This window comes from Malus domestica, chromosome 05, assembly GCF_042453785.1.
Source record: "Malus domestica chromosome 05, GDT2T_hap1".
Classification (NCBI taxonomy): Eukaryota; Viridiplantae; Streptophyta; class Magnoliopsida; order Rosales; family Rosaceae; genus Malus; species Malus domestica.
Window position 1 is genome coordinate 3850805 of NC_091665.1, and position 71701 is coordinate 3922505.

At 36.3% G+C, this 71701-nt stretch overlaps 6 protein-coding genes and 1 long non-coding RNA gene across 8 annotated transcripts in view; 6 read left to right on the plus strand and 1 right to left on the minus strand.

Moving 5' to 3' along the window:
• Positions 1 to 3503: 3503 nt before the first annotated feature.
• LOC103416299 (TMV resistance protein N-like) lies at positions 3504 to 8029 on the plus strand. The gene is made up of 5 exons (XM_070822119.1): positions 3504 to 4442; positions 4541 to 5657; positions 5758 to 6033; positions 6140 to 7225; positions 7300 to 8029. Exons 1-5 carry the CDS (start codon positions 3925 to 3927, stop codon positions 7855 to 7857), a joined length of 3555 nt encoding a protein of 1184 aa, XP_070678220.1. The 5' UTR covers positions 3504 to 3924; the 3' UTR covers positions 7858 to 8029.
• Positions 8030 to 24792: 16763 nt separating this feature from the next.
• On the plus strand, positions 24793 to 33494 carry LOC103402168 (PH, RCC1 and FYVE domains-containing protein 1-like). 2 transcript variants are annotated; one of them, XM_008340906.4, is made up of 9 exons: positions 24793 to 25407; positions 26462 to 26548; positions 28489 to 28575; positions 28693 to 28779; positions 28875 to 28994; positions 29509 to 31611; positions 31739 to 31885; positions 32272 to 32819; positions 32995 to 33494. In XM_008340906.4, the coding sequence occupies exons 1-9, from the start codon at positions 25360 to 25362 to the stop codon at positions 33158 to 33160; spliced, it is 3393 nt and encodes a 1130-aa protein (XP_008339128.3). In that variant the 5' UTR covers positions 24793 to 25359; the 3' UTR covers positions 33161 to 33494. The 2 variants fall into 2 exon arrangements, with proteins under 2 accessions (XP_008339128.3, XP_070678221.1); XM_070822120.1 differs by lacking the exon at positions 26462 to 26548 and having other exon boundaries at positions 24875 to 25407.
• A 1183-nt stretch (positions 33495 to 34677) lies between these two features.
• On the plus strand, positions 34678 to 36127 carry LOC103402167 (serine/threonine-protein kinase BSK1-like). The gene is made up of 4 exons (XM_029101863.2): positions 34678 to 34802; positions 35030 to 35071; positions 35237 to 35370; positions 35744 to 36127. Exons 2-4 carry the CDS (start codon positions 35044 to 35046, stop codon positions 35825 to 35827), a joined length of 246 nt encoding a protein of 81 aa, XP_028957696.1. The 5' UTR covers positions 34678 to 34802; positions 35030 to 35043; the 3' UTR covers positions 35828 to 36127.
• Positions 36128 to 39329: 3202 nt separating this feature from the next.
• LOC139196338 (uncharacterized) lies at positions 39330 to 40707 on the minus strand. The gene is made up of 2 exons (XR_011581158.1): positions 40247 to 40707; positions 39330 to 40131 (listed from the first exon to the last, which is right to left on the minus strand). It is a non-coding gene; the product is annotated as an uncharacterized lncRNA (long non-coding RNA).
• A 2524-nt stretch (positions 40708 to 43231) lies between these two features.
• On the plus strand, positions 43232 to 46686 carry LOC139196004 (uncharacterized). The gene is made up of 2 exons (XM_070821665.1): positions 43232 to 43259; positions 46223 to 46686. Exons 1-2 carry the CDS (start codon positions 43232 to 43234, stop codon positions 46684 to 46686), a joined length of 492 nt encoding a protein of 163 aa, XP_070677766.1.
• Positions 46687 to 50462: 3776 nt separating this feature from the next.
• LOC103402232 (U-box domain-containing protein 29-like) lies at positions 50463 to 51710 on the plus strand. The gene has a single exon (XM_008340975.1). It carries the CDS (start codon positions 50463 to 50465, stop codon positions 51708 to 51710), a length of 1248 nt encoding a protein of 415 aa, XP_008339197.1.
• A 6397-nt stretch (positions 51711 to 58107) lies between these two features.
• Positions 58108 to 71701, plus strand: part of LOC139196005 (probable receptor-like protein kinase At5g39030) — an 18006-nt gene continuing 4412 nt past the window's right edge. Inside the window, exons 1-3 of the mRNA XM_070821666.1 lie at positions 58108 to 58366; positions 58462 to 58613; positions 59218 to 59481. Of these exons, the coding sequence (XP_070677767.1) occupies positions 58108 to 58366; positions 58462 to 58613; positions 59218 to 59481 (675 nt within the window). The remainder of the gene's footprint in view (positions 58367 to 58461; positions 58614 to 59217; positions 59482 to 71701) is intronic.

Here is a 71701-nt window from a genome sequence, read left to right on the forward strand (position 1 = left end):
GGTAAATTAACAATTAAGCTCGCAACCTATACGAAATATTAAGGGCATATGGGCAAGAAAATGACAATATTATCTCCTTCAGTGTGTTATGTGCTACTTGCTTGACTTAAACTGATAGAAAAACTGATAAATTACCATCAAATCTTTTATCAAGATGAAATTGGCAACTAATAATGAGTTTAAGGACTTATTTTAAAGAAAAAATAAGTTTAGATACTTAGAGAGCTTGTTTGGTACTCTATTTGAATCTAATTTTTTAAACTCAAAAATAATTTTCAAGCTTTAGGCCTTAAAAACTTTTTTGGTTGGATTATTTTCAAAAACTGAACTCAAGACTAAGTCATAAATATAGTCAATTCTCTAAAAACAGAAAAAGTAAGTTTTTAGAGTTTTAAAACTTAAATTCACTCATTTCTTTTCTCTCCCTCCTCCCCTCTCACTCCAAATCTATTTCTCTTTTATTCTCTCTCTCTCACCCTTCTCTTTCTTTTTTTTACCTTTTTCGTCTCTCCTTCAATCATCTCTCTTCATTCTCTTGGTTTTTTTTTTCTCGCTCCTCTTCCTCTCTATCTCTTCCAATCCTCTCACTTCTTTCTCTTTCCTCCAATTATCTCTTACTTTCTTTCCTCCTTTATCCTCTTTCTCTCTCAGACGCCTTCTTTTTGAATCTCTTTGTCCAGTTTAAGTTGTAAGATTTAAAATTTTTAAATCGCAAACCAAACAAGTTTTTTAATCTTAAAGAAAATTGTTTTCAAGAAAAATTCTTAAGAAATGTTTTGAGAAATTATAAAAAAATTTAAATAGGATACTAAACAAGCCCTTAGTTTTTCACTCGCATTATAGTCCATGGACTAGAAGATTTTTTTTTATTATTCAAGAATGAGATTGGCTTGAAATTCCCCAAAGTTTTTTTTTCAAGCTAAATTGTACGCTAACTACATTTATAACAATAAGAAAGTTTGAACATGAGACAGAGTGATTTGAAAAGAAAAATTATAACCATCAGAATCAACCATCTACTTCCTAGAAAGATTTAAAGTCAAGGCTAAAGCCTAAAAGTACAAAATACGCAAGTCCAACCCATAATCGTACAAAACCAAACCAAACAAACCAGAGTTATTTTTTGAAGAAACGATATTATCTACACTAAATAAGTGTGACCTAAGGCTCACAATGGGTGAGTCCTAATAGAGTGCTTAAAATTCATTTTTAATGAAAATTGAACATAAAACCTCTCATTTTCAAGTGAATAATAATACTATTAAACCTTAGTACTAAATGATACTGAACAAACCAAAGTTGAGAGTTGAGTATTGACACGTAACATTAGTACTGAATCCTCTCTCCTTCATCCCTCAGATGAAATGGGTTGCCATGGGATGGGACTAGACTAGCTGTAGCACAACAATTCCGCATTTTTTCCACCACAACTATGACTTGCTTAATGACAAGAAGGGGTAAGCCACCGATCCTGACTTTTTGGCACATTTCCATCTTTTGTTTTGTTTTTAGTGGAAAAATAGTTTTCATTTTCTTGCAGAAATTGTTAATTTTGCCCCTACTACACTACACTACATACACATCACATTTTATTGTTGTTGTTATCTTACCTTTGTTAATTATTCGGTGTTACTTGGTTCATCCATAGATAGAATGATTTTTTTTCAACAAATCTATAGTTAGAATGATGAGGTGAGGAATAGAAATAGAAATGAATATCTGCCACCAAATAAAAGAATAAACAGGTTGTCAATCAAGTGTCTTCCGATGCTTAAATCAAACTTGAATGATGAATGAAAATTAAAGAGCTTAGGGTTTCTTTGTTGAGGAAATGTTCTTCCCTCTTCAGAATTTGGTTAATTTATTTGATGTTAATTAACATTTAAAAGCTACTTGTTTTGAATCTAATCTAAAAAAAGACCTAGTAGCTAGTGTCGATTTGTTAATTAACATTTAAAAGTTAATCCTTGATGATGTCTAGCCTCAACCAATTTCTCTTAATTATTTCATTGGTCGTTTTTGCTTTAAATTAAGGGAACTTTAACGAAAAGCACCCGGTACTGTTCACTTTAACGAAAAATCACATTTTTACACTAAAAAGTCAATCCTGGTACTATTCACTTTACCCTTTATTTTGTCCTTATCATTAAAACTCAAAATTTTCAAACCCTTTTTATTTGTTTTCCTTTAAATTAATCCCACTAGTAAAAAAACGCTGCAATCTTACGAAGCAAGTGGTTGGAAAGCGTCAAACGTCCAACAAGTAGTTGAAAACCGCACCCAGAATGCATGGAGGCCCCCAAAAAAATGAATAATTATTTTTGGTCCAATTAAGGATCAGGAGTAGGAGTAGGTAGTCACACTCACACTGACTTTTCTCAATCTTTTCTTGCCAATTAAAGTGAGGGTATTGAATTGAGAATGAGAGAGATTTTAATGGATTTATAAATTCATGAATTTTTATGGAGTTTAATTGATTTGTAGAGATTGCATATAAAATTTTGACTCAATTCCCTCGAAATCTCATAGGAAGAGGTGAAATTTGTAGATGCTTAAAAGACACTACGAAATATCTCCAATTCTCTCTAATTCCTCAACTTTCTCAAATTCTTTAAAATCAAATTTTAATTGAATACACCTGGAATGTTATAAACTTCTTTAAAATCCTAATTGAATACCCCCGGATTTATAAAGATTTTAATAAACTATCTTAAAATTTTAATTGAATATACCTTGAATTCCAGATAATCACTAAAAATCTTGATTGAATATCCATAGATTTATTAAAAGAATTAAAATCCCTTAAAATCTCAATTAAATACACCCCTAAGTCTGCTTCTTGGTCTTAATTTTGTTGTTTTCTAGTTGGATTGATTCCCATCGTCCCACTTGGCTTTCCCTACAACCTTCACTCTTTCTCTCTTTCATTATTTCCTTTCCCCAAAACCTCCCTCTTTTGGTCTGCTCTTATTTTTATTTAAGATTCTAAAAAACTTTAGATATTGGTAGGATGGTAGGTTAAGGCCTAGCACCTAAACAGCTAGACGGAGCCTAGACCACTAGACGAACTTAGTTAAATTTATTACATATCAAATAAAATTAATTAAATTTACTCTATAATATATAAATAAAGTTTAAATAAAATGTTATTTTAAAAAAGAATCTCTATAGGTAGTTATATGTAAAAATTTAAACAATTTATGTTAGATTTATATATTTTTAAGCTTATAAGTTTTGTTAGGCCTTTTATTCTAATTAACAAAATGTAAGATTGGGGCGTTAATCCTTGTTTTTGTCGGTTTGCACATGCTTAATAAAAAAGGAAAACTAATGAAAAGGGCTTGAAAACTTTGAGTTTTAACGATAAGGACAAAATAAATGGTAAAATGAATAGTACCATGATTGACTTTTTAGTGTTAAAATGTGGTTTTTCGTTAAAGTGAAGAGTAGAGGAACTTTTCGTTAAAGTTCCTAATAAAAAAAGCCTAACTAAAGTCTAAAGCGTGCTAAAGGTGCTAAAAGTCTAAACCACTGCCGCCTTCAGCCATTCCGTTTCTGCAATTGTAGATCCAGTTCCGTCCCTCTACTTCCTCTGCAGATTTCTCCAACCAATCCCACAGCGCCTCCCTCACTTCTTCTTCCTCTTCAAATTTCTCCAACCATTGTCGAAATATTCGTTCGCAATTGCAGATCGAGAGGGAGATAGCGAGACTCGGGGAGACATATCGGGTCTCGCTACAGATGTTCTTTCTCAGGCCATCAAACCACCCAGCGTCCGACCAGACCGCCTAGCGTCCGCCCAGACCGCCCAGGCGGCCGTCTTACGCCGCCTAATAACCTTGCCGATTTTAGAAACGATTTCGGGTTAATTGCGGCGGAGCACCGCCGCCAGCGCCTAGGCGGCCGCACCGTTTTTGCTTTGCAATGGCGATGAGCACCCAAAGAGCCTCTACACCACTTCTTTCTCTCGAATCAGCGCCTCGATGGAAGTACGATGTGTTTTTGAGTTTTAGGGGTGTAGACACCCGCAAGGGTTTTGTATCCCATTTATACCACGAATTGTGCAAGTTCCAAGGAATTACAACTTTCCTTGACGATCGAGAGCTTGAAGAAGGAACAAGTATTCCTCTTGAGCTCCCGAGTGCGATAAAAGAATCGCATATTGCAATCGTTGTTCTTTCACCAAACTATGCTTCTTCCAAATGGTGCTTGAATGAACTTACAACCATTCTTCAATGCATGGAAGCTAGGAACTCAGTTCTGCCGGTCTTTTACGAGACAGATCCATCCGACGTTGGAAATCAACGGGGATCTTTTGCCAAAGCCTTCGCGGAGCATGAAGAAAAGTTCATCACTACCGAAGATAAAAAGAAGGTTGTCCAATGGAAGGCTGATCTAAAAAGACTGTCCAAAATTTCTGGTTGGCATTCAAAGCAATACAAGTAAGCATGCATGAACAACTTTAATTTCCCATGTCTTAACAGAGTCAAACTTGAATGCTTCGCTTATGTTTTTTTATTGGTTATTTTATACCTTGTAGGTGTGAAAGTGAGCTTATTGAAAAAATCGTCAATAGTGTGCGGAGGAAGGTGCAGGCTGCGTTCACCGTGTCAGATTCCTCACAGAAATTGGTCGGAATTAATTTTGGGCTTGAGCAACTAAGTTTGCTATTAGCTCATGATGCCAATGATGTTCGCTTTATAGGGATAACGGGAATGGGTGGCATCGGTAAGACAACCCTTGCCAAGCTAGTTTATGATAGAATCTTCCATCATTTTGAAGTTTACTGCTTTCTCGCAAATATCAGAGATCGTACTCTATTTAGTCTTCAACAACAACTTCTTTTCCCAGTCTTGAAAGAAAAGATTGAGAAAGTTTGGGATCAACAGTTGGGAATCATATACACTGAGAAGTGCTTACGCAACAAAAAGGTTCTTCTTGTACTTGATGATGTGGATCAAATAAACCAGCTACAAGTACTAGCTGGAAAAGAAGATTGGTTTGGTAGTGGGAGTAGAATTATCTTTACAACTAGAAATGAACGTTTGCTAGTCCAGCATGGCATAACTTTATGTCATGGTGTCAAGTTGTTAAATGATGATGAAGCTCTTGCTCTGTTTAGTCAACATGCCTTTAAGAAAGATCTGCCCGAAGACGGGTTTTTGGAACTGTCTAAGTATTTCATTAATCATGCTGGAGGCCTTCCATTTGCTCTTGAACAGTTGGGGTCGGCTTTGTTTAAGAGAGGTCTAGATGCATGGAATAGTGTACGGGATAATCTAAAAAAAATTCCTAATCCAACAATTTTTGATAAACTCAAAATAAGTTATGATGGACTAGAAGAGATGGAGAAGAGAATTTTTCTCGATGTTGCATGTTTTCACAAAGGGAAGCACACGCAGCGAGTAATTGAAATACTAGACAATTCCTTTGATATTTCAAGCCGGATCTTGATAGATGCTCTAATTGAGAAATCTCTCCTAACCTCTGAAAAATGCTTCCTGTATGATACTTCAGTCCAGTACAGCGAGATAGGGATGCATGATTTGATACAAGAAATGGCATGGAGAATTGTTGGTAACGAGTCTAAAGAGCCTGGCTTGCGGAGTAGGTTGTGGCTTCCTAATGACATTTTTCATGTGTTCATGACCAATACGGTAAGAAGTTATGTAAGATTACCAAGTTCGATAGAAGATATTATTTTTTTAGCACGATACTAAATGTGAAATTGACATTTCCTACATTCTTGGTTATTAGGGGACAAGAGCTATTGAAGGCATAGGCCTACGGTTACCCGAAATAGAAGAGGTGCACTGGAACTGTGAAGCCTTCTCTAACATGTCTGGACTGAGGTTTCTGGAATTTGACAATTTGATCGTTTCTTCAAATCCCAAATTTCTTCCGTGTTCTTTGAGAATTATGAATTGGAGTTTGTATCCTTCCAAGTCTCTTCCACCAAGCTTTCACCCGCGTTTCCTTACTGAACTACAAATGTGTGATAGCAAACTTGTTCGGCTTTGGGATGGAAAAGAGGTAAGAATATACTCAATGAATGCTATTTAACAATTTTTTTATGTCCAATAAAATTGTAAGGTTTTGGAATTGGAAGCTTATATACATTATTTGTTGTATTCTGCAGAATTTCCCCAACTTGAAATATATTAATCTTAGCTACTCACGTAAACTGATAAGTACCCCAGATTTTACTGGTCTTCGAAATCTTGAGAAGTTGTTTCTTATGTGGTGTACGAATTTAGTTGAGGTACACCCGTCTATTGCAGTTCTTAAAAGACTTAAAGTTTTGCAACTTTTTGGCTGTAAAAGTATTAAGAGTCTCCCAAGTGAGCTAGAAATGGATTCCCTTGAACGTTTAGATCTTATGGAATGCTCCAAAGTGAAAAAGATTCCAGAATTTTCAAAACAGATGAAAAATTTGTCCAAGGTTTATTTAGGTGGGACTGCGATTGAGAAATTACCTTCAACAATTGGACATCTGGTTGGCCTTACTGTACTGGTTATTAGTGATTGCAGAAATCTGTTGGATATTCCTGTTGAGATTTGTAATTTGAAGTCTCTTAAAAAGCTGTCGATCAGGGGAAGTTCAAAAATCGAAAAACTCCCAGGGAAGATGGAGTTTTTAGAGTGGCTTGATTTGGTGTTAACCGGTATAAGAGAGCCGCTTGTTGATGTGAAAAATCTCAAAACGCTGTGGGCTTATGGATCAATTGGTAAGCAAAGGGATGAGTGGGGCCTTCTCCGCTTATTTGGAATTAGAAAGAGTCATGAGCCTTGTTGGGGTTTGGTGTTGTCTTCTTTGAATCATTTGCGTTGTTTGGAGAACTTACAACTACACTATAATGATCTTAGTGAAGGTGATATCCCCCATGATATTGGTAACTTGTCCTCTTTACGAGTGTTAAATCTTAGTGGAAACAATTTTACAACCCTTCCAGCAAGCATCAAATGCCTTTCTCGACTTGAGTCTTTTAACTTGGAGGGGTGCCAAAGACTTGAGCAACTGCCAGATCTTCCGTCAAATAGCGAATTACACGTAAAAGTAGATAATTGTACCTCCTTAGAAAGGTTGTCGGATCCCTCGAAGTTGAGCAGCAGATTTGCCAATATTTATGATTTTACTTTCAGTTCTCGGAATTGCATTACTTTGGTTGAAGATGAAGACTGGATGAGTACAATATATTCAAGGATCGTGAAATTCGCCACTAAGGTACTCTGTCTCTCTCTCTCTCTGTCTCTCTCTCTCTCGCTTTCCCCCCCCCCCTAATGGTTCTTTTGGTGCAGGGAATCTGTCCTTCTTTGTATGAGGTAATCGGTGGTTCTTTGGATCCTTATTATATTTTATGCCCCGGAAAGGGGATTCCCGAGTGGTTCAACAATCAAATTGTGGGACATTCGCTAAATGTGGAGCTACCTCCTCAATCATGTAGCAGCTGGATGGGAATTGCTTTTTGCGTTGTTTTTTCACAACCTAAGGAAAACTTGGGAAATCCAGCTGCGCTTCAATATTATGGTTTCAAAATTCAGTGTTTGCCTGGGATTTCATGTTGGATTTCTGAAACAGAGCATTTAGTGTCAGAACATCTTTGGATATTTTATTTGTCTCGAGAACAATGTCAGGAACAGTTTTCATTTGAAACAGATTATCATGCTAGAGGAAATGGACCAAATATGGTGAAAATGTGTGGGGCTCGTTTGGTGTACAAGCAAGATTTGGAAGAGCTCAACCAAACATTGAAAATCTTGAAGCGAACACATGGATATTGTGAAGAGGCAGCTCCAAGTGAAAGTGGTAGTTTTGATGACAAAGAACAAGCTCACAAAAGGCAGAAGGAAGAATAAAAATTGCCTTCTGCTTTATTTAACCATTCAATGCTTCAGAGTCGTACTTGGAAAGCTAAATATTGTGCTTTTTCTCAGAATCCATATTAGTTAGTCACCATCTCAAGCCCTGTATAACCTACCTGATATTTGATTATTTTTTTCCTCAAAGTTAATTTATTTGATCCAGCAATGAAGTCTCTGTATATACAGTTAATAATGTGCATCTCTCATCTATGTCAAATTGAAATAAGAAAGATGCAAGTATGGAAGATAGAAAATATGGAAGAAAAATATCTTATGATAATTTCACATTAGCCGAATTGAAGCAAAATTTATTATGCTATGAACAGATAAGTAGCTATAGAGATAATGTAAAAATGCTTGGGATGTATGAAAAACCAATAAGGAAGTTGTCTGTACGTTGTTCTTCAAATAAGTGCTGGATATTCAATAAAAATATTGTGATAGTTGTGAATCTTTTCTTTATTGTGGGTACTGATAATTTTGAACTCAAACTGAAGGCAGATTTTTAATGGTGAGACTAAGGCGCAACTATTAAGTGAATATTGTTTGACTTGTCCGGCATAAATCAACCTTAATATGGTCTACTATATGTAATAGGAATGTATTATTAGAGAATAATATATATATATATATATATATATATATATATATATATATATTGTGATTTGGTTACCCAAAGATATCAATCCTATATTGTGAGTCTTATATAGGAAATAGAATTGATGTAATCCTTATACGATTATGATTATGATTACTTGGAGGTCAAGAAAGTAGATTTAGTGTTTCCTTTATGGAAGGAACTTTAAGTCTTTTGACCTATATAAATACTGGTCCGTATGAACCCTAAAAGACACACAGAAAATGCTTCCCATTGAGCTTAAGTGTTAAGGCTAGGAATTCATAGAAGACCCGGTGTTCTTATCTCAGTGCAAACTGTTTTTTCATGACCGCTGCATGAGCTTCTTCAGGTTAGGGTTTATATGTATTTACGTACTAATCTCATGCATGCAGTGTTTTAGTTATATAACCTTAAGGAGATAACAATTGGTATCAGAGCCCTAGGTTATATAGTTAAAACCTATAATTACAGTCATTATCAATGCATGTATAATCTGTTGAATGAATGGTGCATTAGTACCTATAAAGCCTATGTGATCAGTATGCATATATTACCTGGTGAAATCATATATTCAAGCCCTAGCCGATTATCATGAAATAGCTGTGTAATATAATCAAGTTACTGTCCATGCTTGCATTTAAAATCATAACGTGGATGGAGTTCATCTTCCTATAGGTGTTGATCGTGTTTTCATGGTTAGACTTTAAATGGCATAACATGATATATGCATTATACCAATTGTGGTTTTTTTCCATTTGCTCATAAGTGTTAGAAACAATCATGAAAGTAACTGATATAATGCATATGTTAGTGTTAGAAGCATTTTAATTCATCAGCTCTTAAGTGTTGAATTAATCTTGTCTTATGAAGTTTACTGGGATGTTTAATTTTAAAGTATGCATGATGTTCATTCAATTATGAATGTTGTGAACACAGTTCAAACCTTGAGTGGTACAAACTACAAAAAGTGGAAGCAAGACTTAGACATTTGTCTGGGGTTAATGGATCTTGACATAGCTATTAGGGAAGACTCTCCTCCAGAACCTGCTGTAGATGCAATTGTTGATGTCAAGGCCAAGTATGAAAAGTGGTTAAAAGCAAATCGTATTGCTCTCCTGGTGATCAAGAAGTCCATATCTGACACGGTAAGGGGAGGAAAACCAGATTTTGAGAAAGCAAGGGAGTATCTGACTTTGATCCATGAGAAATTTAAGGAATCAGACAAAGCTAAAACAGGTAATCTCATGAATGATCTTATGTCAAAGAAATATAATGGCTTGGGATGTGTAAGAAAGCACATACTAGAGCTACTGGACATTGGTGCAAAATTGAATGCACTGGATGTCCCCATGAGTATGCATTCTTGGTTCATGTAGCACTTAATTCATTACCTAATGAATACTCATAATTGAGAGCACATATAATGCACATAAAGAGCAGTGGAGTTTAAATGAATTAATTGCCATATGTGTGCATGAAGAACAACATATCAGGTTTGAGATAATTGACAAGAAGGTCAACATGGTGACTGAGTTCAAGAACAATGTTCAAAAGCTAGAAAGTGGGAAGGATACATCGAAGCTTGGAGTGAATAAGAACTCCAAAAGCATCAAGGGAAAGTGTTTCTTCTGCAAGAAACTCGGCCACATGAAGAGAAACTGCCAGAGATATAAGAAGTGGCTCGAAAGTGGCAAGGGAAAAGGTAATATTGCAATTTATAAAGGTGAAGTATTAGTTTGTTTTGAAACAAATAACACTGAGTTTGCTAGAGTTTCATGGTGGGTTGACAGTGGTTCTTCGGTACATGTGACAAATTCTTTGCAGGGCTTTATAAACAAAAGAGTGCCAAGTAAGGATGAAGTCTTAATGATCGTGGGAACTGGAGACAAAGCTGCTGTCAAGTTCATTGGAACAATTAGAATTAAGTTAGAGTCTGGTTTTGTTTTGGAATTACAAGATGTCTATTATGTACCTTCAATTAGAAGGAACCTAGTGTCAGTCAGTCAACTTGTTAAGAAAATTTTCAAATCATCAATAAATGACAATGGCTTCATTATTTACCAAGGTTTGCAAGTTATTGGAAATGGTTTTCATATGGTTAGACAGAAAAGACTTAATCAAAGTGAGACATCGTCCACTCTCTAGCATAAAAGATTGAATCACATTTTGATTGAGATGGTTAAAACTCTGAGCAAAACTGGTATTTTGCCAGAGTTAGAACTAGACCACTATGTCACATGTATTGAATGCATAAAAGGAAAAATGGTTAACTCACACAAAAAGGATGCAACCAGAAGCACTGATCTCCTTGAGATTGTGCATATGGATATATGTGGACCTTTCCCCACTCCAACATATGCTGGTTATAAGTATTTTATAACCTTCATAGATGACTTCTCGAGATATTGTCACTTATATTTGCTCTCTAAAAAATCAAGTGCACTTATGGCTTTTAAAATCTACAAGGTTGAGGTGGAGAAATAGTTAGAGAAAAGAATTAAGGTGGTGAGATCTGACAGAGGGGGTGAATACTATGGGAGATACACTGAGCATAGCAGAAACCTTGGACCCTTTGCACTTTACTAACAAAAAGAAGGGATAATAGCTCAGTACACGAATCCTGGTACTCCACAACAAAAGGGAGTATCAGAAAGGAAGAATTGTACATTAAAAGACATGGTAAGAAGCATGATGAGTGCAACAAACTTACCAGTGTTTTTGTGGGGTGATGTCATTAAGACTGCAAACTACATATCTAATAGAGTTCCCAACAAATATGTGACTACAACACCTTTTGAATTGTGGTACAAAAGAAAGCCAAGTCTGCAACATTTGAGAATTTGGGGTTGTAAGGCTAAGGCAAGGGTATATAACCCTCAAGAAAGAAAACTAAACCCTAAGACAGTGAGCTGTTACTTTGTGGGATATCCTCAGGGAACAAAAGGTTACAAGTTCTATTGTCCCAATCACTCCATTAGATTTGTTGAGACTAGAAAAGTGAAATTTATAGAAGAATGATCAATGGAAGGGATCAACAATGAGATTGTTTTTAAGAGAAAACTGAAGAAATCATAACTGATTCATTGCATCATATTACACCAAGTGTAGATAACCATTTAGACTTGGAGTATATTGTTCCAGTTGTAGATAATGGTGTACATGAAACACAAACGAATGCCAATAATGATGTAGTGAATGAACAAGAGAATGCAGACAATGCAATACAGACACAAAACCAAGCTGCAAAAGAAATATTGAACGATGTTGCACCTGAACTCAGAAAGTCAACAAGATTGAGAAAACCTGCAATCTCAGACGATTTTGTGGTGTATTTGAATAAGACTGACATTGACATTGGAGAACCATTGACTTACAAAGAAGCAATGAATGGTCTACAACAAGAGGAATGGTTAAAAGCTATGAAATCAGAACTTGAGTCGATGCAGAAAAATGAAGTCTGGCAGCTTGCAATTTTGCCAAAAGGATCCAAGCTTATAGGATGTAAATGGGTATACAAAACAAAGAAGGACTCGAATGGAAATATAGAGAGACTAAAAGCTAGGCTTGTAGTTAAAGGGTGCTAGGCTTGTAGTTAAAGGGTACACTCAACAAGAAGGAGTGGACTACAATGAAACGTTCTCACCAGTCTCTACAAAAGACTCTTTCATATTTGTGATGGCTCTAGTTGCTCACCATGATTTATTTCTTCATCAAATGGATGTTAAAACAACCTTTTTAAATGGCAAACTTGAAGAAGAAATATATATGAGACAACCTGAGGGATTCATTAATGAAAGAGAGAGAGAGAATTGGTTTATAAACTTCAGAAATCCATATATGGATTAAAACAAGCATCCAGACAATGGTACCTAAGATTTGATGAAGTTATGCAATCACATGTTTTTGTAGAGAACTTTGAAGATGAATGCATTTATGTCAAGTCTAGTGGGAGACATTTCACCATCTTGGTACTGTATGTGGATGATATATTGATTGCAGGCACAAATTTGAGTCTACTACAAGAAACTAAAATCCTGTTGAGTGATAATTTTGAGATGAAAGACATGGGAGAAGCCTCATATGTTCTTGGAATAGAAATTACACGTGATAGGAAGAGGTTTACTTGGTTTATCGCAAAAGGGTTATATTGACAAGGTTCTGAATAGATTTAACATGTCAAACTGCAATGGTAGTGAAGTGCCAGTTACTAAGGGAGATAAATTAAGCAAGGAGCAGTCTCCCAAAACTGACATTGAGAAAAGGGAAATAGAAGACAAGCCATATGCTTCAGTAGTGGGTAGCTTAATGTATGCACTAGACCTGATATACATTAAATCTATTGGGAAGATATCAGTCAAATCTGAGGCAAGCACATTGGATTGCAGCCAAGAAAGTAATGAGGTACTTACAGAAAACCAAAGACTATAAGCTGGTTTATAGGAAGGGCACAAACTTGGAAATTGTTGGTTATTGTGATTCAGACTTTGCAGGATGTCAAGATTCATTGAAATCGACATCTAGCAATATATTCATGATGGCATGAGGTGTTATTTCTTGGAAAAGCATGAAGCAAAAAAACATAGCAACGTCAACGATGATGGCTGAATATATGGCATGTTTCGAGGCTACTTCACATGTTGTGTGGATTGGTAAATTCATAGAAGGGATGAGTGTGCTGAAGATTATTAACAGACCACTACAAATTTTTTGTGATAACACTGTAGCTGTATTCTACTCCAAGAATAACAAAAGATCTTCGGGGACCAAACATATGCACATCAAGTATAGACTTATCAGAGAAAAGATCAAACAAGGTTTTGTCAAGGTTAGCTACATTGACACTGCATCAATGCTTGCAGATCCCTTGAATAAAGCGCTGCCAGTTGCAATTTTTAAGCAGCATGTAATGAATATGGGTTTGATCATAGATTTTGATATGCTGAGTTAGTGGGAGTAGATGTTGTTAGCAAGTTTGCAGTGAATAAGTGAGTTATTTTCACAAAGGTTTTATGGATTATAGTTTGTTACTTAAAGTTCTGAATTCATGAAACTTGTTTTCTGGTTAAGTGTTCACATAAAGCAAAATACATGCATGCATTTAGGTAAATCTTGTCTGCAATTTGTGATTTTACTATACATGTTTTAAATTGCAGGATAGTTATGATCACTCATTGAGTGATACTCACTTGTGTAAACAAGTATGCAGGCTCACTCGAAGCATAAAGCGTAGTCACATAACTACAATAAAGAGGATCTGAGATGATATAAGGAAGACCAAATTATAGTTAGGAGTTCATCTCTCGATCATAATTAGATGGTGTTTCATGTGGATAAGACATTCAACATGTGTGATTATGAAGGTTCTAAGTTATGACAACTTTACAACCTTGTTAGTTCCATGTTGTATGGTTTATTTGACAGAAACTTGGATAAGGATGGGATGTAATCACTGTACATGGCCATTAAGACTATATTGGTCTCAAATCTAAGACGAAGCATGAACATTACATTTCGTAGACCAAGTGGGAGAATGTTGGACTTGTCCGGCATAAATCAACCTTAATATGGTCTACTATATGTAATAGGAATGTATTATTAGAGAATAATATATATATATATATTGTTTGTACCATACTTGACCAATCCCGAAACTACTGAGCACCGGTCAACGTTATACCATCAAGGACCCAGAAGAGCTTCCCTTCAACCAGGAGGTCAATCACAATGCGACACGTGTCGACATCAGAAGACAATCACAGCTCGACACGTGTCAAACTCAGAAGCCAATCACAACACGACACGTGTCAATGTTAGAACAAAACTAGAAACTCTCCTCTATAAATAGGGATCATTCTCCCACAATAATCTCTAATGTCATTTTGTACTAAACTATTCACTAGAATTCACAAAATGAGAGCTTGAACCTATGTATTTGTGTAAACCCTTCACAATTAATGAGAACTCATCTACTCCGTGGACGTAGCCGATCTGGGTGAACCACGTACATCTTGTGTTTGCTTCCCTGTCCCTATTCATTTACGTACTTATCTTCACTAGTGATCGAAGCAACCAAGCGAAGGTCACAAACCTGACACTTTCGGTCCTCTCCCACGACCTCGCTGATTTTGTGCATCAACATATATATATATATATATATATATATATATATATTGTGATTTGGTTACCCAAAGATATCAATCCTATATTGTGAGTCTTATATAGGAAATAGGATTGATGTAATCCTTATACGATTATGATTATGATTACGTAGAGGTCAAGAAAGTAGATTTAGTGTTTCCTTTATGGAAGTAACTTGAAGTCTTTTGACCTATATAAATACTGGTCCCTATGAACCCTAAAAGGCACACAGAAAAGGCTTCCATTGAGCTAAGTGTTAAGGCTAGGAATTCATAGAAGACCCGGTGTTCTTATCTCGGTGCAAACTGTTTTTTCATGGCCGCTGCAGGAGCTTCTTCATGTTAGGGTTTATATGTATTTACGTACTAATCTCATGCATGCAGTGTTTTAGTTATATAACCTTAAAGAGATAACAAATATTTATTTATGTGCAGGATGAGAAGAAGTTCATCATACCAGGTTAATTTCAGCGTGATTATTTTCAGAATGAAACTTCAGCTGCAGATGTTGCCTAATTGAACTATTTTAAACATGGTTGGAACTTGGTAGGTGATTTTTTGTGCTTAAATAGGTTCTGATATAGCCACAATTAATTAAGTCCAGAAAGAAGTAGAATATCTTGAAAACTATATTTTTTAACTTTCCAAAACGTGTTTGTTCTCTGCCCCTAGGACCTCATGTTCTTTTTCAGTTGCCCTTTCTTTTCGTATAGTTTCTGAATTTTCTGCACATGCCCTAATGCAACTTGCCAAAAGAGCTGAGGCTTTAGTTTTCCAATCTGTTACTACTCCAGAAAATAACCCAAAAAAATAGAGTTGACGTAGTATATATAGTATATCCTATGGGAAATTGGCCGTTCTAGTATGAATTCAAACACGCAGTCCCGAAATAGAAAAACATATGCCCCATGCTAAACTCGACACTATGAACACCCACAATTTAGGTTTGTTTTCAACCATTCGCTCCCCTCGCTCTCACTCATGGTTAGTGGAAGTGACGGGATGTGACTGTTCTTCCAAAAGTGCTTTTAGAGCAGTTATGGAGAGTTGCCAGTCTGTATTTTCTGTTGGCAACTGTTTTGTTTATCACTTCTTTAGCTCCTAGTACTATAATAAGTTTGATTTCTCCTTTGGTCTTTGTAGTGGGGGCAAGCATGATTAAGGAGGCAGTGGAGGATAAGCATAGATTTTTCAGGTAAAACATATAAATACTGTAGAATTTTTCTTGTTAATTAATTTCAGTTTATACGCTCTTCTTCCATATGTTATCTTCAGTTTGTATGCTCTTCTTCCATATGTTATCTTCAATTTATACTCCCCAGTTTAGAATCTCTTCTCCCCTCTTTGAAATTTCGTATGATCATAAACCACGTTGACTTTCCTGTTCTTTCTTTATATTCATTGCATGAAGTTTATAAATATGAAACCCGATAATTCCTTTTGCTTTAATCGATGATTGCGTATCTGGTGACGATTTTTGTCAATCCTCCCTAATTAGACATAATTAGTAGCTTAGAGGAGTCTGAATAACTTCTGTCAAGTAAACCTACAAGCTAACTTTGTGTCCTGCATCGATTGTTGGTGCATCTACGCCTCACGGCATTTCTTTACTCTTACTGTCTACTTCTCCTCTGCAGTGCAGTTTGTTGCATTTCGGAATGAAGCTTACGTACTAGCTAGGTCAGTTACACCACCCATTGATCGGGTCTTCTGCCTTGCCGCAATTCAATGATCGTGTACGGACGTGGAAGAATGGTTATGGAATGAGGAACGCGGTTGAGCCTGAGATGTAGAGTTCGAGATGCAAGTGGACTATAGACACTAGATTTAACATTTGGAACAATGGCTTTCTCCTCGTCACCAACGCTGCATCAAGCATATATGCGGCTGCAAGTTTGAACATTTATGTTCCTCACACATTGTATTTGTAGCATGTATTTAGTGTACAAAGTAGGTATTGATTACCAACTCTGATTAGTTACTGGTTTCCGATAGAATGATTAATAGAAACATAGAGAGAGTATTTTTTTTAGCATAGATTCGGTTACTTCAATTCTGAGAAGCATCACCATCAGATTTTGAAATTCACTTCATTTTGGATCATTAAATCATTCAATAAAGCACAAAACCATTCGCTTTTGCAGAGTGGTTCTTTGCCATCAAACTATCACTTCAACTTGGACCTACCTGGTCACAATATTCATGTGTTCACCTTAGGATATTCATCGTTCCATTCAGTTCTTCCAAGTCTTGCTTTGACACCAAATGCGCTCCACACTTACTTCACAATCAAGCATTTATTGAAACTTTTCAATCCTTCTACTGAACCCAAATGCATTTCGAACAGAAACTTGAAGTAATATTTCCTTTGGGTGTGGCATCCCAATATTCCTGCTGATGCATGTAAAACATCCAAAGGTGATCTCTCACGAGATGCCTGTCGTTCCTAAAACTCAATCCAGACAGAAGACTTGTTTGGATAATAAACATTGAATCTGGAATAATCATCTTCAATTAAATTGGACAGGTAATCCACCTCGTGTTTGATGAGCAAAATTGTACACAGACTAAATTGGTAACAAATCCGAAATAATAAAAATAGGATAGGTTATGCAATCCATCCTCACACATGGGTCACAAGCCCGCATCCGCCATCTTCTTTTTTGTCTATACAATGCTCAACTAGAAGACGTTCGTCTCTTGCTGTAACGATGATTCTATTTCTCATGCCAAACCGATCTCTATTTCCAGCCAATAATTCTAGTTGGTGTATTCCATCTACATTATCAAGAATGAGGGAAGTTTTTTATCACAATTTTTTGTCAAAGCAAATTAATGTCAGAAGTCAAACGATTGAGTCAAAGAGAGTGAAGAGGTTTTATATATTCAGACTGGGCTGGGAAGAAGGTAGTGGGTTGTAATTTAGGCTTAAACCCAATTACCATATTTTTATTCAGACTGGGCCTTTTTGTGTTTGTTGGGCTAAATGCCACAATTATGAAGTAGTTTTTTTTTCTTTGTTAATTCAACTCGAACATTTCTTTGATTCAAAAAAAAAAAAATTTGAACATTTCTTTCAATATTCAGAAATAAATTAGAATTATTTTTGTTCTATTCTAGTGTCGTAAATTTTCCATACTATTCAGGACACCAAAAAAAAAAAAAAAAAGAATTACACTTTTTTTTCCTGAGCTTCAATGTTTGGGTTGGGAATGGAATTGTATGTTGGATTTTGTTTTTTTTGTTTTGTTTTTTTGTTTTTTTGTTTTTTTTTTTTTGTGTTCTTAATAATAAAAAATAAAAAATGTTGACACACCCTTTGTCTTTTGGACATATGCTATTTAATTATCAAGAATGAGAAGAAACTTTTTATCCCGTAAACAATTTTTTATCAAGGCAAATTAAAGTTAGAATTTAACGGTCCGAAGAGGGTGTAGAGGTGTTAAATATTCAGACTGGGCTGGGAAGAAGGTAGGTGGAAGTCAAATTTAATAATCATTTGGAAACTGCTAGTGGGTTGTATTTTGGGCTTAAACCCAATTACTATATTTTATTCGGATTTTCTTGCTTATGTATGGGCCTTTTTATATTTGTTGGGCTAAATGCCATACTTATGAAGTAGTTTTTTCTTGGTTAATTCTTACGTAGAATTCGATCTTGAGATTTATTTCAATACTCAGAAATAAACCAATAAATATTTTCGTTTCATTCTCGTGTCGTAAACTTTACTAACCACGCTAGAAACCAAGAAGAATGTGGATATGAGTGGATATCTACCATACAAAGGCCCAGATTTGGTGTTAGCAGGTATTAGTACTTCACGGGTTCTTCCATGCTTATACTCTTTGATGTCATCAAGTTTCATCAAGCAAAGTACATCCTTGTGTCAAAAGGCTGCAACATCTGCCCTCACTAGCAACTGCTAGGCTGCTTTGGGTGGTCCTTCCTTTAATCTGCACTCCGCCTTTTTCTGAGATGCAAAGCCAAAGAATTATCTTCATATCTTCATATAGATGTAGGTGCAAGTGTGTTGGGGTTGTGTTATTTGCAAGTAACTGAGGTAAGTTTGTAAATATCAGATCATTTGACACAATCAAATATATAATATACAAACAACTTTTTGTTTTTATTTTTTTTTTCCGATAATATGATTGGCTACAATACTAATATGTATTTAATACAATCACTATCTAACAGTCAGATGTAATTTATGTGAATATATACATATATAATCAGAAGACCATATCAAACTATTAAAATGGTGATTATATTAAATACATGTAAGTATATAGTTAAGTCGAAAAATAAGAGTACCCCACACTCGGTTTAAATAATTAGTGACACTTGCAGTTGTTTGTATCCGTCACAACATGGTGGGGTATTACAAAGTGAAAAGAACTTGATGAGTAGAGGATCTCCTGAACCTCTATGGATGTTTTGTTTGTTGTGTCTTCGTCCCACTACACATCTATATTTCCTTCGGGTTTTAAAAAGCTCACTACTATGGTAACGATAATGATAGATAACCAATTGGGTCAAATGCAGTTGGCCAATCGACAAGCAAATTAGAACTCGTTTGGCAAGTACTTTTAAATGACTAAAAACATTTTTAGAGAAAATATTTTTAGATTTCATGTGTTTCCTGCTAAAAGCATCAGTTATGTGTTTCTTGTTGGATTCACTTCAAGTACTTTTCCAGAATTAACTTATTTTTTTTCCTAAATTTTGGTTCCAAAAATATTTTATCTAAAAACGCTTTCAATCTTTTAGAAGCACGTATGAAAATAGTCCTCAAAAGAGTGAAAGTGATCCTTAATTTGTATGCAATGGTCCCATATGCATGGCAAGAAGGCGACCATGCCAAGTAGGTAGGTTTTGTGGTTGTGTCAAATCAACTTTGCAATTTTGGCTTCTTGTCCGCAAAGCAAGCCTTTGGAAGCCTCCTTCCTACATTATATATACTTCTCGGTTCTCACATGATGAAGAATTCTTCTTTCGCTGTACTTACCACCCCACTTTAATCAGTAGCACAATTATAATTTGCATCACTAACCAAATACCAAACAGCAAATAGGCGGCTTTCAAGTGGTTATCTGTTATCATCATGCAATTATACTACTGCCATTATTAGTAGCATAAGTTACCCACTCTTCCAAATCCACTATATCAATAAAATCATGTCCCACCTTGTTGCTTTCAGGATTATAAACTAAGTGGTCAGGGAAATTACTTTTCGGTATCAGATTTTTTGTTCTTTGGTTTGGAATCAGCAAATAGGCTAGCCCTAGCATGGGAAAATTGCTCAATCATGGCACTGCCACAATGGCTGAGCCAGAATTCTTTGTGAGATAGGGCTTTTCATTATGTATTGAGAAAAAATTGCGAACTCTGTAATATGAGCAATTGAAATAATCTTCACAAAACTAAAATATCTGGGAAATTTAATAAAGAGAATCAAAGAAAGTGTATAATAAACTAAGTAGGATGTAGAGACCAGGGTAACCAGTAAAAAATGTGAAACTATAAGAACAAAAATACAAAGAAATATGGTTTGAATCGTTTGACAAAAAAAAAAAAAGGAGGGCAAAGAGGAGGGTTGCAAATAATAGTTGATTAGGTTGCTTTAGAAATAACATTAAAGTCAATTGTAAAACCTCATTCTTGAGTTTCAAGAAACCACAAAGCCAAAGTAAACAAAATTGTTAGAAAAATATAAGCTATGATGTTATTTGACTCAACTTCTTTACAAGGACAATTCATCTTCTTTTCATGTCGCGAAATTTTTTTTTACATAGTAGTTAGGATGGACCCGAAACCACTCTGGTCCCTTAGGTATCGTTTGGTATGCATACGGGATGGGACAAAACAGAATGGGACGGGACAAGACGGGACGGAACTAAGAAGGAGCAAAGATGCCCTCGAATGGAAACAAGGAGGAAGAAAAAAGAGATGGAGAGGTTACAATTTTGTGTTCCACAGATGTGGAACAAGTCGTTCCAGGGGGTAAGGCGGAACGAAAATTCACCCAAATTTCGTCTCGTGGAACAGCGCGTTCCACCCGTTTTAGGCACACCAAACGTGAGACGGAACACCTCGTCCCACTCTATTCCGTCCCGTCCCATGTACCAAACGGTACCTTAGTGGACCGCCATGCACTGCTAGCTGCCACCATTCAGAGTTAACAAAAGAACAAAATTAGGGTTAGGGTTGTCGAATTAGGGTTAAGGTTTAGGAAAATGTGTAAACATAAGGTACTATATCTATAGTACGAGTTTTTCTCTTTTTAGTATTATTCATGGGTGGGTACGTGTAGATAAAAGTAGAGAGAGAAAATCAGAATGCAAAACAGCCACCTTGGTGGATCATGCGCTTCAAAGAACTGCTTACCATATTCCCTCATTTTTTTCTTGAAGAGCAAAGTCCCACAGGTTTTAGAGGTTTTTGGCTATTTTAACGTGGCTTCTCAAACTAAAGAAAATTAAATCATACTTGTTTGTACCATACTTGACCAATCCCGAAACTACCGAGCACCGGCCAACGCTATACTGTCAAGGACCCAGAAGAGTTCCCCTCCGACCAGGAGGCCAATCACTACTCGACACGTGTCAAGATTAGAAGCCAATCAGAGCGCAGCACGTGTCGACATCAAGAACCAATCATAACATGACACATGTCAATGTGACAAAGCTATAAGTTTTTCTATAAATAGGGGTCATTCCCCCACAATATGGGCTAATGCCATTTGTGTTAAATCATTCACAAGAACTCACTAAATTGAGAGCTTGATCATTTGTACTTGTGTAAGCCCTTCACTACTAATAAGAACTCCTCTACTCCGTGGACGTAGCCAATCTGGGTGAACCACGTACATCCTGTGTTTGCTTCTCTGTCTCTATTCATTTACGTACTTATCCTCACTAGTGACCGAAGCAACCAAGCGAAGGTCACAAAACCTGACACTTTCTGTTGTACCAAAGTCTTCGCTGATTTTGTGCATCAACAATACTCATTGCATGTAAGAATAAATTTGATCTTTAAAGAATCGAGGAAGATGAAGTTATTGTTGACTTCAATGGTAAGTTTCTACTCTTAATATACATAATGCATAATTGGCTTAAGATTATTGATGCCCAATATGTATGTATAACAGTGTGAACTTACTTATAGAGCAAACCAAAGTTATTCGCCCCCACTTATCTAGACAAACTTAATGATAATAATGTTAAGCTTCAATTAACAACAAATTCTGCTAACTTTCACTTACTTGAACACAATAAGTAATAAATTAATAATTCAACAAATTGCTTAGTCGAACTACAATTTGATTTACAAACATCAAAATGAATTACAACTTCACTAGAGGCATGATCAATTGGGGCAAAACAAAGCCAAAATTGTTTGATTCTACTTATCCACATAATGAATAACATGATCATCATTCAACCAATTGCTTAAACAAAAATCTTAAAAAGATCCATACATAACACCATGAATGATTATATTACAATTTCACAAATTGCCTTATCAAGTCTAAAGCGATTTAAAGCATCATAAGATATTAAAATTCAAAACTACCTAGCCTAAGGGTTGGTTTGGTATTGCTGTGCTTTGAAAAAAAACTGCTGTGAGAATAAGCGGCTGTGAAATAAATCAGTAGAGTGTTTGGTAAACTTTTTTGTAAAAGTGCTTTTGGAAAAAAAAAAAAAGCAGTCTGATAGTGAGTCTTTTCATTAAAGGAGCACTGTAGCTCCATGTGCTTTGAAAAAAAGCCAGTTTTCCAAAACTACAAATAGCAGTTTCAGCTTTTTCCTTTGATTTCAGCTTATTCTCACAGCAGCTTCCAAAATAAGCCTTTTTTTTTTAGTTTATCAAACACCTAAAACTCTCACAGTTTTTTTTCATGGGTGCTTTTTTATTAAGCACCTCACTCCCAAACTACCCCTAAATACCCTTAGACTTATATTCACATTCGAACACTTGATTCTCTTGTTGACACACCATGACCCGGATATCCACCAAAGTCAAGATGCGATGGCTGACACCTAAAAGATGACGAAGTCATATTATGAAAATAAAAAGTGTGAATAAATCAAAACTGAAACTTAAAACTATTGATGAGATTGCGCAGTGCGGAATTTAAATTGCAATTGTTATAGCATAACTAATAGTGCAGTAAATATGCGAAAAGTTCCCATCCTATGTAAGGATGAATATTACACAAAAGTACAAGAATTAAAAATTCTCACATTAATTGGACTGTACATTAGAACTGCCCAAAATCCTTTGTTCGCCAAAGAAATTTAGAGCTCATTTGGATGTACTTTTGAAATGATTGAAAGCGCTTTTGGTGAAAATATTTTTAGAACCAATTATTAGTAAAGATGCAAATAAATCTTGGAAAAACACTTGAAGTGCTTCCTGAAAGAATCATACAACTGATGCTTCTTGTAGAAAGCACTTTAAGTGCTTTTGAAACCCAAAAATATTTTCTCTAAAAGTGGTTTTAGTCATTTTAAAAGTACATCCAAACTAGCTCTTAGCTACTAAGTCTTGGAGGGACGCAAAACAGAAAGTTCGAGTGAGAAAAAATAAGTGTAATAAAACTTTTGTTTTTCCCAACATAATAACCAAGTAAAAAGATAAATAATAATAATTTTTTAAATTAATAAGGGTATTAAGGAATTGAAAATATAGATTAAAGGCTCAACTCAACTTTTTACGAAAGTAACGTTTAAAAGCAACATGCATGCTGCTTTCAAAGATACTGTTTGGAGGTTACTGCTTTTAAAATAAGCAAGATATTTTGTTTTTACTAGACATTTTTTTAAATGCTTAACTTTAAAGGAAATAGCTTTTGATGAAAAAACAATACCAAACGAGACCTTAGTTAGAAGTGCTTTTAGTTATTAGAAAGCACTTTCTAGTATTATTTTTCCCAAAAAAGGAACCCCAAACAAACCAAATACTCGTTTATGCAGTCGTTCTTTTATCTTTAATATCATTTGTATAAAACAAAAGTATAAGCAAGGAATGACTATATTTTAACACGTACATTACTGGTTGATATTCATGTTTACAAAGGAGTCAGAGTTTTTTTTTGTTGGATTTTCTCCACTTAAAAATGCATGGAATATTCATCCGTGTATTTCCTTATACAAATCAATGATATTCGTGCACACAAATTATATGGATTTATGAAACATTGGTGCAATTGTAGGTATTCACAAACTCCTACATTCTCCTCGTTTGGGTTCAAAATCTGCTACCTTTGGCGTTATAACCGCCACCAAATCCCTCTGAAGTTCTGAACCCACCTTCACTAGTACAATACCTTCTCTACCCTTCTCCAATCCTACTTGCGTGTAGCCAAACTATTTGTAAACCGTAACACAGATGGTACATCACGTATTTTTATATAAATGATGAGAAATTATATTTTGTAAGTTATTAACTTTTGAACACACATATATTACTATTTGTATAATGACACGTGGTATACCGCTCTGTGTTCTTGTCACATTAAAAAATCTCTCGTATACCAACGCACAACTTGGCCGCTTCTCTTTTCGCCACATCATTCCTAATGAAGGCCATTATCGTCATCCTGCTATTCTTGCAACGCTCAAACCTAACACCACCCGTAAGGAAGAAAATGATGCATCACTCGCAATCTTACAAGGACCCAAAATCATCACCAAAGTCTAACCACAATCTTATAAGTTATAACGATATAGTGTTTTTGAAATTGAATATATCATAACGTATATGAGTAGTTACGTAAACATTTATGTAGCACAAAACGAAAAACGGAACACAAAACTTAGACTACAATTACATTCAGTTCAAATTTAGTTGAAAACATTACAACTCGCCAATTTCCAACGATTACACATTTGGAAAAGAACAAATAAAACTCCTTGACAAACGAAAAGTTACACTTTTATAGCTGGTACACTACTTTACATAAAAAAAAAAAAAAAACGAAACTGAATGCTGAAATCTTAATTTTACAACAAAAGCTTTTAGAAACAACACATACGAGGAGGACACATCTAAGTGGCTTGTTTAACCTTGTTTACAAAAAGAAAAACTTTGAGTAACCTTCCACCATGGTCATGTGGTTTCAACCAGTTCGTACTCAGTTGCATCAAATTCTAAAATTCTAGATACATATTTTATTTTATTTTATTTTTCGAGTTTGATTTATTTGATCGGTAGTATTCAATTTTTCACAGGTTTGACCAGTTGTGCTTTTGACAGACTCGGACACGCCCCACCCCACCCCCCCTAAATTTTCTCTTTGCAGGGAATTTTCTCTCTCTTCTGTTCCCTCCCTCCCTCCTTCGTCCGGTCCGCTTCCCCTCCCGTCCCATTCTCCGGCGCCGTTTCGTCCCTTCTCTTTTCTCTTTCACTCCCTAAATTCCTCTCTGAGCCCCTCTTCGTTTTTAAACCCGCCGTCGGTCTCTCCGCAACCAGCTTCCCAACAGTCCACGGCTTCGAGCTCTGTTTCTTCTTTGCTCTGAGTCAAAGATCAGAACTGGAGGTCTTAGGGTTTCGGCAGATCTGCGCCGCGTAGTGTACAGAAAGAGAGAACTGAGCGTGGTGGTTGTTGTTGTGGTGACGTGGCCGTTGATGGTATTGCACGGAGGCGCGAGAGCGAGTTGGAAGGTAGATGATGAACGGAGCTCCGGCGGGGAATCGGAGAGGGTGGTGGCGTTACGGTAATTTCTCTCACATGGAATGGCAGATCTTGTTAGCTACGGGAATGCCAACCGTGACATCGACCAGGTCGGTCTCTTTCTCTCTAAATTCTCTTTGCCTCTATTTTGTTTTTGCAAATTTATCAAAAAATACAAAGAAAATGAAATAAATTCCTATTTATTTGTCTGTTTAATTACTTAGAAAAGACGAAGATTTGTTTGTTTCCTCCTCTAAAAAGTGGAATTTGGAAGGAGAGCTCTTTATTTTTAGTTTGATACATTTAAGTTTTGTATGTATGTTAAAAATGTGAGGGAATTTTGATTTCGTAATTGAAAACAACTCTCTAGATATAATTACTGGGAACATAATCTTCAGGTATGTTACAATGTGAGGGAATTTTGATTTGGTAATTGATATACAACTTTTTAGATATAAATACTGGGAACATAATCTTCTCAAGGTTTTGGTTTTGAGGATCACTTCTGGGTTCGTTGTTTTCGGCTCAATGGAAGCAGTATGGGTGCTTTTACTGGACCAAACAGGGCCGAAGTTTCGAACCTTTTTTAATTTTGTATTTTTTCCATGTGCATTTTCCATATCGACAACTGGGTTTGCTTCGAGGCATATGTAAAGTACTGACATCTTCAAACGATAAATGTCTAGTGATTTTTGCGACAGAGTGATCTAATGGAAATGGCATTGCATGGAAACCACATTTTACTTTCTTCGCAGGGTGTAAAACCTGCTGCTCCATTTGGAACAGTTTTTATAGTAACTTTAGAAGACACATAGGGTTTTTTAATATCTTAAAAGTTTGGATTTAGCAATTTATTCTCTTAGTCGCAGGATAACGGTTATGAATTATGATATGTTTTGGGAGGTTGTAACTTGTAACTGAATGAGAACTAAGTTGGTATGCTTCTTGAGTTGGAAGTCACAAAGTCATTACTATATGCGGTATGGAGTTCAGGGTAATGTTATAATTAGAATAGCATTTGATATGGTGTAGAATTCTATATTCGAGTATAAATGATACTTCTCTTTTGTGTGGGTTATTATGGTCCTATGTTTAGTTCATACAGCGTTTATCCGCCCTTCATATCTTTCTCATGGTTTTGAATGATCCTTAAATGATTTTCAGGCAATAATTGCTTTGAAGAAGGGTGCTCAACTACTGAAATATGGTCGTAAGGGAAAGCCTAAGTTTTGTCCATTTAGACTTTCTACTGTAAGTTTGTATCTAAAGCTTCTCTATTAGGATTTATTTTTTATTTTTAAAATATTGGTGGTTTGTCCACTCCATGAAAGGAATAGAACATGGTGTGCTCAACTATTAAGGTTCGTCGTACCCAGTGCACAAGGCTCCCGCTTTACGCAGGGTCTGGGAGAGGTGAATGTCGGCTAGCCTTACCCCTATTTATGGAGAGGCTGCTCCCAAGTCTCGAACCCGAGACCTACCGCTCATGGGCGAAGGCATTTGCCATCGCACCAAGTGCGACCTCTCTCAACTATTAAGGTTGAAATAAAAAATTTATTCCACAATTCCTGCATGGACAAACAGTAAAATTTGTAAAAGGATGAAGTCAAGAATGCTACGAAACATATTTAATTGAATTCCCTGCTTAGCAGTGGTAATGTAGTGCCAATTAGGTAATTTCCATCTTCTCCCACAAGTATACAATTTCCATTTGTGCTTATGACGGAAAAGATAAAATTTATCAAGTTTCCCTTCTGCTAATTAAATTGATAACTGAAAGGGAAATCTGAGTTAATTTAGGTTCCGATCCATATGGCAGATTGGAACCAAAGGGTACAGTAGGCAGTTTGCCAGAATCTATGGCATATTTCATTTGGATAAGAGATTTGAGAACTTATTCGTTGTGTAGTTTGAGGTCAGTCAAGGCAAAATATGGTCTATAGTTCTTGGAGAAACATATCATTAAGAGCAACTCCACCGGGAACAAAATGTCCCAGCCCTCAGTCCAAAAAACAAGCCAGCCCTCAGTGAATTTGCTCCAGCCCACAAAATGTCCCAGCCCCCAGCCCCCAGCCCATGCCAGGCAACAGGCCAGCCCATTTCGGACAGACCCAGAGGCCGGCCTATTGGCTGGCGCGTGCAGCAGAATCGCGCATGTGCGCGAGTAGCAGACAAGGTTGCAGGCGGCGGGGCCCGCTTGTCAGCCCACTTGTGTTCACCCGGAATAGGGCTACGTGGCCCTCCTCAGTGCCGTTGGATTTCCAACGGCTATTTTTTGTAGACCGTTGGATTTCCAATGGTAAAAAATTTTAAATTTGACTTTTAAAATGGACCGTCCGATCACAGATCAACGGTCCACGTTAATTAACTAAATTAAAATTTATTAAAAAATACAGAAAAATTATTAAAAAATACAGAAAAGTTTAAAAAAAAAAGAAAAAAATTCTATAAATACCTAACCCTCATCTTCCACCTTACACCACATTTCAATATTTCCTACACTTTCTACCAAAGCTTTCATATACTTTTTGTGTGAAAAAAAATACCAAAAAGCTTGTGGTTGAAGAATAAAGTGTATTTGATGAGTTTATGTAATTTCATTTTAGTGTGTTTTTTTTTTATAGTTTATTTGATGAGTATGTAATTTTATTTTAGTGTGTATTTTTTTTAAGTTTATTTGAAATTTTATCCGAAATTGGTTAAAAATCTTATCCGAAATAAACTTTAAAAAAAAAACACACCAAATAAATGCGCTGGGTGCCAGCGCATTTTTTTAGGGGTGGAGATGCCTTGGTCTATTACTATTCACTCCAGTCTATTACTGTTCACTTGAGTGGATAAATGCGCTGGGTGCTGGCGCAAAGTCCTTAGGGGTGGAATTGCTCTAATAGCCACGAAGGTTTGATAGACTATACATTTCACCTTGTAAGGTATTGGAATATGTTAAATGTCAGTTGACATTAGTTGTGCTGCTACGTTGCTGCATAACCATGCTACTTTGTGTTTTGATGTATGCAATGTAAAATACTGCTAATGGGATAGCATTTCACTGGCCTTCTGTGGCAGATAGCATTTCAATGGCCTTCTATGGTTCTTGCTTGTGATTATATTTATTGCATTTTAATTCACAAATTTGTCTGCTTCTTAAATTCCTTCTATTTTCTACTTACTGCTGCATTTAATAATTTCAGGATGAATCAACTTTGATCTGGATTTCAAGTAGCGAAAGAAGTTTGAAGTTGGCTTCTGTCACAAGAATTGTTCCTGGACAAAGAACTGTGAGAAATTTGATATAATTTTTTAGTACATAGTTGGCATAGATTTACTGCAGTTTAAATTTTAAGTCTTCTAGCGATACTTATTCTAATTTCATCTTGCTCCAAAATTTGTTACAGGCTGTCTTTCAACGATATTTACGTCCTGAAAAGGACTATTTATCATTTTCTCTTATATACAATAACGGAAAGCGGTCTCTTGATCTGGTTAGTGGTGGAAGCTCAAAATTATTTGTCTTTACATTGTGTCCTATTTTTATTTATAATAACAATATTTATGATAATCTGTTATTTGCTTCCAGATTTGCAAGGACAAAGTTGAGGCAGAAGTGTGGATTGCAGGCCTTAAAGCACTACTTTCCTCTGGCAGAGGTGGGCGTTCAAAAATTGATGGATGGAGTGATGGAGGCCTCTACCTTGATGTAAATATGCCTACTTAGAAACCTCTTTTGTGGTTAAATTTTATGTTTTCTCTTGTCTTGCAGTGATCTGTGTTATACAGGCATCAACATGCTGTATTGGAGCTTTTGAGCTAAATTTGAAATGCTGAAATACTATGCTCAGATTCTTTTATTATTTTTAAGTTAAATTTTAGTATTTGATTCTTAAAGAAATTAAACTTCTCCTTGCATAGACATAGTGTTTTTGCATGTATTTTTGGATTGGCTTTTTATAGACATTTTTTAATCTTATTTTTTATTACTTTATATGTTTAATATATATATATATATATTTTTTTTTTTTATATATATTCTAAATGAGTCATCCAACTTTATAGTTCAGTTCATATGATTTTATTGTAGTCATCCAACCTCTTTATGGTGAAATTACACACACGCACATAGACTTTGGATGTACGAAAGTTTCTCTTACATTTCGATATGTATACAAACCTGTTGAATGACTGCCTGCTTATCATGTTTTCGGGTACTTCAGGATGGCAAGGACTTGACATCAAATAGTCCTAGTGATAGTTCTGCTAGTGGTGCACGAGATAGTGGCTCTCCAGAGATTTCTGTTAATTTCAAACCAAATACTTCGCCTAAGAGTTTTCCCCCTGAAAATTCTCCAGTTTCTGAGAGGTCACATGCTGCATCAGACCTGACAAATATGCAAGTTAAAGGATCTGGTTCAGATGCATTTCGAGTTAGTGTTTCAAGTGCTCCTAGCACTTCAAGTCATGGTTCTGGACCGGATGATTGTGAAGCTCTAGGTGATGTGTACATATGGGGTGAGGTTATTTGTGATAGTGTTGTTAAGGTTGGGGCTGATAAAAATGTGAATTATTTGAGCCCGAGATCAGATGTGCTTGTCCCTAGGCCATTAGAGTCCAATGTTGTTTTGGATGTCCATCATATAGCCTGTGGGGTCAAGCATGCAGCCTTGGTCACGAGACAAGGTGAAGTGTTTACATGGGGTGAAGAATCTGGAGGACGACTAGGGCATGGTGCTGGGAAGGATGTTGTTCAACCTCATCTAGTTGAATCTCTGGCAGCTACTAGTGTTGATTTTGCAGCATGTGGAGAATTTCATACATGTGCTGTTACAATGGCTGGGGAACTTTATACGTGGGGAGATGGTACGCATAATGCTGGGCTACTTGGTCATGGCACTGATGTCAGCCATTGGATACCAAAGAGAATTTCGGGTCCTCTTGAGGGACTTCAAGTTGCTTCTGTAACTTGTGGTCCATGGCATACAGCCTTGATAACATCAACGGGGAAACTCTTCACATTCGGTGATGGCACATTTGGCGTCTTAGGCCATGGAGACAGAGAAAATGTTCCTTATCCGAGAGAAGTAGAATCCCTATCAGGGTTGAGGACAATATCTGTTGCATGTGGGGTGTGGCACACTGCTGCTGTGGTGGAGGTTATTGCAACACAATCTAGTGCAAGTATTTCGTCAGGTAAGTTGTTTACTTGGGGTGATGGAGATAAAAATCGTCTCGGGCATGGGGACAAGGAAGCCCGACTTAAACCGACTTGTGTTCCAGCCCTTATTGACTACAGTTTTCACAAAATTGCTTGCGGGCACAGTTTAACAGTTGGCTTGACGACTTCAGGACATGTTTTTACAATGGGCAGTACTGTTTATGGTCAGCTTGGGAATCCCAATTCTGATGGAAAGCTACCTTGCTTGGTAGAAGACAAACTCGGTGGGGATTGTATTGAAGAAATTGCATGTGGTGCTTATCATGTAGCAGTATTAACATCCAGGAATGAAGTTTATACATGGGGAAAGGGAGCTAATGGGAGATTAGGCCATGGAGATGTTGAAGATCGGAAAACACCGACTTTGGTTGAAGCTTTAAAGGATAGACATGTGAAATATATTTGTTGCGGTTCAGAATATACAGCAGCTATTTGTCTTCACAAATGGGTATCTGGTGCTGAGCAGTCACAGTGCTCTGCTTGTAGACAGGCTTTTGGGTTCACAAGGAAGAGGCACAACTGCTATAATTGTGGACTTGTGCACTGCCACTCATGCAGTTCAAAAAAAGCAACAAGGGCAGCTCTGGCTCCAAATCCTGGAAAACCATATCGAGTTTGTGATCCTTGTTATGTGAAATTGAATAAGGTGTCAGAAACTGGTAGTAATAACAGAAGGAATGCTATACCTCGGTTGTCGGGTGAGAACAAGGACAGGTTGGACAAGGCTGACATAAGATTATACAAGACTGCTGTACCATCGAATATGGATTTGATAAAGCAATTAGATACTAAAGCAGCCAAGCAGGGAAAGAAAGCTGACACATTTTCACTTGTCCGCTCTGCTCAAGCACCTTCATTGTTGCAATTAAAGGAGGTTGTTATGTCAACGGCTGTTGATCTGCGACGAACAGTTCCCAAACCAGTTCTTACACCATCTGGAGCAAGTTCAAGGTCCGTGTCCCCTTTCTCGAGGAGACCAAGCCCCCCTCGTTTTGCAACTCCTGTTCCTACTACATCAGGACTTTCCTTCTCAAAAAGTATTGCTGATAGTCTGAAGAAAACAAATGAACTTTTGAATCAGGAGGTGCTAAAATTACGCTCACGGGTAGGTTCATACTTTTCTGGACTTTATTGCTACTTTTATAAACCTCTTGAGAAGGGTGGTGGGTTTCATGTTTGACTATTTGTAGTTATTGTATTTTAATAATTTGATTGTAAATGTTTTTTGTAAGGTTGAGAGCCTTAGACAGAGATGTGATCGTCAAGAATTAGAGCTTCAGAATTCTTCAAAGAAAGTACAAGAAGCAATGGCATTGGCCGCAGACGAATCTGCTAAATCTAAAGCTGCAAAAGAAGTTATAAAGTCACTAACCGCACAGGTCATTTCTTCTGCTACTCGCTTTCATTTCCTAAACTTATTCACGATCATCAACTTTTGTGTCTTCTATTTAGTAAACGTTTAATTTAATTGTTTCTTTTTGAAATATTGAATTTAATAAAATAAACTTCAGTTCAGAGTAGAATAGTACATGAATGATGTAGGTTTATCTCTGTGAATGAAACTGTAGGCTGTAGCAATAAGGATCCAATGGTACAAGTTTTTCATACCTATTTTTTGTCAGTTGCAATCTTTTAAACTGTCGGACTTGAATAAGTTAAAGGGTGTTATTTACTATTGAGTTGGGTAGCTGAATACGTCTACTATTTTGGTTTTTATTTTTTGTTGGACTGCCATAGTGATCATCATCGCTGATAATAATTTCAGCTCAAGGATTTGGCGGAACGGCTTTCACCTGGGGTTTATGATACAGAGACCATAAAGCAGGCATTACTGCCAAATGGTTTGGAGCCAAATGGCATTAACTATCCAGATGCTAATGAAGAGCAGCATTCAAGATCGACTTCCATCAGCAGTTCTTACTTGATCTCCTCCTTGGGAATCGACTCTGCTACAACAAATGGAAATCACGGGCCGACTCTTTCACCCAAGGGTCAACTTGGAACAAACGAAACAATCGTGCAGCACAGTCGGGGCCCTCTCACCCCCAATGGGATGATAAACTCCCCAGATAAACTACCCAATGGTGGTGGATCATTTGAGACAGTTGGTAGTAGTGCGTCTGAAACTGTTGATGGCAGGGAATCCGGGCCTTTTCGAGATGGGGAGAATGGTGCGAGATCCATGAATTCTCCATCGCCTGCTAATGGTAATACAGTTGAGGCAGAATGGATTGAACAATATGAGCCTGGTGTTTATATAACTCTTGTGGCTCTCCGGGATGGAACTAGAGATCTCAAACGAGTGCGCTTCAGGTACTCTTGGTTTTGCTAGTTTCTTAATACAATAAATGTGTCAGCTGGTAGGCCAATGATCTCTTGATCATATTGGCCATAACATGCCACATACTCGTGCATAACTTTGCTGTTATGGATCAAAGATGGAATAATCTTGTAATTAAAGTCTGATAATATATATTTTCATTTGTAGCCGAAGGAGATTTGGAGAGCACCAAGCACAGATCTGGTGGTCGGAGAATCGTGAGAAAGTGTATGAGAAGTACAATGTGCGTGGGTCAGACAGATCTTCGGTTGCTGGCTCAGCTGCACGTAGATCAGACGGAGCTCTCTCACCGGCCTCATCTCAACAGGCTTAGTAGAGGAGGGGAAGGAGGAGGGCACTACTCCGTTAACTTATTTTGTATGAATTACTGTGTAGGTGGTATTGAGAGGAAGCAACAAAAGGGTGGCGGGTATGAAGGGAAGCATGCAAACCACCTCTTTTGCCTTTAATTTTGTTTCTCCCCTTTCATTCCTTCCCAATTTCACCCTTTTTTTTGTTTTTTTGTTTTGTTTTTAGATTGATTTTCTCTCTTCCATTTAATTTATGGGTATTTACCCTTTTATACACCTGTTGTATTGTAGTGTATATAAAATCTTCATTTATGAGACGATGATCTGAGCAAATCAAAGTCTCTTCTTGCTCTTCCATACTTTTGGTACCTTAGTTTTTGTCTTGTGAAAGTCATCTAAACTTGGTAGCGAACCGATTAGCACACGCGTAATGCTTAGTAACTAACCTTATGATTATTGTAGGTAATCCAAACTGATTGTTCTTTCTTGAATGTTAAGTCAAAATGAAAGGTGGTGTTGAATATAATCTTTAGGGCTCGGTTGATAGAGATGATTAGCTTGGATAGGATTGTTCACCACATTGAAGGCTTTTTAAAGGGAGAAATGAATGACATCTTTTTTATCTTGTTCAAGTTGAAGGTTACTCATGAAGAAAAGTTGTCCTTTTTAATCCTATAATTTATGTGAGGATTAGTAGCGGCGGAGCTAGGATTTTACGTGAAGAGGGGCTTCACATAAATGTTAAGAGCTAAAATAACTAGATAGTACGTATTAACAAGAGACTACAATACATGCTTGGAATTGCGAGCTAATTGAATTTTTTGAGGCGTTAAGTGCTTTTTTCATGTTGAAACTAACCTTCCAATATCAAGTCAATATAGAGATTATTTATTATAAAATTAAAGAGGATTAAGAGAAATAAAACCTCCAACATCAAGTTAATGAAAAATAGAATGGATTGGGAATTTTCAAACAGAAAATGAGAAAAATGGATTGAGTATTTAGAGAACAAAATATATGAAAATTTTATAAATTTAGTAAAAAGTTTAGAGTAAACAGAGAGATTCATAACCCTTAATATTGTTGTGGGTTGGAATTTGGAGCACAAAATATATGAAAATTTCAAGAAGGAGAGGAGGAAAAACTCAAAGTTTATTATTCTTCAGTTGGATAATGTTAAAGAATATTTTTTTAATAAAATTAAATCAGACTTTAGATTTTAATTTTGAAAGATTGATTTGTTTATAAAATAAGATGTTAAATTTAGTTTTAAGATGAATGGGGTTGGAATTGAAAAGAAACAGAGACCTCTTGTTTCAATTATTGGTGAAAAGAATTTAAAAATTATTTAAAAATTTTGTATAAATTAAAACTCGAAATTTTATATATGCTAAAACTCGGTTCCTCCGACACTGTTTCACGTGAACAGTGAAATGTCGAAAATGCCCTTTGCTTCTTCTCACTCTCACGTTTTGTTGTTTGCATGGTAGAGCAAAATTCCGGTTTTGCCCATCTTTGCCACACTTCACTCATCGTTTAACACTCTGTTTTTGTTCCTTGTTCTCCATCTTTCTTCCGGCTTCCGCTTCTCTCTTTCTTTAGCCTCGCGTGGATCATCGTCGAAGGCTCCGTTCCTTCCTTTTTCTCTTCCTCTGCTCACGGGAGGCAGTTTCTCGAAATTTTCAATTTCAACTTCCAGATTTAAGAATTTCGAATTTGATTTTTCATACTCTGATTATTTTTTGCAAAGGTTGTATTAGTTTTTCATCATCTGGAAATTTGGGGGTTTCTTACGGCACAATGTTATCAAATTCGATTTTTCTAATTTTTGAATCTGGGGTTTTGCAGGGGGTGCTAATATACTGATTTTGTGGAATTTTTCTTCTTTGCAGGGGTTTTCTGGCTGATGAAATACCTTTGCCATCACTCTCCAGGTATGATTATGTTTATGTTTTTTTCTATTTTCAATTTATGTACACTGGCTTTTGAAGGTATATAAACTTAAATTGGTATTACTTGACAAGTGACCCCTGAAATTTATTTGCCTATAGCTATTCAAAGTGCTTCATGTATAAATTCATCTCACACTTTCTTGACAGGGGAGAATCAGACCATTGAGTGGGTTATGCGACCAAGAGTTGCTCTGAACATTGCTGAAGCATTGGATTACTGCAGTAGTGAAGGCCACCCATTGTACCATGACTTAAATTCTTATATGGTTCTCTTTGATGAGGTGATGTCTCCAATTTCCTTTCCCAAATTTGTTTATTTTTATTATAATTATTATTTATTATACTATTTTTATACACCTTGCTGAGGGATTATTTATTATACAATTTTTTAAACACGGGATAAACTGAATTCTGACCAAGTCAATGAGTAAACTTATATGAATAAGGAGTTATATTGTATAATCTGATGAATAATTAATAATATATGTATATGTTATGTTATAAATTCTATGTACTGCAAATCTATCACTAAGTCTAAATTCTCAGTGCAATTAATAATATATGTATATGTTATAAATTTATATGTGTATGTTATAAAATAGATGGCATGAATGATATATGTATATGTTATAAATTTATATTTACATTGTCTAGATGAGGCTGAACCAAAGTGTAAGGCAAAACGTTGGCTTCACTGGAAGAAAGAAAAAAAATCTGCAAAAGGGGCAACTGAAGTGATGGAAATTGGAGACAAAATGAGAAATTGGATGCTTTTTATCACAATGGACAAGTCGTTACAAACTAATCATACTGGTACTAGAAATTTAATTTGTATTTTAGAATTGGCATTTTTCTTGATGTTCACCTGCTTGGAAAGGTTTTTGAAATTTTATTTTAGAATTAGTGTTCTTTTTTATTTAGAACAAAGAACAATAATTTCCTTCTTACATTCCACATGTATGGAAATATAGTATTGCCTATTGTTAATGAACAATGAGACATCAATCACATGTGCGTACATGGTATTTCCGATTAGAACTTCTGACATGTGTGATATAATTTTAAAACCCGTAGCAACGCTCGGGCACCAATCGCTAGTATAATACTAAATTTACCCAAAAAAAGGAAATATAATATTAAATTATTTAGAAAGGATGAAAGAGTGGGGATATGCCTATGCCTATATGCTAGGCTTATGGTGCCTCTGCCTCTGAGGAATAGTTGTGATCTTTAATTTGGATAAAATTTGAAAAATTTCATCTATCTCTTCTTTCAAAATGTCTGCAATGTAGCGAATGGTTATGTCAAAGTTAATTCAAATATAGACACATTATGTAAGGCCATCTCTAACCGAAGGGTCCAGAGGATCGAAAAACTCTTGAAAATTGTCTTTAACCGAGGGTTAGGTCAGAGGGCTTGTGGGCCCCACGGAATCTGAAAAGGCCAAAGGGCTAGCCCAATCCAGCCAACCTTGGGCTGGCCAGAAATGTGAGCATTCTTGTCGGATATGACCGACAGGAATGGTAGGCCAAATTTTCAAATGTAACAGCTAACTGACGTCAACTAGCTGTTATTTTTTAATTTTTTTTTACAGTTTTATTTATATTTCTTTTATTTACAAATTTCTTTCCTATAACTTCCATTTTTAAATTCTATTTTTTTCTACAACTTCCTATAACTTCTATTTTACAAAGTTTGTTTCATATTTTTTTTTTTAAATTCTATTTTTTTCCTATAACTTCTATTTTACAAAATTTGTTTCATATTTTTTTTAAATTCCATTTTTTTTCCTATAACTTCTATTTTACAAAATTTGTGTCATATTTTTTTTAAATTCCATTTTTATCCAACGGCTAACTGACGTCACTTAGCCGTTGGATTTGAATTCAAGTTGTAATTTTTAAATAATAAATTATGTTTGGCCCTATGACCCTTTGTCCCTCGGTTGGAGACGGTTTTTTGTGACAGAGCTAAAACAAGCCCTATGGCTTTTTGGTCATCGGTTAGAGATGGAGGCAAATATGACATTATACTGTTCATTAAAATATTAATTTGTTGGAGGGCTGGAGGGCTAAAACAAACCATCTGGCCGGCCTTCGGTTGGAGATGGCCTAAGTATGAATTAATTTATCTCCACCAATGTCCTATTCACTTGCCCTCTGATGATGTCTTATTAATTAGACAGGAAAGGCCTCGAGATTGGATTGAAATGAATATCATGTATTATGAAGATAGATGATAATTATTTTTCATTTTGAGAGGATTAGACATAAAAAAAATTTTCTCTTTTAATTCTCTTATTTAGAAAAGGATAGTAATGAATAAGTTTTCTTTTTCGGTAATTCATCTACTACCTTCATGTTGACCACAAAATTTTCATTTCTTCTTTCAACATCTATTAAAAATAGTGGCATATCCATCTAATCCAATCTTCTACACCAAACAGGCTCAAAATGTGATCCTATCGAATGTACTTTATGCACTTCTATTGTCCCAAAAAACATACAAGCTCTAATCAGATAGTCTTTATCGAAATTTTTATTCTAGATAACTAATTACTTCTCCATATTTGTAATGTCGATTGAACAATTGTAGGTCATTCTGGCTCCAATATTCAAATACTAACGTGATCATTTTCATAACCTACCGACACGGACACTTGCATTGCAGATTCAAACATCAGTCAAAAGTGAAAAGCCAGCAGGGACCCCTCTTTGTATTAAGTTTTAACCAAACCACTTTGAATCTTCCTCCACCACAATCCAAAGTAAAATGTAACAGTCACTACTTTTGACCCTAGGGACTTCACTTTGAGAATCATCAGTTTTACGAGAGCAACTTTGTATGAACAAGATTTACAATTGTATAAGTCTGATTCATCGCGGTTGTAACATTTTTTTATTTAATATATTGTTATGTGACGAAAATTTGTACATTATAAGGTATTACAGGACTAGAACACCACATGAAAGTGAACTCACTCTCAAGTCCTTGTACAGTTCTGTTGTTCAAGGAGGCAGATTCTATACCCTCCCACTTCCCGTGCTCTCATGTTTGTGTGATCACGGTTAAACCACGTCAACATTTTATATTACTATTTATTTTTGTCTTATTATCTCTATAAAAAAATATAAAATGTTGACGTGGTTTAACCGTGACCACACAAAACAGGAGGGCACGGGAAGTGGGAGGGCAGAGAATCTGCCTCTGTTGTTCATAGGTCTTGGTCTCGGAAAAGAATCCCCTCCGGTTCCGTTATGTGGAAATCTTAGGAATTCTTACATCTTAACCGTTCATCGTGTATCGTGCGATCATAAATTATTTAACTTTTATTATTTTAAATTAAACATAAATAGTACCTAACAAAAACTGGCCGCATAATACACGATGAAGTGCTGAGATATGAGAATTCTTGGTATCCCCACATAATGGATCCGGAGGGGATCCTTTTCCCTTAGTCTCACATCTCTCCCAGTGTGGCAGTTTGAATTTAATGCAAGATGTGATATGGCTTAACCAACTTATAACTTTCATGAATTAGTTTGTCAACTTATCCTACCCCCCCTCCAAATCGCAGTCCAAGTTAGACTTTAATATATATGTATATATATATAAGGTAGTTATATTCATACTTTTCTTTTTACCTTTCAAACATCTCTATTAATATCTTTTCATTAATCTTCTTATTTTAGTTAATTCGATGATCAAAATTTAAAAAAAATATAAAAAGTAAAAATAAATATGTAAATAGCACTGCTTTATTTATTTTCATGGTGTTTCATGGGTGACTTTTTTCGGTTACACTTTGGTCTACTTTAATAAATGAGATATATAACAAAACTTAAAATTAAATTAATTAACAAAAAATAAAAGTCAAATTAAAAGTGGATTATTCTCCCCGTGTTTGAAAAAATGTGCAAACTAAGAAATGTGAGTCTTAGTTTCTTTCATCACCAAGTGAGACTTCTTGTTTGAAAACTCATCCTCCTCCCCTCTTTTCCTCATCACCTCCCCCACCCCCACCCCCCAGCTGCACCAACCAGAAGCAAAAACACAGAAGAGAGAGAGAGAGAGAGAGAGGATGAGATGATGACATGTCAGCCTATAATATTTAACAGGATCACGCACGTCCATCATCACTCACTCACTTCTTGTCAAAATATTTTGAGTTTGCGTTCACTCAATCTCCAGTACTGCATTACTGTTACTAGCTAGCTACCTCTATGATCACAGCAAATACTTTTGGATGGGACAATTTCATCTCATTGGATTGAATATAATTACAACATATATAACTTTACTTCCATTACATGTGAAAATTACATGCAGAATTCAATTTAAAAAAAAAAAGCAGGATTAATTCCACAAAAATCGCAGAGAATATGAATTAATGTTTGATTTTCTTTTTCCCCCTTACAAAATTCCCATCAACATTAACTTGCCAAGCTATTTTATGCTTGCTTCTCATAAAATTAGACTGCATAAACAAAAAACAAAAAAACAAAAAAAACAAAAACTGTGAATATATATTCATCAACCCCATCTACATTACCCATCACCAATATTAGTTCTCTGAGTTGAAGAAGATATGTGAGCAGCAGCAGCCACATCTACCTTTTTTCTGTAGAAATATATCTCTATATCTTCTTCAAGGTGAGAGCTGCGAGGAGCTTTGTAAACCAATTGCATTGTGCTTCCTGGAAGGACCAGACGGTGGGATAGGCCTTGCTTTTGGTAAGAACGCAAAAAAGCTGCCGTCATGCAGTTTCTGATGACCGGATCTGCCGCTAGGCTTCATTACCTTGAAAACTTGACTGCTCCGATGAAGTACTCTAGAGCTTTGAGTGTGGCCGACCAGAAAGATGAGCAGCAATACCGCTACTACAACCAACAGATCATGTTTCTTTCCCATTTCACCAAACAAGTGAAATGAAAAAGCCTAGCTATATAGGAAGAAATACAACAAGGAAGAGCAAATCGAGAAAGAGAGATGGGGCCGCGGAGGAAGGGAGGAGGGAGGGGGTGTTTTGTTGTCGTCCAGCCTGAAAAGTGCAAGGAAGTGAGAGATTAGTAATAATGGTGGCACAAACTACAAAGACTGATTCCTTGTACTTTATAGATATTCATAATATTGGGTACATAATGTTCACTATATACCTGAAGCGGTTGAGAGCATTTACTTTTCTATGCACTTGAGATTCTAAACTCTCTCCAGATGTAAATAAGAAATTAAGGAACAAGCTAAGTAGTTTTACGAATAGCTTTTGGGGTATGAATGAATGATTGTGATATGAAATGGTATATAACTGAATCAGTTGATAACATATATATACTTCTGCATGCACTCCGAGATTTTTTGTTCAGTTCGCCCCTCCCCAAATATAAATAAATAAGAACGGAAGAAGCTAAAGTATTTTGGTGAATGGCTTCGGGGTATATATGAAATGGAGGCACAAATACAAAATAATGAGGGAGGGAATGTGGAAACACGAGGAAATAAATGCAGAACTGAGTCATATGCCTTTAGATGGAGATGTTGGCTCTGTACATGAATTTGTGTGTGTGACTACTAAGCAAGGTGAAAAATCAAACAAAGGTAACATGTGTAGTAATAGTGTTTGAACCTTTTTTTATAGATTACTTGAACGGGTCTTTAGGAGGTTTGTTTCCGAGTTACCACCAAAGGTCTGATCTGATGGAACAAAGAGGCCAAAATAAGGGATATATGATGGGAAAGTTTAATGGAAAGAAATTTGGTAGTGAAAAATGGGAGGGTGTAGGATGGTTAGGTGAACGTGTGGGTCTCCATCGCAGTTAATGGCCGACTAACAGTTCTCATGTGTAGATCTTGCCCAAATTGAAAAACTTCTCCTTACTTCAAGCACTAAGGTAGAGTACAAGTATGTTGGAAATTTCAGTAGTTTGAGTAGAAATTTCTTTGTCCCACATTGGTAATTTCTAAAAGATTTTATTACTTTATAAAGCTTTGTTCTTTATAGAAAATGATTTGAGTAATAGACCTAGAGAATAAAAGTGGGCTCACCCTTGGGGTTGGGCTTTGGGGTGCACTAATTAATTGGTAATTAATTATAATTAATATATATGTATAATTAATAATTAATTATCAAAAGATGGACCTTAGATGATCCAAGATGAAGTCTGAAGAGTTCAAAAAGAACACAGAGCAAAGCACCCATCTGGATAAGAAGTCTCCCAACAGACACATCCCATTCTCATATAATATACATCCATCTGTATGGCATTTAGGACACAGAAAATCAATATTCTTCTTCTACAATCACAAACATCATTTCTAAGAGAATCACACAGAAATTCGCTAGAAGTTAAGTTTTCCGGTGCTGGAATTCTAACTTGATCGTTGAATCCTGGTGAAACAGGCGTCCGTAGAACTACAAGCACTGAGTAGGGACGAAATTTATGTTTCAAGGACATTGCGGTACGCAAGCCTCGATCTTCAATTTTTCTGTTTAAAATTATTTTGTTGTTCATACTCTGTTCAATATTTATTCGTATTTATTATTTATTAGCATATATAAGTTTATCACATATTGTTGACATATATCCAACAATGTAGTCTTTTCAACATATGATGTCACAAGTTGCGTTCCCAAAGTCAGTAAGGCTTTTCACTTTAGGTACATATCAAATTTTGTGATAATATGGGGTATGATATATCAATTATCAACTGGTTATGCTAATTAATCAAATAAACGGATTTCATTTGTAGTAGGAGAGATGTAAAGCAAGTTCTAGTTATGTTATGGTCAATCTTCATAGAACGATGGTTTTCCAGAGAAGCAATGCTGATCATTCTGTGTTCATAAAGGAGAAAAGAGGAACTAGGAATTCTCAATGAAAAAGTGCTCTATGAACCAAACGTGAAAGTAGTTTTCCATCAAACTTTAAATCAATGATTTTATCATGCTTTGAAAGAAATTACAAACAACCACTCTTCAATAGGTTTGTTTGTAAAACATTAGAAGTTGAGAGAAATTCTAATTTTTTTTATAAATACGATGAATAACACATATCGAATTAAAGCTCTAAAAATGATTTAAAGAGTCTAAGGAACCCTTGCAAAAGAAAAACAAAACAAGAAATTACAAAAAATTCGGAAAATAATCTTCAGATTTAAAAGTGTTTATAACCTACTAAACTTATTAAAACGCCAAAATAATCTTTTTTTTGCAACAATGTACTTGGTCTTCTCGTCCTTTCAACCAAAAATGGAAGAGGTTAAAATATAAAAAATCACCATCTACCATAGGAATGCTATTCACAAAATTAAGAATAACTTTTCTCATATATTTTTTTAATCTTACGTCACTTAAGTGATATTTGCCCATTAACGCCCGTAGAGTTCATTTTCTGTCAACTGTCAGGCGCGAACGACTAAACTTAACAATGCACACAAACAGAGACCATTCTAAAGTATATAATTGGTTGGGTCCTTCCATTCTTGGAGGGTGGGAAGTGATGATGCATATGCTGGTTATTTTATGTTGGATATAAACCCAATTGGCCACCCATTGGGACTAACCTTCATCGCTTTTGGGATTTGGACAAATGCAGACAGGGTCTCATGTTATGTTCTCAAACAACAAAGGTGTGAATCAAGTGGTCCCACTTGCTGTATAAGAAGAGAGATTTTTTAGTGTGTTGGGAACTTGACTCAGTATACCAAATATTATAATACAAGTGGTTGAATACTCAATTTTTTTTTAACCACTTCTATTATAATACATAGTGTATCGAACCATGTTCTAGATCTGCTAAAACATTTATCATATAAGAACAAGATGTTGGGACTGTAAGAATATAAGCATGAATATGAATCTGTGAACTTAATTACAGGATTAAAGACTAAATAGGAAGTCTTGTTGAGATTGGATTTGTGAATCCATATCGGTGCTGAATTGCTATTTCATAGGAACTGTTTTTCTATATGGATTTTAATAGGGAAATCCTTATGGAATAAGGCTAGGATTATATAGTATATATATGGTGGCCTCTGCTATCACAGTGTGTGCTCAATTCCAGACTAAGACCTATTATTAGTTAAGAGCCTTTGAACACTGAAGAGAGGAGAAGGCGCACTGTGACTTGTTGCAAAGATCAGACATGGCAGCCGGTTCAAGTTCATCTGCAGGTATGGTTTTCTTCATGTATTGTTTGCTGAATTATGGTTATGTGTTTTGATCATTGTGATTCATGTTGCTAGATCTTGGTTGTGACAACCCGTGCTGAATGTATATTATTTTATCCTCAAGAGCGTTGAAGTTATTATTTTGCCCTTGGACGTTGAGTTATGTTGTGTGAAGTGAACTTAGGTTGCGGTCCAATTTATTTTCTTCCTTAGCTTTTGGAACCAATTGGAACTTAGGCTTTATTTTTTTTCTTTTGTTTGGTTGGTAGCCAAATCAGGACCCCCCCCACACACACACACCCATCCCGTTGACCCTCTTCCTTCTCTCCCTCTCGGATTTTCTCCATTGTCCATACAATTGTACGGCCAAACATCTAAACGTCAAAGATCGAATTTGTTGAGGTTGTTTTTGGAATCCTTGCAAGTCCAGGAGTAGAACCATAACTTTAGTTGGATGTGAGAACCTCAGAAACTCAAGATATCAAGGTGCTCCGATGAGGTGCATTGTTCATCTATCGTGATCGCGGTGGTTTCATCAAGTTTTAGGACCCTAGGAAGTCTTAAACTTCTTCACGAAGCTTTTAGAAGAATTTTGGAAGGTTTTGGACGTTGGAACACTCGAATTCATCAAGTTGCAGAGGTGGCTAGATTATCGAGATTTGTTTTGGCAAGATTCTGTTGGTTTTAGGCCTTAAAGTGGTAAGAATGTGTTCTTCTCATCCTAAGCTTCATTTTGGTGCAAATTTCATGATTTTTGGTTGAGAAATGAAGAAGATATTGAAGTTCTAACTTTTTCCAGTTTCCAGCGATGCAGCGGTGGCCGGCGGTGGACTCCAGTAAACCAAGGAAGGAGAAGGAGCATATTCGGTCAATTTTGACGAAATATTCTTAACGCCGTCAGGTAAATATAATGGTATATGCTGATTTTTTACGGAATATTCCCTAAAGCCGTTAGGGATTTCGTTTGGTGTGCCAGGCACGTGCCTGCGCATGGCGGCATGTCTGGCTGTGCCTTGGCCGGCGCGTAAGGGTGCGTGAGTGATCGTAATTTTTTTTTTTTAAATATGGGGATGTTCGTGGGGTTGAGTAGATCACGTTGGTATATTCAAACACCCAAATTGAGCAACGTATAAGAAGTTATTACCTAATTTTGGTTATGTGCTTAAAAATAACGTTAATATAGTTGTTTCGCATATAGGTAAGACCTATCATGAGGAAGAGCTCAGTCAAATGAGACTCGAGGGGTACGACCCTTCTACATATTAGTGAGTGGGCTTTTGGTTTTCAGTATATATATACTTGGTATTTTTCCCATAAAACTTAATTAAATGATTTGATATTTTGAAATTCCATGTCAAATGCTCTATGTTTGAATATGCATTAGTATGGTTATATATATATTGTTGCTTGGCACTACGGACGCTCAGGTAAGCTTCAGGTGAGTATATTAATGGTAGTGAGTATGATTGTGTTGAGATGTATTTATAGCTCATTGTCCTGCACCTCGATGTTAGTGCTCTGCCCGAGGACAGGGCCTACCCTTCATGTGATCGTTCACCTCCCGCATTACACGCTCACCTTGGATCCAAGGCAGGTGCTAGCCTGTCGTACAAACCACATTAGGTGGTTCTGACTCATAGGTGACTTGCGAGACTTTGCACAGCCTTTACGTGATCGTAGCACTTGAGCGTATTTATTTACACCCAGCCTATCGTACATACCACATTAGGTGGTTCCAACTCGTGTGCAGAGAACTAGTTGAGGAGCTATAGACTCAACCGTACATGTCACGTTATATGACTCTGGCTGATATGTTATTTCTCATGAGTTAATTCACCTGAGTTACTTATTCAGTTATTTTGAGATATTTGGCATGGCATACTTATGATTATCGCTATTCTGAGCATGGTTTTGATATAGATATGAATATATTCTATTTTCTGGAAATTATACAGGTTTTATGGCGATGGGTTATTTACTTTTGATAATGAATGGTTTTGAAAAGCTTTGTTTTTGCCCACTCACACTTTTTGTTTTGCGCCCATCCAGGTTTTAGGTAGGAGTGCTCGTTGGTGGCTCACGAGGAATTGACGGTGGTTCTGACAGATCATCATAAATGTAGGACCATCTTTGGTATTGTATAGTTAACATTTGTCCTGCTGGACTGCACCTAGGATACCTACATTATGGTTATGTGCAGTCACACTTATTCTCGTCTTTCACCTTATCTTATCTAGTGTTTTAGTCAGTTGGGTTTTACTAATTTGCATTTCTTTATATCATTATTCTTCTGCATTGCACACATGGTTACGTCACTCTCACGTGATGGCTAGCACGCCTTGATTTTAGGTCGGGGTGTATCATTGGTTCTATGTTTATTTTAACATGTGGTATCAGAGCAAGGTTTATAAGTTTATGAATTCTGCAATCAAAACCGATAGGTTCAAATAGCATGGATGATATTTAAAGAAAATATATATTTTGTTACGGGATTGGGGACTCGAACCCTAGGTCTTCTGGCATAAGGGTTTTCGAAACAAAATAAAAAATAAAAAATTTACCGTTAGATTTTCAAAAAAGCCTATGCGTAAGGGTTTCCTCTCCATTTGGGGCTTTTCGATTAAGATCACCATTCATCAAAACATGCTTCTTGGTAAAGATTACATCAACCAATATGATCGATTTGGATGACTATTCCATCATTGTCTGCTTGATGTTTCGATACAAGGATTGAGTCTCCAGATTCTGTTAAATCTTAAAACTATATGAATTAAATCCGATCGAAACTTCTGCTTAGGGAACTTAGACCATGAATGCTTAAACTTGTATTCATCTGCAATTACTTTGTTATCTGCAAATACTAATGAGTCAGTTTTTCTATGTATGCTTATCAACGATATGTTGCTAAGTCTATATGTATGAATCATTGGTGTGAATTGTGATGTGTAAACTGTAAAGGAAATCAGGAAAAATCAGGAACCTAACTGTGATTTCATCTGTAGCATCTGCAATATCTCTCAAGACCTTGAACTTAGCAAATATTCCAATTCTCGCTAGAGGGAGTAATTACAAGAAATTGAGGAAAGAAATAGGGCTATTATTGACCATCAATGAGTATGATATAGCCATTGATACTCCAAGACCAGTGATCACAAATCAAAGCACTAGAGCAAAAAATGGTGATTATGAAAGATGGACAAGAGCAAACAAAGTTGCACTTTCAATCCTTGAAAGTGGGATGGCTGATATAGTTCGAGGAGGGATTAAAAGACATGAGTTGGTTGCTGAATACCTAAGTGCGATTGAGAAGAAATTCAAGGAATCTGAGAAGGCTGAGATCAGTCAACACATGTCACTCTTGACAACCTACAAAATTGACAATGCTGGTTCAATTAGAGACCACATAATGAAGATGACTGATGCTGCATAAAAGTTAAACTCTATGGAAGTTAACATTGGTGGAAAGCAGTTGGTCTTCATGATCCTTCAAGTTCTCCCATACAAGTATTCTCAATTAAAGGTGTCATACAATGCTTAAGACAAAAGTTGGGATGTAGATGAGCTTAAAACAGCCCAGAAGATAAGTGGTAGTTAATAGAGGCAGGAGCAAACATGCATGGAGTTTGACATTCATGAGATGAAATGATAGGTTCATCAGTCTACTCCCCCACTAACTAATTAAGCTGTATGTTGACTAATTAAGAAGAATCAAGTAGTTAGGCTCCTTCCATCAGCTTCACCTACTACTATAAGTTCCAATAATTATAATATTAATCTATATGGCGCCAACAAAAAATTAATATGTAATACCTCATTCACAATGTACCATTAGTATTTAATGTGATATTCTGCATGCATTAGGAAGTTATCAAATTGAAATCCAAGTTGTTTTATATGTATAAGGTGAAAACCTGAAGCATGTTTGTGTTGTAAATAGTGTCTTTATTTAGGAATATGATTGTGTAAACTTAGTAGAATTCCAATAGGATTTGGAGATCAAATACTTTAATGATTTGTATTATTTGCAAGGCAAGAAAGCTCATCATGATTGGAATAAATAAAGCCCTTCTCTCTTTCTCTCTTTTATTTGCCGCACCCTCTCCTTACTCTCCATAAAGTATAAGTTTTACAAAACGTTATCGGCACAAATAGCTTTCAAAGTTGTGCATGGAGTTCTAGAGAAGAATTATCCCGGAGTTTTGCCATCTTCAAATTAAGGGGAGTATTAGTTAATTTCATATCATCCTTATTTTGTTTAAACTATTATTTTGTTTATTGAATTGATCTAGTTGTTAATTGATTCAATATTTCTTTCTCTATGCATATGCTGGAAAAGACAATATTTAGATTTGGAGAAGTTCCTTCAAGACCGGAGTTTTGCCACTCTAACCACGTAACCCTAACCTTAATTTATGTCTCCACACTAACCACTCATATCATAGATGCATACTTTACAAAGTATTCTTATGATTGGAAGTGTTCATATTTTATGTCATCATTCATAGATTATTCTTGTAAATTTTTATTCGATCAAATCGAAAATAGTTTAGCCCTTTAATTATAATTGTGAACATTTCATTGTTTATCGACAACCATATGTTTGTTTATTTATCAAGTCGCAGTTAGATTATTAAAAGATTTGCAATTTTTATAAATTTGTTGGGATGATTTTTCGATGATAATCTTAAAAATAATTGAGATTATGAAAAATATTGTAAATTGAGTCCAAATGAATGGTCTAATTTCAACTATTTTCAGTTTTTATTTATTCTTTGTTAGTGATAGAGGAAAATGGATAAAGAAAATGAGGAATGAAAATAGTGGATGAAGGATGGTGAAAGAGATGTAAAAGAAATTAACAATAACAGATATACAAAGTGAATTTAAAAAAAAGAAAAAAACCAGAACTATTTCAATTTGTTGTCACTTTTAAGATTTTGTTTTCATTCCGTCATCCCTTATGCCTCCATCATGCTTCCCTCTTCAAACAGAAGCGAAACAAAATTTAAAAACAAGTCATTTATTATCAAACGAACGCTTAATTTCTGAGTTGTTACATAAACACATGGTTCATGCAAAGGCCCCTCAAAGATATAAAGTCAAACACCACAACTTATTGAATTCCAGTTCCGTTCCGTTGAGGGATCATTAGACAATTTTATTTTAGGGATAATCACAATGAGGTTTATCAAATATCAACATATATATGAAAATTGATTATGATTTTAGGGTAATGCTATTTACACACCTATTTTTACATCTCACGTACCTTTATCAATTTTTGTCATTCATCTTCTTCATTTTATTCGATCGTACGATCGAAAATTGAAAAAAAATGTATAAGAGGTGAAAATGAATGTATGGATATCACCGCCTTTCATTCTATAGTTTTATTTGTCCCAACAAGTAGGCTAATATATATTGGAAAATTAGGGTGTGTACACGCAGAAGAGAGGCATAGTCTTTGGTCTTATCGCCTCTAAAGTCAGGAGAGAAGACCCGAAGAGCAATCCATAGTCCACATTTCCCTACGGTCATATTCGGCGGACAAAATTCAAAGCTCCAACGTCTTCACTCTTCTTCTTTACATCCCGTGTTCCAACTTCCACGTCCCGCTGAGACCGGGGACCCTACTAGGCTACTTTACATGCAAAGTCGTACACGGTGACACAACACCAAACACTATATATCGCATTTTCTATTTTTAGTCATTGACTAACATGATTTATGTCATAAAAACGTTTAAATTTGAAATTATACTACTTGTATATATATACCTAATGAGGAGAGAAGGGGTTTAAATTTGAATTATTCTACTTGTATATATACCTAATGAGGAGAGAAGGAGTCTTTCCCTTCCAAGCTTATATAGAAAAACGAGGGAGGAAAACAAGGAGCATTGCCAAAAAAGAAGTGTGAAAATTGATCATGGAAATGACGCGTTGAGCAGTGCATTCACCCCAATTTTTCACGACACTAGTAATGCTCTTCAATGTTACACTAAAAAGAAAAGCTATAGCTGTGCTCATGAAAAGGGGACTTACCAAAAATATGAAGAAATGAGGAAACTAAAGGATTCCTTAATGGAAGCTGGAAAGGAGCCATACACCTATAAAATTGGGTAGAATTTAGCACAAGGAAGGAGAGACACAACGTGGGAAAACAATATAAACAACATAGAGGGAAGGAATGAAAGCAAGATTGCACCACGCAGAGCACACTTTTCTCTTAGTGTATAAAACTCAATTTTTGAAGGGAGAATTCTCCTAACCTTCCAGGGATTCCTTCAAACTTCTCGTAGATTTCCCTAGCTACTACAAATATACACAGAACATTGAGAACCCTAGGTTAGCCATTCCCAAAACCATGCGAGCAAGCACTGAGTTCTCTCTCATGCTAAACCGATAAGTTTTTAGCTTCCACGCCACGCTTCGTTCAGGCAAGCCATAATTTATTGCAATCATTCAGTCTTTGAGCTATTAATTCAATTGGAATACTTCCTAAGACATACTAATTCTTTCTAAGTTACCGGAAACGAACCAGGTGAGCTAAGAGTTTCCGTCGAGGCCCAAATCCAACTCGATCAAAAAGTTCCCAACTACATCATCACCATTAATGTAAGCCGAATTTGAGACGACTCACTTACAAAGATAAATATTTCTAAACCATAGTACTAATTGATCACTTTGATATCGCGCATGCTTGTAGGCTCCACTACACTAGCATCAATTAACTCTTGATATAGCGTTATTTTACTTCTCATGTTATTCCCAATTGATTAACAAAACTACTACAACAAGAACACCGAATAAAATTAGCATATGAATTTTAGAAAATTAAGAAAAACACACACTTTGATTTATTTTTATCTATTGATTTTTATTTTAATGTAAAGAGGTACACAGTGCTGACTTTCCAAATACAAATCCCATCGTTCATGGGCATTAGTGGAATTTCGCCCTTCAATAACTGTAATTTCCCTCCTTATGCAAGCTGTTTCACGCGGATACAAACCCAATTTGACCAACGACTATGTAGTCGTATTTACATACACACCCCTGTCCCACCACTAACAAGTCAAAACGACCACGTCACCTTGGTCCTCAAAAACACTTCCAACCTCCACTTCCTCCCAAAACGCAATAAACTCAAAACCTGTCCGTCTGAAAAACTCTGGAGCAGCAAACACTCAAATCGCCGGCAAAAATGGCGAGGGAGCGCGACCACCTCTACATCACCGTCCCCAACCTCTTCCGCTGCCCCATCTCCATGGACGTCATGCGCTCCCCCGTCAGCCTCTGCACCGGCGTCACATACGACCGCGCCAGCATCCAGCACTGGCTCGAATCAGGCCACGACACCTGCCCCGCCACCATGCAGACTCTCCAATCCAAGGACGTCATCCCCAACCTCACTCTCCGCCGTCTAATCAACCTCTGGGCCCAGTCCCACGGCCCTTCCTCGCCGGCCTCCTCTCCCTCTCTCTCCTCCCAGCACCTGGCCTCCCTCGTCCAATTCCTCCAAAGCGATAACCAGAGCGAGAAATTCAGCCAAAATATCGTCCACTCGTTGTCGAGGGCGGCCGATTTCGCGAGGGGCAGCGACGAGAATCGGAGGTTTGTGGCGAGTTTCGACGGCTTCGTCACCACCATTGTCGGGGTTCTGAACAGAGAAGGCGTCGAAATCGAGGTCCTCGAATCAGTAATTAAGGTTTTGGATTCGATTTTTCCTCAGATCGGAGTCAACGAGCTATTGAGCCGATTAATGGTGAAGAGCAACGGCAATTTCCTCGCTTCGATTCGATTGGTGTTGCAGAAAGGCAGCCTGAGCTCGAAGATCGAATCCGTCAGGGTTTTGGATTCGATTGCGCTCGACGCGGAGTCGAAACGATTAATCGCAGAGAAAGAAGGCTTACTGTCCGTACTCAACGATCTATTGAGCTCGGAAACCGATCAGAACCTACACAGCGCCGTTTTCTCGTGCTTAGCATCCGTGTCCGTGACTCGGTCAATCAAAGCGGAGCTCGTCCAGTTCGGACTCGTCCGAGTCATTACGTCAACGCTGTTAAACCCGGACACCAACACTCCCCTGGCGGAGAAGTCTTTAAAGCTATTGTCCACGATTGCCACTTGCGCGGAGGGCCGGTCGGCGATCAGCGGGGAGGAGAAGTGCGCGGGGGCGGTGGCGGAGAGGCTGATGAAGGTGTCGAGGGGAGCGACGGAGGACGGCGTGGCGGTGCTGTGGAGCGTGTGCTGCATGTTGGGGGACAAGAGGGCGAGGGAGAGCGTGGCGGGAGGGAATGGGGTGGCGAAGGTGCTGTTGGTGATGCAGAGTGGGTATGGAGAGGGGCATTTTGTGAGGAGGATGTGTGGGGATTTGGTCAAAGTTTTGAGCGTCGGGTTGGGGTTGGGGTTGAGGTATGACACCAAGACTATACATATCATGCCTTGTTAGAAATTGTTGATGGTGATCATCTTCATCATTTATTTTTCTGGAAATTTTGAATTTGGATGCAAAATTTATACAAGCAAAAGGAAAAAAGGGAAAATTCTTTTAGTTTTTATAGTGTTTGATCATGATTGTGTCATTCATGTTGTATGATTAGAGGGGTTTGTGGGGACTTGTGAATCTGCAGAATTAGGTTGATTAGTTGGCTTAAATGATTTAAAGAAAAATAAATAAAGAAGTATATCTTGTTGCTGGTAGTGAGAATAGCCATCTCCCCATTTTTGTTACAATAAAAAGGGTGTGGTTATCATGGATTCAATCACTAGAAAATAAGAAGAATTGTGCCATTCATACACGCTCTTGTTAATTTTTGCCATTGATTTTTTTTTCCTCAATTTATTCGATTCGACAGCTTAAAATTGAAAAACGTGTGTAAGAAGTAAAAATAGATGTGTGGATGACTCTACCCAAATAAGAATAATGGGCAAGCTTTGCTATGATTTCAAGTACATAACTTGTTAACTAAGATAATGTAAAAGAAATTTATTATACATGTGAGCTAAGTTAGTTGTCGGCTCTTTTTACTTATACTCAATCAAATTTGTATAATTGTCATTTACAAGAAGAGCAACTCAAAAGCATAGTAGTGCCGCCACTGTAACGTCATATGTCTGTAATACAACGAATACATAAAAAATTTACACATAACGTTGTATAATTGGGACGAGACTGTCACAGTGTCAACGTTTCCATGCCATATAAGTCATTGGGCTGAGCTACGATGAGTTCTGCCGCAGTGAACGTTTGAAAATATGCATGCGTGTCAAACATGGCTTCTTTTCATATTCCCTGGCAAGGAAACGAAACTAGTAAATCCTAAAATTAGCCTTAAACAATTAACCCATCAGATTATGTAAAGTGTGTAGGAAAACATGTGGAATATGACCAATTCAGAACCTGAATTGTTCAACGCAACATCAATGAACCGCACGGCACGGTGCCGTCGGCACCCATTATTTTTCTTCCTCTTTTGAAAAAATAAAACGTCATTTCTTTCTCCTCGATGCTCCGTCAGTCATCAGATTATGATTCAGAAAATCAGTCATCACCAAAGACATTATTTCTTGCTACAAAACAAACAGGAACAAAATTTTGTAGCTGCCACTGTTTCCAGAGACTTGGAATATGGACTTCCTAGTGGAATGGAATATCTTCTTTCTCAACTTGAAATACATATGCAGGGTTAATGCCGTTACGAAAAATTAATCCCCTCGAAATCACACGAACAACTTAGACGAATGTCTGTAATTGTGCTATTTCTTTTTCTTCTTCTGCAGATTACTACAGTTTCTTTTGTTGTGCCGAAGTGTCAACCAAAAATGTGCAAGATGGTGTGTGGAACAAATAACAATTAGGCAAGTGATAAGGAGAACAAACCAAACAACACGAATACCCAAGATTTATATTCGTTCAGCGTTAACGAGCCTACATCCAGTTTGGAGGCTACGGAGTATTTAAAGAGAGCACTGACAAAGTGTTTCACTCAAGAACCTAAACCCCAAATACACCCAAGCTCACACACTCACAGAAGAAGGAGAAAAGTTGAAGCTTTTCTTTCTCTACAAATGTCAAATACTACTGGAGATCGATCCCTCAGCAGCTCACAATATTTCTGTCTTTCTGAAAGTTTGAACTCCAAATTGTGCGCGCTCTTCTTTTGAGCAACTCACAAATGAATCTCTCTCTCTCTCGCTCTCTCTTCCTCTCGGTGCAACTCTCAAGCGGTAAGGGAAGTGTGCAAAGGAAGCCAAATAAATGGGCAACTAGAAAACAACCACCAACAAAGTGATGTGGCAAAGTAAAACCCACTCACTAATTACTGTTCAATTAGAGCACTTAGTCAACAATCTACAACGGTCCAATAACGTAGTAACTTTTCCTTTTATTTCATGGTTGCACCTAACTTTTGTGTTAGATTGCTTACATACTCAAAAGGGATCAAACCATTCAGTAGCTCGCAAATGATAAAATCTGACGTTTCTCACATGCATGATGCACCCATATGAGATTTCATCATTCACATATATCACAAAGATTTCCCTCAATCAAAACCACAATCCGTATCAAATAACATTTCAATGAATCAAAGATGCACAATATTAACTTTTAACCATATTAATCAACCAATCTGATCACACATCAATAATAAAAATTATTCATAAACCATACTTTATAAATTATAAATAAACTCGCTAAAAATCCCGAGTGAGTCACCTAGACATCCATCGCCTTTCTAAATCAAACCACAAAGGTTCTCAAATCTTTAGTTAATATATACACTGAAAACCAAGCAGGACTATCCATGAAAGTAAACCGAGTAGGCAATGACCCCCAAATATGGGGTCCTTTTGCTTCGGGGGAAGAAGGGAACGAGTTAAGGTCTTCTGTCCCAATATTATATGTCCCCTCCCGTCCCAATCCTAACATCAATATTCATCATTCATGTTTCACATTTCAAGTTTCATCCGCAGTTAGTAAGTCAAGGCAATGCAACAAGATTTAAGATAGAAGTTAAGATTGAGGCTATTCATCATAGGGCTCTCTTATCTCTTCCTTCTCCGAGCTTGGGTTATGGAAGAAGAAGAAAACAATAAGAAAGTATCTGCAACAATCAATTTTGTTACGGGACAGCTCATGATGTTTATATCCATTTATTATGTGCTTCTCATCTAGCATTGGGTAGAACTCATACAATAATATGTCCTAACTTTACTGTATCTATTGTTTCATTTCTTCTGGAACAATCACACACTTTTTTTTTGTATTATGGATCTACATGTCAAGCCTACATTAAACAAAGGAGTTTTCATTTTAGTATTATAAATGTATATATTTTTCTGTCGGTATTACTTTTGGATATCAATACCATATATAGCAAATATTTTCAGTTCGATACAATTACCCGCCCATTAAGGTTTGGCACAAAAAATTAGCATAAAATTGGTTTGGTATAGTTGGTAAATGGTATGGTCCAGTAATATGGTAAAAACATTCACTCTACTATGATCTTGTAATATACATCTACAATATGTTTAGAAACACTTACACAAATCCTCGCCCCAACTTTATTAAAAATATTTTGAAAATTCGACCATTTAAAAAAAAAATTAATTATTTTTATTTATATTGAAGTATATGCTAAAATGAGTGTACAATATGTGAATTTTATATCTAATTGAAAAATGAGCAAAAGTAACTTGTATGGTAAGTATCTTGGAGTTAAAAAAAAAAAAGAAGGTGTAATTAATAAATCATTGAGACGTGTATGGAAAATAGAAATATTTTTGAAAAAGAAATTACTAAGTGGCTCTCATGATTTGTGAGTTTCGTACTAATTTTACATTCGAATTTTAGTTTTGACTCAAAAGTTTATGGTGTAAATAACCTAACATTGTTAACCATTGTAAAAATGTAATTAATAACCATAGACACTTAAGGGTGTAAATGAGGCGTGCCAAACTGAATACCAAAGTGCCCAAACTCGACTCAAATGATATTATTTGTGCTCAAGCTCGGCTTTAGAACAATAACAAAATGTTTGTTCTAGGACAACAATTTGCTGCCCCACGCCAAACTCCGACCACCCTATCAGGAAGCCCAGCTCGTGTTAAAGTTAATCATTTGCTTTTGTTTTTTGTTGTCTAACATGTCCTTTTATGTAATTTGAAATTCTTTGGATCTCTAATCTATTGCCACATGTATGGCTTAGATCTTTTGTAAAGGGCTGCCCAATTGCCTTAGCAACTGTCCCAAATACTAGGACATTTAATCCAAATAAAAAAAATATCTCTCTTTGTGAAAAAATAGTTCTCTATTTTGTTTGCCCTGTTGTTGCCTCTTACTTAAATCTCCATTTTTTCTCATTTTTATTCTAGTTTTATTAATGATGAAGATGGTCTGAATACCAACATGGTATCAGAGCCAATCTGATCAAAGAGTGGGGAATTTTTTTTATTCTCAAAAGGGGGAAAATTCTAAGTGAAACCCTAGAATCAAAATTTTCAAATTCATGGCTGGTTCAAGTAGTAGTGAAGAGATTCGAACTCCTATCTTCAGTGGAGTGAATTACGACTTATAAAGGACAAAGTTGAGAACAAGTTTTGTATCTCACGATTTGTGAAGCTTGATTGAAGATGGCTATGTGGTACCCCTAAGTACTGTAGCTTTGACAGAGGCTCAAACAAAGGAACTGAAGGAAAACATCAAGAGAGATGCAAAAGCTCTTGGGCTCATGCAAAATGCTATCTTAGATGAATTTTTTTTTTTGGAATCTCGAACGAGACAAGTGCCAAATTAGCTTGGGATGTGCTTGAGAAAGTCTACAGAGGCTCTACTAAGGTAAAGGCTGTCAAACTCCAATCTTTGAGAAGAGATTTTGAGTACATAAGAATGAAAGATGATGAATTGCTAGATAATTACCTGAGTAGATTGTCTGAGATTATTAATCAAATGAAAAGTTATGGTGAAATCTTGTCTGATGAGAGAATAGTTCAGAAGTATCTAATCAGCTTGCCAAGAAAGTATGACAACATAGTTTCAATCATAGTGGAGACTAAGGATTTGTCAACTTTGAGTGTTGAAGAAATGATTGGTTCACTCAAAGGTTTTGCTCAAAGACTATCCAGGCATGACAACAATGATGTAGAAAATGCTTTCCAAATGCTTACAGTGAATCCAAAAACTGAAGTTAGTTCAAGTCAAAGCAAAGCCAAGCCCAACAAGAATTAGAAAGGAAAAAACAAAAAGTGGGAAGGAAAGGATAATTTTGAAGAGAAGAAAAAGGTTGAGAAGAGTTAGTATGCTTCAAAGTGCAAAATTTGTGACGAAGCTCATTCTGGTGAATGTTGGTTCAAGGGAAAAGTGAAATGCCACAAGTGTATTAGATTCGGGCATATGCAAAAGGATTGTACCTATAAGAATAATTAGCTAGCTCACTACACATAAGCAGAAGGTGAAAAGACCAATATGTTTTGTGTTGGTCATGATACAACCGTCCAAGAAGAATCTAAAGTTTGGTTTGTGGACAACGGCTGTATCAATCATATGGCAGTGAACAAGAACATTTTTTCATAATATTGACACTACAAACCCAACCCGAGTGAAGATAGGAAATAGGCAGCTAGTCGATACATTGGGAAGAGGTACTATTGCCGTGCATACGAATAATGGAAATATGTTTATCAAGAATGTCGTGTTAGTTTCTGATTTGAAGTAAATTTTGCTAAGTCTTCGATAACTCATTGAGCATGGTTATTACTTGTATTTTGGAGACAATACTTGCAAGATATATGATGGGAGGAATCGTGAACAACTCTTGGCTAAGATTGAGATGAGGAAAAGTGGAAGTTTTCCTCTCACAATTGAGTATGCAACTCAATCTGCACTCAAGATGGAAGTGCATGGGTTGTCTAGTATCCAAGAAAATGAAGAAATCTGTTAAGGGTGTGCACTTGGGAAACATCATAGAGATTCATTTCCATATGGTAAAGCTTGGAAAGCAAAGGCTCCATTGGAATTGATTCATACATATGTTTGTGGACCCATGAAGACCTCTACTCAAGTGGGAAACAGGTATTTTCTAATCTTCATGGATGATTATTCCAGAATGACTTGGGTATACTTTTTAAGACAGAAATCATAAGTGTTCTTAATTTTTACGAAGTTTCAAGCTATGGTTGAGCGACAGTCTGGTTATCTAATCAAAGTTCTTAGAAGCAATAGAGGAGAAGAGTACACATCCACATAGTTTGATAAGTTTTGTCAAGATATTGGCTTGGAAAGACAGCGTACTGTCAACTATACTCCACAACAAAATGGAGTAGTTGAGAGAAAAAAATATAGAACCATAGTCAAAATGGCTAAGGTAATGTTGCATGACAAGGGAATGCCTCAATATTTGTTGGGTGAGATAGTTAATATAGTGGTTTACTTGATGAATAGGCATCCGACAGTGGCAGTTGAAGGCAAGACACTATTTGAGGCATAGAGTGGAAGAAAACCTTCCGTGAATCACTTGAGAGTGTTTAGGTCAATCTACTTTGCTTATGTACCAAAAGAACTAAGAAGAAATCTTCTTGGGATTGGAATCAAGCAATCATCCGAGAGGAATCTGCATTAATCAGAATTGAAGAAGAAAATCAGCCAAATGAAGAGGAAATTGAGCTGGAAAATCCATAATTGTCACTTGAAAATAGTCCTCAAGTTCACTCTCCCACACCTTTGAGTCCAAGTTCAACGCCAATTTGGTTAAGGAGCTTATGAAGTCTATAAAAGCTGCAATTTATGTGTTGTAGAACCAGAAAACTTTGATGATGCAGTGAAAAAAGATACATGAAAGGCTGTAATGCAAAAAGAGATCAATGTTATTGTGAAAAACAAGACATGGCAACTAGTGGTCAGACTTTGTGACAACTCCGTCATTGGAGTGAAGTGGATTTATAAGACTAAGCTTAATCAAGATGGTTTTGTTCAAAGGAACAAAGCTAGATTGGTAGCAAAAGGTTATTCTCAGAAACCTGGGATTGACTTCCAAGAAACCTTTGCATTGGTAGCTAACATGAAACAATCTGTGGCCTTATTTCTGAAGCTGCTCAGAAGAAGTGGTTTCTACACCAACTTAACGTCAAGTCTGCTTTCCTAAATGGAGTCCTAAAAGAAGAGGTGTTCGTTGATCAACCTTAAGGATTTGTTCGTAAAGAACAAGGGCACAAGGTGTACAATATTAAAAAGGCACTTTATGACTTGAAACAAGCTCCAAGAGTATGGTATGGAGAGATCAACTCATATACTTCAATGAAAGGGGATTTCAAAGAAGTGAGAATGAACCTGCCTTCTATTTCAAAACTGAAGGTACTTCAGATATCCTTATCGTTTCCTTATATGTTAATAATTTGGTTTATACTGGAAGTAGTGATAAAATGATCTTGAATTTCAAGAATGACATGACGAGGAAATATGAGATGAGTGATCTAGGCATGATGCATTATTTTTTGGGAATTGGTATCATTCAATCAAATGATGGTATCTTTATTACTCAAAAGAAATATGCAAAAACACTTCTAGAAAAATTCAAAATGGTTGGTTGCAATCCTGTTGCAACACCTCTAGTTGTGAACAAAAGTTTCAAAGAGAAGATGGTAGTGGTGATGCTGATGAATATGTGTATAGAAGCCTAGTTGGGAGTTTATTGTATTTGATAGTGACTAGACCCGATATTATGTATGATGCAAGCTTGTTGTCCAGATTTATGCACAAGCCTACTTGCATTCACTATGGAGCTGCAAAGAAGATCCTAAGATACATACGAGGTACACCTGACTTTGGTATTATGTATGAAAGGAATGTTGAGCCAAAATTGTATGGGTTTTGTGATAGTGATTGGGGAGGTAGTGTGGATGACTTAAAAAGCACATATGACTATACTTTTACATTAGGGACTGGTGCATTCTCTTAGTCATCTAAGAAGCAGAAATCAGTTACACTATCAACGGCAGAGGCTAAGTTTGTGTCAGCTTCAATTGCAACTTCTCAAACAGTGTGGCTGAGAATAATTATGCAAGACTTTGGTGAGAAACAAGAATCAACAGCTCCTATCATTTGTGACAACAAGTCAACTATTGCCATGAGCAAGAATCTTGTCTGTCACAGCAAGTCAAAATATATTGCTTTGAAGCATCACTACATCAGAGGTGTTGTTGAAGACAAGGAAGTGGATATGGTATACTATAGGACAGAAGATCACGTTGCTGATATCTTCACCAAGGCATTACCAAAGGACAGATTCATTACCTAAGAGAACTTTTGGGAGTGAAGCAGCAAAGCATTAATGTCTTCTTGCCATAGAATTCATCCTCTCTTTTGAAGAATCATGGGCAATGAATTGTTGAAAAAAGTGAGCGGGTGGGCTATGCATGAGTGTCAAACGCTGCAGCTTTTCATATTCCCTGTCAAGGAAACCAACACTACTAAATCATCTTTTTCTATTCCCATCTCAATATTATTTCTAATATTTTGTTTAAAGTTATATGCCATTAAATCAAAAGAAAAACTAATGAAAATAATTTGAAAACTTTGAGTTTTAATCAAAAGGACAAAAATGTGTTATAAGTGAATAGTATCAGGAGTGACTTTTAGAGTAAAAATATCATTTTCGTTAAAAGTGAACAGTACCAGAAGTGTTTCGTTAAAACTCCCATCAAAAGGAAAACTAATGAAATCCTTTCATTAATTTCCTTTGAAAAAAAAAAACCTTGACATTTAATCGAGAGACTCCAAAGCTATTCTCATTTCTCATTCCCTTCATATATTTTGTCAATCTCAAATTGCAAATCAATTCAGCAAACAACAATAAGATTTATAAAAAAATTTGGCTATAAATTTTTTGGTTTCTCCTTTGCTCTACCTCTTACTTGAGTGCTAGGGTTTGCATATTTTTTATTGAAACATTTTTCCTATTAACTTTAATAACCCTTTCAAATTTGTTTATTGATGCTTTGTTATGTTGGACTTTTGATTACTTAGTGCGTGTGTGTGTATATATGTATTATATTAGGATGTTTTGGTTAGCAACTTTGTAAATATTATTTGTGTAATTTCTTTTACATTTAAGCCTCATCTTGCATAAAATTCTGGCTCCCTGGCTACGTATATAAAGTGTGTAGAAAAACATGCGGAATATGACCAATTCAAAACCTGTATAGTTGTTCAACACAAGAGCAATGAACTGCACGACACCCATTATTCAACACATTTGACCTATTTTCTTCCTCTTTTGAAAAAAATAAAATGCCATTTTTTTTCCTTGATGAGCTCCATCAGCAATCAGTTTATGACACTGAAAATCAACCTTGACCAAACACATTATTTCTTGTTGCGAAACAACAACAAAATATGGCTGCCACACTCTCTGGATACTTGGAATATTGACTTCTTGGTGGAATGGAATATCTTCTTTCTCAAATTTAAATACAAGTGCAGGATTAAAGCCATTATGAAAATTTAAGCCCCTCGAAATCACACAAAAAATTTAAACAAAATGTCTGCAATTCTGCTCTTTCTTCTTCTTATTCTTCTTCTTCTTATGCAGATTACTACATTTTCTTTTGCAACTGCTGAGCAAGGAACCGGAAACATTAGCCTCGATGCTTCTCTCTATACAGATAACAATTCATATTGGTTGTCAAATTCAGGCTAGTTTGAGTTCGAATTTTACAACGAAGGCAACAAGTTGGTGGTATGCATCTGATATGAGAAAATCCAGCAAAAAACAATCGTATGGACAACAAATTGCGATGCTCCGCTGCCACTCTCTAACGATGTAAAGCTGCTTGGTGATGGAATAAGAGTCGTGTCGCCAGATTATCGAATTGTAACAGCAACAACAACCATTTCGAACATTTATGAGCCTGCTGCCTCAGCTTCCATGCTCAATTCTGATAACTTTGTCATATACAACTTGAATTCAAAGATCATTTAGCAGAGTTTTGATACTCCAACCGATACCATTGTATCTGGCCCGCGACTGCTAGCTGGAAACAAGATTGTCTCCATCATCTTGGATAAAAATCATGCAAGCAGAAGGTTTAGACTTTCGATGCAGCGTGATGGGAACCTAGTGCAATACTTGGAAGGTCTGATTGTATTACAACATCATGCTTACTGGAATGCTGGGACATTCAGGGTTGGAGACAATGTGTCTCTCAACTTTGATCACAATGGGCATCTATATCTCTTCAATTCCACCAATTCCAATACACGATACATTACGAATCAGACCTAGCTGTTTAACAAAGGTATGTACCGGATGACGATTAACTTTGATGGTATACTCCGATTATACTACCATACTTTGATTCAAAACGATTCATGGTCAGTTCAGTGGTCATCATTTTATGATAAGTGCACTCCTATGGGGCGCTGTGGGTTAAATGCATATTGTGTTCCCATTGATCAGGATCCACCTTGTGTTTGTCTTCCTGGTTTTGTTTTCGTTGATCAACGCCAAAGGTATTTAGGCTGCAGAAGGTAGGCCTGACAATTCCTGACACGACCCGATAACCCGACACGACACGACACGAAATTAACAGGTGTTCGGGTCGACACGATAACGAAACGGGTCGTTATCGGGTAACCCGATAAGCACCTGTTAAGATAACGGGTTGGTTCGGGTATACACGTGGGTAACACGATACACGATAAGCAGAATATTAATTTAATAATTTTATAACCCTAAAAAAATACTATAATAATTATATATATTAATTTAACAATTTTATACCCCTAAAACTATAATAATTATAATAATTATATATACTATAATAATTATACCCCCAAAATATTAACTATAATAGTTATATATATATATATATATTAAATTTTATACCCCTAAAAACTATAATAATTATACATACAAAATAAATAGATTTAAATCTACTTAATAAATAAATATATATATATACACACACACACCATTGAACTTCATGGGATACGAATGATACGAAACTAATTTCAATGATCCAACCGTCAAAATTGTTTGTATATGCTTCGAGATCGCATCAGCAAAAAATTACAAAAAAAAAACATTCACAGATCAAGTAACGAGACAAAACTTTCCGACGGTTATAAACGAAAAATCACGATTTAACGGTTATTTTAACTCCGATTTTGATGATTTTTTACAACTACACTCCTTGACCATATATGAATACAATGAATGAATTCGATCTTCAATTTAAAATATTTACACTAGTGGATACCACAAAATCTTATGTTATACTTGATGAAAGTATGAATAAACTTTTAAGTGTTAGTGAATCTATTGTTTTGATGAGATACGCATTCTACGAAACTAGTTTCAACGATCCAACCGTCAAACATGTTTGTATATACTTCGAGATCACATACGCCAAAAATTGCAAAAAACAAACATTCAGAGATCAAGTAACGAGACAAAACTTTTCGACGGTTATAAACGAAAAATCACAATTTAACGGTTATTTTAACTCCGATTTTGATAATTTTTTACATCTACACTCCTTGACCCTATATGAATACAATGAATGAATTCGATCTTCAATTTAAAATATTTACACTAGTGGATACCACAAAATCTTATGTTATACTTAATGAAAATATGAATAAACTCTTAAATGTTAGTGAATTTATTGTTTTGATGAGATAAGCATTGTGCGAAACTAGTTTCAACGATCCAACCGTCAAACTTGTTTGTATATGCTTCGAGATCGCATACGCAAAATATTACAAAAAACAAACATTCAAAGATCAAGTAACGGGACAAAACTTTTCGACGGTTATAAACGAAAAATCACAATTTAACGGTTATTTTAACTCCAATTTTGATGATTTTTTACATCTACACTTCTTGACCCTATATGAATACAATGAATGAATTCGATCTTCAATTTAAAATATTTACACTAGTGGATACCACAAAATCTTATGTTATACTTAGCGAAAATATGAATAAACTCTTAAGTGTTAGTGAATCTATTGTTTTGATGAGATACGCATTTTGCGAAACTAGTTTCAATGATCCAACCGTCAAACTTGTTTGTATATGTTTCGAGATCGCATATGCCAAAAATTGCAAAAAAACAAACATTCAGAGATCAAGTAACGGGACAAAACTTTTCGACGGTTATAAACGAAAAATCACGATTTAACGGTTATTTTAACTCCGATTTTGATGATTTTTTACAGCTACACTCATTGACCCTATATAAATACAATGAATGAATTCAATCTTCAATTTAAAATATTTACACTAGTGGATACCACAAAATCTTATGTTATACTTAATGAAAGTATGAATAAACTCTTAAGTGTTAGTGAACCTATTGTTTTGATGGAATACGCATTCTACAAAACTAGTTTCAACGATCCAACCGTCAAACATGTTTGTATATACTTCGAGATTGCATATGCCAAAAATTGTAAAAAACAAACATTCAGAGATCAAGTAACGAGACAAAACTTTTCGACGGTTATAAACGAAAAATCACAATTTAACGGTTATTTTAACTCCGATTTTGATAATTTTTTACAGCTACACTCCTTGACCCTATATGAATACAATGAATGAATTAGATCTTCAATTTAAAATATTTACACTAGTGGATACCACAAAATCTTATGTTATACTTAATGAAAATATGAATAAACTCTTAAATGTTAGTGAATTTATTGTTTTAATGAGATACGCATTTTGCGAAACTAGTTTCAACGATCCAACCGTCAAACTTGTTTGTATATGCTTCGAGATCGCATACGCCAAATATTACAAAAAACAAACATTCAGAGATCAAGTAACGGGACAAAACTTTTCGACGGTTATAAACGAAAAATCACGATTTAATGGTTATTTTAACTCCGATTTTGATGATTTTTTACATCTATACTCATTGACCCTATATGAATACAATGAATGAATTCGATCTTCAATTTAAAATATTTACACTAGTGGATACCACAAAATCTTATGTTATACTTAATGAAAGTACGAATAAACACACTAGTGGGTCACTTTCATTAAGCTTTGAGTTCCTGATCGGATCATATTTATATATATTTTTACTTCAAATTCACTCGTCTTTTCTTAGTTAGTTCCTTATATTTTTGAGCTATTTACGTTATTTTTGTGTTTATAGGATTTGTTATGCAAAGAAAATAAAAATGGCACAAATGAGTTTTAAATAATAAATTCGTAAAAAATTGCTTTAGTCGTTCTCATTCTGTCATGGGTTATTGGTAGAATTATGTCACGGATTATAGGGCATGGAAATTAGGCTAAATTTATTAGGTATGCATTAGAAATTATATGATATATCTAAAATTGAAGTGTTTTGCAGTTGGTGAGTAAAGAAAAAAAAAAGAATAAACAAAGTTGTTGGAGGGCTGCACATTAAGGCACAGAAGGAATAAAAAACTGCACTTGCAGCGTGAGTGTGGTGGGTGAGGCATTAGCCTCGGGGGTGAGTGCGGAAAAGAAAGAAAAATAATAGGGGAAGTAGGGCAGCTACGTGGGCAGCGAATAAAGGGAGAGAGGTGAGAAATCAGCGCGAGGAGAAGACGGGAGAGACGTGAGGAGGGGGAAAGAAGCAGCTTAGCTGCCCCTGGCAGCCTTGGAAAAACAAGAAAAGCAGAAAATAGAGAGGTCAGAGGCAGTTGCCTTGCGGCAGCAGGAACCGAGGAGAGTCAGGAAGACAGCTGCCCTTGGCAGCGTGAGCGTGAACACGTGCAGTGAGGTGCGAAGAAGAGACGCCAGCGTGAGACCAGAGGGTGGATAGGGAGAAGCAGCAAAGCTGCAGTGCCAGCGACAGAAAAACAGAAACATCAGAGCAGCAAGCTGCACAGAAAACAGAAGGCTTCAATCTATTTTCTTGGGGTTAAATCTTTCCAAACTTTTATTTTATTTCTGTTTTTAATAATGTGTAATTAATTTTATTTTGGCTAGAGGTTAATTCGAAACCATGAATATATTTGTAATATGAATTGATTACCTTCAGTTGTGATTTCTGAGTTGTGATTTAATTTGCTTAACTGCTTGATAGATAACTAATTTTTGTATGTCGATTAAGGATGCATACTTAATTTACATGCATGAATTTGATGCTAGAATATAAGTGAATTTTACCTAATCGTTATGAACTTATATTCACAAGTAGTGAAGGTTGTTAACCACAATCGTGTTAAGTAAATTCTTGGCATAAGTTTCATGCAATTCATAGTAACAAGTGCCTCGTCAATGCTTATGATTTTCATAGAACTTAATGATTCTTGCTTGTATCTCTATTATGCAATTCATGTAGGGAACTTGTGGGGAATATTTTGGGTTGTCGTATGCAATCATCCAATCCATTAACTTAAGGAAAATCTGAGAATTAATTTATGCAATTCATGGTTAATTTGGGGCGTTGAGATTTACAATTTATTGAAAGAACAACTGAAAATCAATTTAGATTGCTTATGTGTCATGTGTGGAGAAGAACCCTCTAGCTAGTCCGTCATTTATCATTTTACCTTAATTTTATGTTTTTGTCAATTCTGTAATTTAATTAAGTTTAATTTACTTTTCATCAAAACCAAACACCCATCCATTATTAAATTATATTTTTTTGTTAGTTTTCTTTATTGTTAGTCTTTTAATTTAATTTCCGTCCATTTCAGTTCCTAGTGTTTAATTTAATTGTTTTCATTATTTTGAGTCATTTTAAGTGTGTTTCGAGTTATTAGAGTTTTTAGCCTAATTTTGTGTCCTTGAGTCTTGTTTAATATTTTTAGATTAATTTAGCATAGATTAGCAATCCCTCATAATCCCCGGCCTAGAACGATACCCTACTTACATCTATACTACAATTGTCAAAAAGAGGGTTTAATTTGTGTGTCAAGTAATTCTCACATCAAATTTTGGCGCCGTTGCCGGGGATTAGCAAATTTGCTAATCCCTTGTTTATGTTTTTGTTTGTGTTTATTTATATTTTTTTCTTTTTATTATTTTTGTGTTTTTGTCTTTTACTTTTGATATTTGATTTATTTTTCTTTCTTTGAATTGAGGTACAAATGGAGCAAGACCTGGATTCTACTAGCATTCAAGATCTATTGGCACAGCTCACTGCTCAATTAACTCATAATGCCGAACGGACCACAATGCCAAGTGTCCCTACACTTGATGTGCCCTATGGGCAAGGATATCAAAGTCCTCAATTTTCTGCAAATGAAGATGTTTGGGGGTATCAAGGCCATAACCAATCAAGGGGCAACATGTTTTCCAATGCTTACAATTCTGATTGGAGAGATTATTCAGATTACATGTGGGGAGAACCTCAACAATTCCAACATGGTAGATATTGGCAGCAAGAAGACGCGTTCTATTCAAGACCTATACAGCCACCACAGCATCCCCCACAACAATTCCAATCGAATCAAAGTATGCCCGTGGATTATAATCAAATGCTTGAAGAATTAATTTCTTCGGTACAGGGTTCACAAAAAGAAGAACAATTGCCGCCATCGGAAGAGTTCTATCAGTGGCCATATGAACCGTCACAGCCACCACAACAATCAACCCAATTCAATTCAGGTACGTCCTTGGATAATGATACACTTAATAATTTACTCACCTCTTTGAATCAGGGAGTAGAAAATCAAAACCAAGAGATGCAAGACCGAGTCAGAAGAGTGGACGAATTGGATATGCATGTTGGGCAGATTATGGAATTCATGGCACAGATTCAAGAGCAAAGTGAAGTCTCCAACTCAACTCTTGAAAATTCAAAGGCAGAAGTTGAAATCGATAAAGCCATCACCTTGGAAGGTGACAGGGAGGATGAAGCTGTCCCAGAACCATCCAAACACAGCCCGAACTTGGATGAATTGCTGCTGCAAGCAGAAGGGGAGGAGGACGACCTGGGCAGTTTAGATGAATTCTTGCTGCAAGCTCCTCAAATTCCTATGTCATCCAACTCAGGTGAGGAAGTTCTAAATTCACTTCATTCTAACATTAGTCCACCAAATGTCCTTTTTCTTGCAGGTTTTTGATTCCCAAGCAAGAAGAGAGTGAAAAGACATTGTGGAAGCTATTCCAAAGGTACAAAAGGATATTCCAATTCTTGGTGCAACAAAGCAAGTTCTAGATCGTGTTGAATTTTTCAAAGGCCTTTGTTTCCCAAGAAGAACGATTTAAGAGAATGAAGTGGTTGAAGCAGATCAAGAATTCATCCAAGGGGCTGTGCATGAGACAATCAAGCCCAAAGCAGTTGAGTTTGATGACCCGGGACAAGCCACAACTATCATAGTAAACCTGGCCAAGTTCAAAGTCCCGGAAATGTTCAAAAATATGGTGTTTGTCATTGAGTTTGTGCCGGAAAAAGAAAGTAAGTCATCTTCTCCAATTTTAATTTTTATTTATACTAACATGTTTCTTATTTTGATGATTCAGGCACCCACTCTTGAATTTAAACCATTGCCGAATCATTTCAAGTATCACCTCCCATTAAAAGATAAATTCCATGCTTTGGAGCCGATGAGAGTTTAAAGGAAAGATTCGTCCGGCTAAAGACGTTAAATCAAGCGCTTCTTGGGAGGCAACCCAAGCATTCAACGAAGGAAGACTTTGGAATCGTTAACCCAATCAGATTTGCATTCTTACACCCTTATCTTTACTGCTTTCATTTTGTTTTGTTTAGTTAGTTGTGTTATTTGGTTGATTTCTGTGAGTTTGTGTTATTTAGTTTAAGTGTGGGGGAAGGTTAACCAAAGTCTTTTTACATTAATTTACATATATATAAAAAAAATAAATAATAAAAAAAAAAGATAAAATTTAAAAAAATAAAATAAAAAAAAATAAAATAAAAAAAAATAAAAAATAAAAACATAAAAGTACAAATATTTTACAATGACTTAAACTAATAGCATTCATTGGTCAGGTGGTGCTTCAGTAGTCGGCGGAGCTTCGGCAGTCGGCGGGGCCACAGAAGGAGGAGGCAGCAGAGGTTGATCAGTTGGAGCTTCACTACGTGGTGCCGCTCCAGAAGACGAAGGCAGATGTTGTTGGAACAATCCCACAAACCTTCGATGATCAAGTAAAATTTGACCATCGGTGTCCTGCATCTGGTCAATCTTCCTCTTCATGCTGGTGGCATAGTTGTGTGCAAACTTATGCAATTGTTTATTTTCATGCTTGAGTCCTCTAATCTCCTCTTTGAGACTCTGTATTTCAGCCACCAACGATTCAACATGACGGGTTCGGGCAAATAGGCGTTGGGCCATGTTGGACACAGAACCAGCACACTGCACGCTAAGAGCCAGAGACTCCTTAACCGCCAATTCATCAGACCGTCTAGCGAGCAGTCTGTTATCTCTAGGAGTGACAAGGTTCCGGGCCACCACCGCAGCGGTCATGTCATTTTTTATTACCGAATCCCCCACGGTAAGAGGACCGGTGGGAGATATGAAGGATGGGCGCCATATGTTGTCTGGTGAAGGCGGAGCTGCCTCTTCACCACGGTTGAGGTCAAAACGACGATCGGAAGGGCCAGACATTTTTCAGAGGTGGTGAAGAAAGAAGAGAGTCGGACTGATCAAGATTTCGGAAGTGCAAGAAGGGAGTGTTTACAGGAGGGAGCTCAAGTGTGTTGTGGAACAAAATTAACGCCTCTATAAAAAGAAGAATTCAAAGAGGCACTCCTCAGAAATCGATGAAGCGTCCTCTCACAAATCGAAGAGTCGAGGAGTTTCCGTTCTCAAAAGCCGGATTCTTTTCTCAAAAGAGGCGTTCATTTCTTAAAAGTTGGGCTTGCTCAGAAACCACGAGCCGAACCCCGGATTTCGCAAGATCAATTCGTCCAGACGTGTTGTCACCCGTCACACGCAAACTCAGCTCTGCGAAAATCACGGGCAGTCTGTCGAAGTGCCGATTCCAACCATCTGTCTCTCTCAGCCTAGTCAGCATTTGTCACATGCAACTGGCAGCTTTGCGGAAATTACGGGCAGCTTTGTCAGAAAGCGCGTAATTTGTACTATTCATCCATCCACCGGCTGCCGACAATGAGTGAGAGAACAGTTCCGGTTGTGAAGACAAGTCCTATAAGTTTCTACCTTCGCCTTCCACAGCAAAAGCACACTCTCTCAGCACACCCTCTCAACTCTTCTTCATCTCCGAAAATGCATTCCCAAAGAATCTTCTCGAGTCACTCTGTGTTCCTCATTCCTTGGGATACTCCTGCGAACAACCCATTCAAAGCAAAAGTATTTCATATCATAAAGGTTGAAAGCAAGAGTATCTCATATCATGTTTTCTCCATGTCCTTCTCCTTGTCTTTGTTTTCCGACAAGGAGAAGGAGAGCAATCAGCCAGCATTTGGTATCAATCTTCCGATCTGGAGCCAACTGCCTGGAACCCCTTCCTGATTGCTTACCTAGCCTTGCTCTCGAGTACTCATCTTCATCATCTTGTGCTTCCTCTTTGTCTACCACATCTACCTGGGGGACAGTAAGGGAAGTGAAAATGATACCTCGAAGCATGTGGAGACAATTCAGCTAGGGACAAGGAGAAAGAAAGCAAGAGGTGGGCACTTGGAAAGATTGAAGAAAGAATCAAACCAAAACCTCTACCTCGTGCCTGCCCGCCATGCAGAGGAAACAAGCAGAGAAGAATGCAGACTGTGAAATCCTCGCTCAGAATTCCAAATCAGTTCAAGAGGAAAGCTGTGGAAAGTCAACAAGCGACCAATGATCACCTATTAGTTCTATTCATTATCTTTTATTTTCATTTTCAATTTTTCGTTTGCATTTTTCTACATTATCTTGCGTCCTTAACTGAATTATTTCTTTTCTTTGCAGGAACTTTTGGTTATTTCCACCATTGAAGTTGATTGCAGAATTTTAGCTTGGGGGGTCATCGCTTGATTTTACTGCAAATTAGGGAAGTTTTCAGTCCAATTGCTTTATTTTGTTTTTTATTATTTTGTTTATTTTATTTATTTTTGCATTATAGTGTTTTCTGACATTGGGGACAATGTCCAGTTTAAGTATGGGGGTAAAGGGTAAAAATGACCAAATTGAAATTTTTTGTACCTTCAACTTCGAACTGGTTTCATTTGTTTCTGTGTTGTTGCTTTTTATTTTTTAGTTTTGTTTTCTCTATAAAAAAAATAAAAAAAAAAAAATCGGAAAATTTAAAAATCCAAAAATATTGTCTTGTTTTCCTTATTGTTTTGAATTAGATTTTTGTTAGTTTCCCGACCCAATGATATAATTGGATAAAATTTGAACCATGATCATCAAGAACTTAGTTAACATGTGTTTTGTGAAATTCCTAATTCTCGTATTAGTTTTGTACATGTTTGATCATCTTTGAAAAACCAAATGCACATAGCCTTGTTGATGTGAAACTAAAGCATGACTTAAAGCTTCATATGTGAATTTAGTGACCATATACATCCTATGTGAGTTTTTGAGCCTATTGAAAGTGTGTGCATTTTTCATACACTCCTATTCTTTCATGTGTGATGAACTTATGTGAGATACATCTCTAGAACTTGCGTAACGATCTTTCGAAATGTTTGTCCTTGATTGCATGAACTTGGAAATGATAGAGGCATTAGGTTTACCATGGCCCAAATAACCATGTTTCCCAAAGAAAAATGATATCATTAGATTGCCAATTTGAGCCGTATATGTTGAACCTTTTGTTTCTTATCACCAGATATGTCTACCCTTATACCTGAAACATTTTTCCTTACCCTTTTCCAAGCGAGCAATGCGAGATTATCTTATGAGAAACGTTTGTTAAGTACTGTGAAGGTGTTTGGCAAAAGAATAAGTGTGGGGGTATTTCATGTTTGTATTTCAAAAAAAAAAAAAAAAAAAAAAAAAAAAAAAAAAAAAAGAAAAAGAAAGATTGTATACAAAGAAAATAAAAGTTTTTAAAGTTTCAGTTTAAGGTTGTGGTTGGAGATGTCTGAAGAATCGTTGGAGAGCTTGAGTTCTTATAAATCTAAAGAAAAGAATTGCTTGCAATGTAGCTTGGAACTTGTGTTTTCCTATTCTTTCGTTTCAATAACCCTATCCCTAAACCTCATTACATCCAATAAAAGTCCTCTTGATTTAAGTTTTGCAATTATGACTGTGGAGAAGTGATCTTTATGCAAGCTTATGGTAGAAATTTCACATTTGTTTCTTTGAGCGAAACACATTAAAACTAAAACACATGTGTGATTGAGTGCATATCCCGTGAGAAGGTCGCTAGTTTGCATATGATGATTTTAAAAATAAAAACTTGAAATTGCATTAGCATGACTATCTCACACACTACACTTCAAGGATGATTCAAAGATTACTGCTAATATTTGAATAAGATGAACTTGGATTAGTTTGTTTGACGCTAGCTATGGTTCTTGATGATTTGTTTTCTCGAATGA

Coding starts and splice junctions, on each gene's coding strand:
- LOC103416299 (XM_070822119.1), top strand. CDS start 3,925: ATGGCGATGAGCACCCAAAGAGCCTCTACACCACTTCTTTCTCTCGAA. Junction 4,443..4,540: donor TGGCATTCAAAGCAATACAA/GTAAGCATGCAT, acceptor TATACCTTGTAG/GTGTGAAAGTGAGCTTATTG. Junction 6,034..6,139: donor GGCTTTGGGATGGAAAAGAG/GTAAGAATATAC, acceptor TGTATTCTGCAG/AATTTCCCCAACTTGAAATA.
- LOC103402168 (XM_008340906.4), top strand. CDS start 25,360: ATGGCAGATCTTGTTAGCTACGGGAATGCCAACCGTGACATCGACCAG. Junction 28,576..28,692: donor TTGTTCCTGGACAAAGAACT/GTGAGAAATTTG, acceptor AATTTGTTACAG/GCTGTCTTTCAACGATATTT. Junction 28,995..29,508: donor ATGGAGGCCTCTACCTTGAT/GTAAATATGCCT, acceptor CGGGTACTTCAG/GATGGCAAGGACTTGACATC.
- LOC103402167 (XM_029101863.2), top strand. CDS start 35,044: ATGAAATACCTTTGCCATCACTCTCCAG. Junction 35,072..35,236: donor CCTTTGCCATCACTCTCCAG/GTATGATTATGT, acceptor CTTTCTTGACAG/GGGAGAATCAGACCATTGAG. Junction 35,371..35,743: donor ATATGGTTCTCTTTGATGAG/GTGATGTCTCCA, acceptor TACATTGTCTAG/ATGAGGCTGAACCAAAGTGT.
- LOC139196004 (XM_070821665.1), top strand. CDS start 43,232: ATGGCAGCCGGTTCAAGTTCATCTGCAG. Junction 43,260..46,222: donor CGGTTCAAGTTCATCTGCAG/GTATGGTTTTCT, acceptor AAAGGAAATCAG/GAAAAATCAGGAACCTAACT.
- LOC103402232 (XM_008340975.1), top strand. CDS start 50,463: ATGGCGAGGGAGCGCGACCACCTCTACATCACCGTCCCCAACCTCTTC.